The sequence below is a fragment of the Anomalospiza imberbis genome, chromosome 3, assembly GCF_031753505.1.
Source record: "Anomalospiza imberbis isolate Cuckoo-Finch-1a 21T00152 chromosome 3, ASM3175350v1, whole genome shotgun sequence".
Taxonomy (NCBI): domain Eukaryota; kingdom Metazoa; phylum Chordata; class Aves; order Passeriformes; family Viduidae; genus Anomalospiza; species Anomalospiza imberbis.
The window spans coordinates 39926348-39998436 of NC_089683.1; the positions used below are offsets into that span (position 1 = coordinate 39926348).

Here is a 72089-nt window from a genome sequence, read left to right on the forward strand (position 1 = left end):
AGGATCCTGCACTAGCACTAGAGGTAAACATATGTGCTCCTGTAACACCTCTCCTATCCTGGAAGAGTGTTAAAACCAGGTGTTAAAACTCGTCCTCAGCCTGTTATTGATGGTCCAACCTGAAATCAAAGACAGGAAAGAGTGGCATGGGGTGAGAGGTTTGCTGCGTCCACAGCTTGCCCAGGGACCTCCACCTCCTCCTGCCACCACTGTACCTGCTGCAATATAGTGGTGCAGAATGAGCTGCCTTGGGGAGATTGAGGGCACCAGGAGAGGATGAGGGAGGATAAAGTGGCTGTTGCAGAGGTATGGAGTCTCAGAATGAGGCACTTCAGCAGCTGAGCATAGCCATTTTCAAGCAACCAGAAATATCTATCCCCTCTCAGACACTCTTTGGGGACATGTCTTTATCACTTAGAGAAATTACTCCAGCAGCATTTCTGCTAAGTCATCATCAAGCTGAAAGTTTTCCCCAAAACAGCTGAGATGCTTAACTTTTTTTACTCTATTAATATGGGGAATAATGCATCAAATACAGACACGCAGCACTTGAATCATAAAGGTCACTGTCTTGTGCTGATATGAATCATGCCCTGCAGTACTACTGCCTGCTTTAGTTATTATACAGCAAGATGATCTTAATTACTTAGTGCAAGCTAAAAGGTAGGACACCCCATTCAGGTAGTATTTTAGGAAAGTTACTTTCTTATTAGGCTCTCTCTCTGCTTGCTGGATACTATTCCAATTGTTTTAGACATCTTGACAAGTCTCTACTAAAGTGTCTCAGAAAAGAGCATTCTGCAAATGTTTTATACAAGAAACATTTTGGCTTAAACAAAACCCCCTATATCAGACAATTCTGGTTATTTCATAGACAGATAAAATAAGTGTTTGAAACTATGAAGGTGGGCATTAAATACAAGAAACAAGTTCATTTATGAACAAGAGAGTAAATTCTAAAGACTTTTGCTACATTTTTGAGAATGTTTATTTTCTCTTTTTTTGTTGTTGTTTCTCAGGTATTTTCATGGGTGTATTATGTACAGAAAAGACAACACAATTCTACTTAACAACTTTTTTTAAAATAATAATTCAAGGTTTCTCCACATCTGAAAATGACTGGCCAAAAAAAAATGAAACCAGTTCAATGTAGTGGCAAAGTAATGGCTCCTGGAAAATCGGACTTAAGATATTTCTCACCATTCCAACCACAACTAATTTGTGCTCTAAATTTTTAGTTTTCACACTAAAATAAATTAAAATCTCAAGGAGGGCGTTGTTAAATCTTTTAAGAATGAAAAATCTCAAATGGGTTCAGAAAGATCACTGAAATCTCAGTTATTTATGCATATGCCCAAAATAAAATATAAAAGCATTAAGCATACAAGTGAAAAAAATAGTGACAGAAAGCAATAAGAGGCAAAACAGTTTTCTTCTCTATATACAGAAATATTTTTACATAAGTAACAAGAAATGTCAAAAAACCACAATTTTGAGTACAAAATAATCATTTCAGCAATAGATTTGTACAACTGAGACCTGTATAAGCAGCATGCTTTGACTGAATGAATTAAACTGCAACACACTTCAAAATACATTCATTTAAATCCTCCACATTAAAGATGTCTGAAAATAGAACATGAGGGAATACAGATTAGTAATGACTATCATCTCTGGAGAGGAAGAAAATTATAATTTCCTTTTAAAGTCAAGAAGGATCAGTCTGAGTTTTTAAATTCCTTGGTCTTGGTCAAAACCATTAAATTGCCTCAGGAGACCCACTTCTGCCAATATATATGTATTTTAACATTACATATCTCAGCGAGGTTATGCAGGATTCTTGGCAGGATCACAGACAGCAAGACTGAGCAGTTCAGAGGTCTTCAACATGGTCCTAGGACTTCAGCTGTAATTATCAAGGCACTGCTCTCAAGACAGTACATAGACACAATAGCTCAAATGATTCTGTAAACACATAATTACCCTGGGGATACTTCTACACCACACCTTGTTTCTTTTTTTGAACACCCTTTTGTTCAGTATATGCTTTGATCACCTCAAAAAACCTGGCAAGTGTGAATACTGTATCACTACAGAAATCACTGCTGAATTTGGGTCACACAATTCAGGTTTCTTTTCTCCAAGGATCAATAGATGCAGCTTTGACCAGAAATCTTGTTACAGTCAGTGTAAACAAGTGCTTAATTACCAAGACAAATTAACTGTCTGATGTTTGCAATTTATACTTCACAGCCAGTACATATCAGAGATCATGAAAATCCCACAAAATGTTTTCCCCTCATCCTTCAGGAATGTAATTTCACTAATTTTCCTGTATTGCTGATCTTCTTTCCTTCATGAATTACTGTTTTACAACATTCAAATCTCTTGCATCGTAGAGCTGGAAGACAGCAAAAATACCTGTTCCTGCCATTTAGACAATGTACACTCTCACTCTGCTACATTAACCCTAAGCACAATTTTGCTGCTTTCAGAGATAAACAGGTATGACAGTTTTGAAACAGAAAATTCATACTAACCAGGTCATAAACTTGTGCTATCAATGTAAATGTAATTGAAAAATAAAAGCCTTACTGCAAAGACACACTAAAACACTCTGCTTTATAGTGGAACTCCTTTAGATCAGAAAAATCTATACCATCATCAGTAAAACTGACAAGAAAGGCATAGCATGGCCATCAATAACATCACTACTGCCAGGTGCCTTTACACATAATCCAGAGTCTCAGAGGGCAGCTGTTTTTTTGTTTTTTTTTTTTTTTTATGAGATTACTGAATTCAATATTGTTCCTTTTATACTCCTAAAATTTAAATAATGACAACAGTTTTACTAGTAGCTGTCAATGAGAAGAACAGAGCTAACTTAGCTTAAATTAGTTCTTTATTGAAGACCTTTAAAAAAAATCTGGGGTTTGAATGCTTTGTTGCCATCAGGAAGCAAGCAGTCCCTGGACATCCACATAGGACATTTCCTTCACACACACGTGTGTGAAGGATACACAGAAGTAGATGAAATTGCTATTATTTTTGCTCCTCTCGTACAAGAACAACAGAGAGCTTCCCATGCTTTGGGGTACTGAAAGACAGATGGAAGCAAGAGAAGTCCAAACCCTAGCTCTGGTTGTTTGTTGTACATGAATCCCTCTGCTCTTGCTCAGGGCCCCAGAAAGTTGACTCTGCAGGTATTCTTCCCAGCCTCAGAGCAACTGGGGATCTGGCTCCAAAGTCCAAACCTAAGTCTTCGATTCTACTTGTCTCACAATAAATATTTATTAAGCTGATTGAAAAAAAAGTATCTGAGTTTGGTTTGTGATCATCGAGGAAAATCTTTGTCTTTCTGCTCTCCAGGAAGATACCAACACAGCCTGATATTAATCGGAAAGGTAGTTTGGCATTTTAGGGAGAGAAGCTGATGCCTAATAGATGAGAACAGTGAGTAAACCCTTGAGGCAGCAGCCACTACAGCGACAAAGAGATAATGAAAAGATCAATGTGAAGTAGTATCAGAGGGAAAAGGAGAATTTAACTTACACCCCCAGCAAACTCTGCCAGCTGACTGTTATAAAGGGTAATGGTTGAAAGAGAGTAGACTTAGAAAAGATATAGGAAGAAATTCTTCCATGTGAGGGTGGTGAAGCACTGAAACAGGTCTCCCATGTTCCATCCCTGGAAGAGTTCAAGACCAAATTGAATGGGGCTCTGAGTAGCCTGGTCTAGTGGAAGGTATCCCTGCCCATGGCAAGGGGGTTGAAGCAGGATGATATTTATGGCTCCTCCCAAACCAAGCCATTTTATGATTCTGTGACTGTTTATGGTTTTGATCCAATACTTACATTGCAAAACACATCAATAATTCTTTTTCTCCCTGCAACTACTATGTAGACTAAATCCTAACCTCAACAATGGTTCATTTGCTATCTGTGTGCTGGTTTACCCTACTATTTGTAATCCTATCCCATCAAATGCCTGACAGCATGATTTCAGCACACCTAGCCTTATATGAGCTCCAAGCAGAAACAACATTACACCAACACAGTATAAATTGCAGGCCCATAAATCACTATTTCAGATAGGTTTTCAGGCATATCATGAGGTTTGGATAACTTGCAACAGCCTCAAGTAACAACTACAGTCACCCTTTACCTTGTAACAATTTTAACATGAACACTATTCTGCTAAACCATGTGTTAGCCTAAATCTCAGGTCATGGTATTTTTCTTACTTTCTCTTTCATTCCTCTGTTTTTTCCTTCTAACTCTCCTGATAATTGAGCAGGTAATTTTGATCAATTGTTAGAAAACCAGAAAATATATGACTGCACTTGTAGCTATACCAACATAAATCACCCTCCTAGAGCTTACATTGGTCTTTCATTGAAATTCACCAACATAACAAATAATAACAAGCAATAATAATCTCTTCAATACAGAACAAAATATAAAAATGAACAAACTATATAGTAAATTTTGTAAAGTGCACAAAAATATTAATGAAATATTAAAAAACCAGGTTCTTAATGTTACCATGAAAATTTCAGAAATATCGTTAAATTAGATAGAAATAATCTAATGAGAGTTTTTGGCTCTAATATATTGGCAGACAGCAGCAAGAGTTTTCAAAAAAATTACACCAACTAAATACACCATATCTTAGCAGCATAAAAAAAGTTCCTACAATTAGATAAAATTGCAGGCCTAGTAAGCATAAACCTGACAAGATGTTTCAAATATAGTTTTCATTAAAATAATGGATTTCCATGGAATCCTAGAGGTAACATTTGTTATTCTGCTTACATTGTATTCTGGTAGTAAACCAAACTATAGCACGTCACCTTCCCAAAATTGCACAAAGTACTGAAAATTTAATCAAGTTATAAGATATGGCCACACTGAAAAAGCCATATGAAACAAAACAAAATTCAACCTAAAGCCTAAAAACAAATTACCCCAGCAAACAATAATCATTGTCAAACAACTGCAGTTTCAAACTACCGACCGATGCTCCCCACACACATAGATGGCACTGGGCCGGATGCGCCGCCTTGTATGGCCAGGGAGCTGTGGCAAGAACTTGAAGAATCTGGGCATCAAGTCTAAGCATGCATCATGAAACTTCTTAATCCTCCAGTAGTAAATCAGTGGGTTCAGTGCAGACTTGAGGTAGCAGAGCCAAAGGAGCCAAGTGCTTATCTCAAAAAAGTTGTGCTTGTAGTAGAAGTGGCTGTTGAACGTGGCAATAAGGCTGTAAGTGGTGAATGGTGCCCAACAGACTATGAAGACAAGGAACAAAATCAGGATGGTTGTGAAGGCACGAGTTTTAAAGCTCATATCAATATTCATCTGGAAAGGTCTCTGTAAGCTCATGAGACCAAGTTTGCTGGCCTGGCTGAGACATATGCTATCAGGGTGGCTATGGATACGAACTGCGTTGTGCCGGACAGTGTTGAGTATGCCCATAAAAGAATACAGCATTACCAGGAATGGAATAAAAAAAGCAATTAGCAAGATAACTATCACATAGGCTCGGTAACCTGGGCTTGTAGAGTAGCCAAAAACACACTGAGGTGCTCTCGAGGGTATCTGCAGATTAGGATTCCCTACTGATAACGGAAAAGCAACAACAAAGGATGCTGCCCAGGAAATCACGATAAGAATCTTTGCACGGTAGGGGTTCAGTTTATCTTGCCTCTGAACTATGATAAGAAATCGGTCAATACTAATAATAAGAAGAATGGCTACCCCCTCTACAACAAAAAGCCAGAAGAACATGGCAGAAACTCTGCAAAATATATCCCCAAAAATCCACTGAGTGGTAATGATTGTTATCAGAGCAAATGGCATGTTCAGCACTGCCAGCAGCAAGTCTGCAAAAGCCAGGCTTGCTAAGAGGATATTAATTGCAGATCGCATAGCTGCCTTCTGGTAGACCATCAGGCAGACAACAAAGTTTCCAAGGAAAGAAACCAATAGTATAAATATCATAGCAGCAGAAAGAATGATCTGGAGTGGCAAACTCAAGCTCCTGAAAACTTCTTGTGACGGCAGGCTAGCTGTGGTGTTTACTAGGAAAGTACTTCTCTCAGTGGTGAGCACAGCACCTGAACTATATCTCAACGGCTGTGTTGTGCCACTATGAAGCAAGAACTGGGGAGTGGTAAAATTCATATAGGCATTTTCATAAACAATGAAAGTAGCATTTGAGGTCCCAGAGTGGGCCAGCGTCAACATTGCTGAGAAAACCATTGCTTCAGGAAAAATAAAAGCAGAACCAAAGGTCTTCAAGGCATTTCATCTTGTTCAGGCAGTATTTTGAACTGGTCATTTAACAATCAGAATTCAACGTTTGAAAGCATCAAAGTTCTTAATTTCATGTCAGTATTTCCATCTGAAAAAGAAGAAAGAAATGTAAATTCACAACGTAAAACTCTGAAACCACTGGTAACCTAATGATTGTTCAGCTTTCCTTAATGAGAATAGTATCCTTGATATATGTTTACACTTCAGGTTGACACAATTTACTTAAGCACCAGACATGGGAGTCTCATAATAGTTGGCCTTTCTCTCATAGGCCCTACTCCCATAGTCCTGCTGATACTGTACACTACTCTCAACGCACCACACTTTTTTCCTACCATAACCAAGGCTGGAGAACTTTTGTGTTTGAAAACAAACTTTACTGATTAAGAGTGAATAAACCAAAAAAGTATTTTTATTTGAATCTTGTAATTTTTGAACTAGCTTTGTTATTTTGTTTTGAAATTGCCTACAGGTGGAAACTTTAATAACATTTTAAAATAGCTTAAATAGTATCAGTATATTGCCTATTTGCCTGTTTGGTAAGCACTGAAAGCCTATTTATCCAAGTTATTGCACATAATACAGAATTCTTGATTCCTTGTCAGTCATCCACATCAGACGTGTCAGGAAAAACATGCAAAATGTCCTAACCCGTTATTATGAAATAACTTGTACCCAGGATAAAAGAATTTCTCAATTTGTTGCATTTAGTGGCTCATTGACATTAAGGTGCAGGAAACCATCACTTCTTTGGTCACTACAACTCTTCCCCTGGCAGTAAGCTTTCCTGCTTCCACTAGTCTGGGCATGTTTTTGTTAATTCATCTTGGTATCCCATATAATTCAACCACGCACGCTCTCTTTTTCCTTGTAAATCTAATTCTTACGCATCTTGCCGAACTCCCTCCCTTTTCATTATAGTCATAGAATGGTTTGGACTGGAAGGGCCTGTAAAGATCACAGAATAATGGGGTTGGAAGAGACCGCTAAGATTATCAAGTCCAACCTATGCCCTAACACCTCAACTAGACTATAGCACCAAGTGCCATGTCCAGTCTTTTTTTAAACACATCTGGAGATGGTGATTCGACCACCTCCCTGGGAAGACAATTCCAGTACTTTATTATTCTTTCAGTGAAATTTTTTTTCCTAATATCCAACCTACACCTTCCCTGACGTAGCTTAAGACTGTGTCCTCTTGTTCTGTCAGTTGCTGCCCGGTGGAAGAGATCGACCCCCACCTGTCTACAACCTCCCTTCAGGAAGTTGTAAAGAGCAATAAGGTCACCTCTAAGCCTCCTCTTCTCCAGGCTAAACAACCCCAGTTCCTTCAAATGTTCCTCATAGGGCTTGTGTTCCAAGCCCCTCACCAGCCTTGCTGCCCTCCTCTGGACGTGCTCAAGCATCTCAACGTCCTTCCCAAACTGAGGGGCCCAGAACTGGACACAGCACTCAAGATGCAGTCTCACCAGCACTGAGTACAGGGGAAGAATGACCTCCCTGCTCCTGCTGGTCACACAATTCCTAATGCAGGCCAGGATGCCATTGGCCTTCTTGGCCACCAAGGCACATTGCTGGGTCATATTCAACCAGCTGCTGACCAGCACCCCCAGGTCCCTTTCCACCTGAACACTGTCCAGCCACACCGTCCCCAGCTTGTAACGCTGTAGGGGATTTTTGTGGCCAAAATGTAGAACTCGGCACTTAGACATATTAAACTTCATGCTGTTGGACTCTGCCCATCCATCCAACCAATCTAAGTCTCTCTGCAGAGCCCTCCTTCCTTCCAATAAATCAAGACAAGCTCCCAGCTTCTAGATCTGAACCCCTGCTCTAGCAGCAACACTTTCCACCAGACCAATTTGCTCAGAGCCCAATCCAACCCAGCCTTGAACACTTCCAGGGATAGGACATCCCCAACATCCATAGGTAACCTGTACCTGTGCCTCACCAGTCTCACAGAAAAGAATTTCTTCCTAATATCTTGTGTGAATCTCTCATCCTTCAGCTTAAGACCATTGCCATGACCTTCTTTCCAGACCTCCTGCAGGCCCCCTATAGGTACTGACACAATTCAACATTTCCTTTTAGTTCCAAGCACTGTCTTGCTGCATTATTACTACTAGTATTGTACTGTTACATATATCTGTATGTACATATTCTTAACAAATAAAATGCAAAGGAGTTGAGAGCTCTCTCACCTTTTCAGTGCTATCTTCTCCACTCTGTCTTGGACTACTAAATTAAACACTCTCAGATAACACTTGTGGGATGTGCCCATGGGGAGGACAGTGTGGGAATGCCATGGGAAACTACAGTTGATTAGCACAAGGCATTTCCCCAGAGTCCTCTGCTCCCCAGTGCAGATGAGCACATGCCCATCACCTGTCAGTTTGTGGTTGTCATCTCCCCAAGTTCTGGAAAGTTCCCTGTTCTCGTTGCTCCTAATGGGTCCCTCTGTAAACCACTCCTTCCCTTTTCCCTCATTGGCCCAGTTTATGTTACCACATCCCTGTTCCTCCCTTACACCCTCTTCCCATTGGATCATTTGTACCCTAGGCACTTCTTCCCTCCCCACTTATATACTCTGGCCCCTCCTTCCCTGGGGCTCTCGGAGTCTGCTTTCCCTGAGTGTGGTTGTCTCCCTGCTCCTATTTCTGCCTCCCTATTTCTTCGATCAATCCTCAATAAACCCACTCGGATTCCAGCAGCTCAAGAGTCCTTCCGTCTTCCTGGTGGGTATTTTAATTACGCTATCCAGGCACCCATTGACTAGCCAACTGAGGGTCACCCCATGGGACTCGGTCTGGGGTAGCCTATGCACACTGGCATCTAATCAAGCTGGAAACCAGAAGCATTCAATATCCTTTTCAAAAAATGATCACTACAGCCAGAAACATAAAGTGGGCTTCACCTCATTCATTCTGGATGGCTGCAATAGTCCCTTCTGGCTGTTTTCATGTTTATCATTAGAAAAGGGATAAAGGCATCTTCAGAGGGCAATCTCTCTCCTCCATCTCTGCACATGATGACAAGCTTGTGCTACTAACACAAGCAGCTTATGGTAGCACAAACCCTGCCCACAGTATTTATGCAGGTTCTGTTTAGTATCAATGTCAGTCAAAAATAAAGGGAGGAAGGAATGTTTTTTATGAATTTACACAAGGTCCACATGTTTTGTGTAGGATAAGAAGTTTACCTTTTGCTGGATAATATTTCACCAACAAAGAAATTAACTGTGAGACAACAAAATCTGATCTATGCCCCCAGTTTGGACTTCCAGCAGTCTGAAAGCAAGCCTGCTCAGGCTGCTGTCAGGAATTCATAAAATAAAATCAGCACCCTTTCATTCCCTGACTATCTGCAAGCTCTATCACTAAAAGATTTCTAGGGCCAGGCTATCATCAGCATTTTATTTCAGATAAATCATTAACCTCTCTGTGTCCTCTAATTTTCAACAGTATCACAAAAGATATTATTATAAACATCTTAAGTTAATTGACTCTTGTGGTGGGCCGATCCTGGCTGGACACCACATGCCCACAAGAGCCGCTCTTTCACTCCCTTCCTCAACTGGCCAGGGAAGAAGTATTACAAAAGGCTTGTATGTTGAAGTAAGAACAGGGAGAGATCACTCAACTGTTACTATGACAGGCAAAATCTCAAATTGGGGAAATTAGATCAAATTATTACCAATTAAATCACAGTAGGGTAATGAGAAAATAGAGCTAAATCTTACAAATACCTTCACCCCACCCCTCCCTTCTTCCTGAGTTTAACCTTCTGCCTAATTATCTCTATCTCCTCCCCACCAGCAACGCAGAAGGACAGGGAACAGGGGCTGCAATCAGTTCATCACACGTTGTCTCTGCTGCCCCTTCCTCATCAGGGGGAAGACTCGAACTCTTCCCTTCCTCCAGTGTGGATTCCTCCGATGGGAGAAAGTCCCCCATGAACGTCTCCAATACAGTCCTTCGCACAGGCTGCAGTTTTTCTTGAACACTCACATGTGGGTCCCTGCCATTGGCTCTATAAAGCGTAGAGGAAGCTTCTGTCAGCTTTTCACAGAAGCCACCCCTGCTACCAAAACCTTGTCACACAAACCCAATAAACAGTCATACAAATTCCACTTTCTTACTGCTTGAATCAAAGTTATAATTTTCTATTTTGTCCTATTGTATTTCAAAGATTGTAAAATTCGTCAAAAGTATATAAAGCTGTGTACATAGACATTTTGCAAAAACTACCAATTCCATTAACCTTATTATAGATTTTTCTTTCCCTCCATTCTCTCTCTTTATATTTTATTTTTACACTAACTCTTTTAGAGAAAACCTCAAAGTTAATTACAGGCTAAAGTATATATACTAGCCAAAGGACTTCTTTCTTTGATCTATATAAACTTTTCCTCTACTAGTCTTCTTTAACATTTTTTAGAATAAACTATGTAACCAACAGGAAGAAGGTTAACAGAACTTTCCAGAATAAATAAGAAATATTTTAACAATGAACAAGAAAATCTCACCCAAAGTTCCAATGAGGTTTATGACTCCACAAGCTGAGAACACTATGAAGGCAAGGAAGCTGTAGCATTCTGCAGGAACTGCAAAAGAACATAAATTCAGCAAATAATTCTGGATTTAAAACCTTGGAGCAAGAAAATTAGATCCCCAGGGTAGTATCTTTTAAAGCTGTGTAAGCAATAAGTCAGCAAAGGTAACTTCTGCATTTCTGATTGGCTTTGTATAGGTCTTTCCACCAAGGCTCTAAAAGAACTAATCTGCCCTTAGATAAATGTAAAAATCTCCTACAGACAATAATCAGTTTCAAACAGGAAATAAAAAAGGGAGTCTTTAGTTCTGCAGAGAAAAGAGGTCACCGGAAAGATCCTACAAATAAAATCTTTACTGGGGTTCAAGCTCTTTAATCTACAGAAATGAAGAGGGAAATGCAAAACCATGACATTTGCTGATGATGAACATGACCTGCTTTTCAGGTCAATTTAATAAAAAAAAGGTCAACTATAAAAAGGTACAGAGTGATCTCTCAAGAGTTAGTGGCAAGCTAACAGTCGACCCCATAAAATTCAGTGCTAGAGGTAAAGCTGTGCCTATACTGGAAAACGTTATCTGCACAGTAACAGATGCTAAACCAATAATTACCATCCAGAAAAAAAAGTAGTTCTTCAAATTTTCATAGTCTGCTCTATGAAAGCATCAGCCATGTGTTCAGAATTGTTAGCAAAGGAACTGAGAAGAAAACCAAGAGCTAGCTATATACACTGTATATTTGGATACAACACCTGTTACCATACACTTCTATGGCATCTCTTCAGTACTATGTTCAGTTCTGCACCACTTGATCTCTATTAAAAAGCAACTGAAAAAAGGTATCATAGAGGTCTACCAAGTTTTTAGTGACACAGGAAAGTGAATGATTGCTGTCTCTCATAACATAAGAATAGGAAGAGTCAAAGAAATCACAAAACACCTCTGAAGATCATCTTCTCCAACCCCTCTGCTCAAACAGAGGCACCACAGAGAAAAATTGTCAACTCATGCTCAGGGGGAATTTCCTGTTTCAGTTTCTGTCCACTCTCTGCCAGCCTCTATCACTTGGCACCACTGAAAAGATCTTGGCTTTGTCCTCTTTGTACCCTCTCTTCAAGTATTTATATACTTATACATATATACTATACTAAGATCCCCCTGAGCCTTCTCTGCTTCAGGCTCAACTCAGCCTTTCCTCACAGAAGGCATGCTCCAGCCTTTTCATCATCTTTGTAACCCTTCACTCTACTCTCTGCAGTATGTCCGTGTCTCTCTCAAACTGAGGCGCCTACATTTGGAAATTATTATTTCACAAGTAATTATGAAAACATTTGCCACAGGATGTTGTGGATGTCATAGAGCTTCTGTGAATTCAGACAGCATTTGGGACATATTTAATATTATTATACAGATGTCCATGTAGAAAGAGGTGAATCACACCCATCTCTCTCTGCTGACTGCTAAGGATACGTGGCCTTCTGATTTCAATACAGACATCTGAGCACGTACATGCAGTTACTTGACTAGCTTTAAATACACATAACAGAATTTGCTCACTCAGGTTAAGTTTACATCCTTTATGCCACACAACCTCACACTCTGTAGCTCAGCAGAGGCTTAAATGATAACATGTATCATAAAAGCTTTAAAGAGGAAAACAAATAAAACAAAAACCAGAGAAACAACTGCTAATGTTTCATAGTAAACAGTCAAAGCTTTAGAAAATACGGCTATATCCTAAATTTTCCTTCTTAACAGAAGGAACCAGACAAGGGGAGAAGGAGTAAAAGTGTTCTGCATCCTTAACTCAGTTGAAAAGATTGTGCTACTCTGCATTTCTCAAGTCAGTAGCATCCAGTACATAGCAAAGGACAAAGGATCTACAGGTGCCTATAGTTTATTCCTAACAAACCCAGAAAAAGAAAGAAAAATAATCTCATATATGTTCTCTCACCATCCCAGCTCTCTATTCAAATAGCTACATCCCCTTTTGTGCTTTATCCCCTCCGTGTGATGTTTGTATGTTTCTCTGTGCAGCATTAGAGAAGAGGAGGAGAATGACCTCATCCAAGCTGCTGCCTGGACCCAGCCTAGTGCTTAAAGTGGAAAGAGCACCAGTCATTTAGCTGTTGTGTAAGGCATCAGCCCTATCTTTTCAAGAAGGGTGAGAGAGAGAGCAGTGATCAGCTGTTGCAAAGAAGACACCTAACCTAGTAAGAGAACTGCAGGCTTTGGGTCTTGTGTTGCTCCTGTGCTTCTTGCTTCCCGATGGTTTCCAGCAGCACCCTTCTCTGGGCTCTGTTTATCAACTCTGAGTATGAAATATCTGTGTGCAGGGCACACAGAATCTGCATGCTCAGATATTGGTTTGGATTTACACTTATCTAACCTGCAGGCAATGCTCTTTCTTGGCTATCATCCTTCATGGAAGTGACTGACCAGTTCAGCCAATAAACTCAAGAGGTTCCATTCTGTTGCCACCATATATAAATTTTTCTCTTTTTTTTTCCTCCCTACTTAAAGTGAGCATGAACACGATTATTAAACATGTCCCTCCACCCTTCTTCCTACCCTTCCAACTTCTCCAAAATTATGTAAAGATAGAAGTATAAGACAAAAGAAACCAATAAGATAATTTCACAGCAACAGTGGTTCAGTCCTCACTCACTCTTTGAGATCCTGTCATTTCAAAGCCCCAGTCCTCACTGAATGGTAAGAATGGTAATCACACAGCTTGTAAAAGACAACCATGCTTTCACAGATTAAATGGGTAAGTCTACTGATGGTCAGGTACTCAAGCAAGAGGCAGATAGGTACCTTTTTTCAGAGCATTCTCACTTTTGGAACATGTATTCTCACAGATTCTTTGCAGATGCAAAAAAGCTTCATACAATCACTTTTTTTCAAGTTCAGTGCTGAAATTTACTATGTATGCACATTTTCTCTCAAGCAAGATTCTCACTGATATTCAACTTCCTTTTTATGGAACATAATAGACACAATTATTTAAATGAAGTACATACTTAAAGCTAAATAACACACAAATTCCATTCATCAAATATAATTATTGCTAGAATTATGGCGTCTGTTTTTAACAGCTTTAGAAGCTAAAAGGTTCCTGTTCAAAATCTGGATAGCATGATCAACTGGAAATAAAATGTCACTGTAGAGCAGGACGTTAACGAGAATGACTCCAAATCAAAGGCTAGAGAAAAAACTCTGATTTATTTCAAATGCACCGCTCTATTTATAGGGAACATCGTGCGGACTAATTTCATTGGTCTTAGAGTAAAAACATCTCACACCATTGGTGTGCAGTGAATGACGCACTGTGCCAGAACATATCTATCAACAATGTGAACAACAAGATAGATTAGAGAATTATTTACATTCTTTCCCAACTGTCTCCCAGGCTCTCGCCTGGTTAGAAAACCTTCTCTTTTTCTCTCTGACTGAACTGAGAATATTCACAATAAAAGATTATATGCTATATGCAAAACTGACATCAGTCAAAGCCAGGAACTCAAAAAAAGACAAAAGAGGGAACATAACAGTGACATAATAACAGTTAAGTTTAACACAGATCAGAACACACTATGAACAGCTGCCAAAATGTTCAATGACTTCATAAATTTGTCTGCTAAAATCAAGTATATATTGGCAATACTGACCAGCACCAAGACTTCATCCAGCACACAAAAATCATTCTTATTCAGAAACCTGAAGGTAGCACTGCCTGGTACAGTGATCCTATATCTTTGGGATATTTTAAGTGGTCCCAGAAGCTTCTTCATGCTTTATATCTACTATCAATGGTCTTATTTTACAGGCAAGCTTCAGCAAAAAATGATTTTTTGCAACATAAAAAACATTTAAAAAGCAAAATACTCTTAGGAGAGAAGCAATAAAAAGAAGCATGAAGGACATGGGCTTATTTTGTTTTTAAAAGAATTTATGTGCCACAAGAAAATACTCGAATGCTGTCTGACACCACCTTATTGTACAAATAAGCCCAAGACACACCCCTCTAAATACGAATTAAGCATTGTTTCCTATGCAATTAAGCAGAGGCAGGAACATGTTACAATGGAATCCTTTCTGCTAACACCAGTGAAAAGAATGAGTCAGAGCACAAAGCAGCAGGGACAATGTTCTTACTCACCTAAAAGAAACCAGCAGTTTTCAGTTTTAATACCTATTTACATATAACCTAAATTGAAACTAATCAACTACACTGCATGAGTAGATGACCCATAAAACTATTCACAAGAGGCATTACTTTAATTTAGGAAATTGTTCTTTTTTCCACTCTATAAACACTGCTGTGGCAATTTTCATAGGAAAGTACTGTGGGAAACAGTCAGCTCCGCTTTGGGTCATTTAGTACAACTAATTGCTCTCCCGATGATATTTCCTAATGACCTTAATTCAGAGAGCCATTAACTGTCAAGAAACGTCAGTCATGGTAATCATTATCGCTACTGTAAACCACAAATATTCAAAATGTAAAAAATAATTCTGTTTTCTTAGCCCTTGGGAAAAATCATGTTCTCAATTTGCAGATCATGTGAAAGGATTTGGGCAGTTCTAGGTTAATTTCTAGTTCTGTCATATTTCCCCTGACTTCTAACTTTCCCACCAGTTCAATGGTCATATTAACCATAATCATAAGGAAGAGCTGAGTGAGTACTGCAGTACCTTGAGCACCAGTAAACACTGAACGTTATTGAAAACACACTGAAAACATTCATAGTCTCCACCTAGTTATTAATATGCAACTAACAAGCTGAAAACTTCCTAAATTCCTAAATTTTAAGTGAACCTTTGAATTATACATGCAATCACTGTATGTCAGTGTAGTAAAAAAAAACCCAAAACAAACAAACAATGCAATACACAAAACTCAAAGCATACCAATCCAGACAGGGTCCCATGAAGAACAGGAATCATAAGTCATCTTGGGCTGTTTTGTTCAGCTAATTATTCTTTTTCCAAATAACCTGCCAAAAAAAAAAAAGTGACATATTCACATTCAAGGCAGGACAAGAGCAGAATAGCAAAATTTTCCCTGTAAAAAATCTTTTTTTTTTAATTGGGAGAAGTAGAATATTCTGTGTCTCCTGACAGAAGGCAGACTGCATGCCCTCTTTTTGGCAGAAGGTATAGAAAGGACTAAGGCATCAAAGTTTCATCAAACCAAAGAAATCCTCAGCTACATCACCTGTGGATCGTGAGAATCCCACCATTTCATACTAGTATCTGTCAGGGCTGGAGTAACGCGTTGTTTCAGGTCTCATTCAGCTATGTTTATTTCACTTGTAGACAAGCACACAGCAGCGAGCTGCTGTAAGTCTTACTGCATATATCAAAATAAATTCTTACCCTTAACCATCAGGATCTTGATCTTTATATTCCTAAAGATGCTCAAAACAGTAACATTTGAATCTACTACTGAGCATCATAAAGATAAATAAATTTTCCCCAAACAGCAAAGATAGCAGCATTGGACAAAAGACAAGAAAATAGGTCTAGAGAGGAAGAATAAATCATTGAAGTTTCAATGCAGGATCTCAGCACTTCCTTTACACATGGTTGTACCAATCAATCATCATCACAGTGCTAATATACCTCAGATAGCTAAATTGTTTCTGCAAACTGGGCCTAAAATAGCTAAAAAACTCCATATTCTATCATGAGTTCATGACAGAATCAGTTATCATCAGATATCATCAGTTCCTAACTGAGAATGTCAATTTTCAAGGTAGCTTTTCCTTATACTCTTAGAAGGAAGCCATAAAATTTCAGTGAGCCTTGAAAACTGAGTTTATGTCACACTAATAGTTGTATGTGACCTAATTAATTTATAAAAATATATAAAATATATAAAAAATATATATATAAAGAGGACAAATATATGAGACACTTTACATGCTTGCATTTAAAAGGCTACACAAATTCTAATTTCTGCAAGAATAAGCTTTAGGAACATCTCAGGCTTCATTTGCCAGACTAGTGTCTGCTGAGACATCTGCTTTCTGCAGAACACATTATCTAGCCACAAGGGAAGCTGGTGTCTGAAAGATTTTTCTGATAATCTATTAATACAATTTGTTTTCCATGAGCACAAAAATTTGGTCTTTGCATTTATTCCACAGAACAAAGAGGGAAGGAAAAAATTCTCAGATATACCCATGTATAAAACAGATAAAATGTAGCCATTGGATTATTATAGACTTTCACCATTTGGTTTGTTCCCTCTGTAGTGACGTAAGTAATATAAACTGGTAATGTTCCTCCTTCTGCTTTCTGAAGTGTCAAAGAAGTGAATAGGTTTGCAAGGAGGCAGAAAACTACCAGGAACCTGGACAAGATTAAATACCTCAATAACCTGTAAGATATTCCCACCAGACAAGCACATCCTCTGACACAAGAGCCACTTCCAATCTCTACTTACATGATCATAGAAAATATTCCCAACTCTCACTAAAATAAAAGCACCTTTAAAATCAGTTTAGACAAGCATCTGAAACATCATGATGAACTAGGAAATTCTTTCACTTCTAACCTCCAACAAGAAAAAAAAACAAAACATAAGTACTTTTCCAAACTACATCTGGAAAATTTTATTAAATTGGAGTACATTGCAGAGCTTGCTGGGCAAGATTTCTTTGGGTAATTTTCTCTTGACAGTTAGGGGTTAAAACTGTTTCATAATGAAATTCCTTTTTTTCCACTCCATTATAAATTATTAGTCACACTTTTTTCTAAGAAAAGAGGGGAAAAGCTTTGTAACCCTTCATGAAATTTGAGTGCAAGGATTCCTGATCCTGCAAAGAACTCTACTTGAGGAATTACAACCTTGATTATATCAGCATTTAGACCTGGCAGAGCTACTGAAAGGATAGACCTGACCTTTTCCTTCTTCATTCACTCATTCCTGAACCCAGCTTCCCAGGCCCAGAGAGAAGGAATAAACTGAACTAAAACAGATCCTGGCAAGCAAATTTAAAAATTTCACATTTCTGGCCTGAAGCTGTGAGATGCTGGGGAACACAGATCAAGGCTTAAGACATAGATTCAGCTTCTACATACTAAGAGGTATTTTAATTTAACAGTCAGTCCTGTGCCACAAGCAAGAATAGTGCAAAATCTGTACTTACTGATGATCATAAAATAATTTGCATCTTTGATTCCCCGAACCAGGAGCTGTCATTTACAAAGAACTGAAATAGTGGAATTAAAGTCACAAAGATCTTACACATAATTAAACTTAAAGGTGTTTCCCACAAATATTCAGATTACATTAAAGACTTAGCAAGAGACTAGAGAAGATCAGAAATATTATGAAATTGCTTTTCAAATGAGTCATAATTTTGTTACATACTTTACTGATAATTCACTATGTTTCCTCATGCCTACTCTATAGCCATATTTTATCAAGTTTTCCTAACATATTTTGGGATACTAAGTCAAACCACAGGCAACAATGAAGTGAAATATTGAAAGCTTACTTCCTTCACAAGAGTCCGAATATCAGAAGATAATAAGCAAGTAAAAAAGTCTGCTTCAAGTCAGAAAGCCTTAAGAGAGTTGTCCTAAGGCTATTTTGGCTTTTCAACTACAGAAACTTATCCACTATATTCTCTGAACTCTGTGAAAATGCTCCACCTTCATATACCTTAAGGTAAAGATCTAAAGGCTCCTTGCATTACATCATTCTTACTTCCACTGTAGTGCCCCAGTAGAACCAACATACACTATTGCATTGCCTTCTGCTAAAAACAGGGGAAGATGAATTTTTCTGTCAGTAGTTTGGACGACAGCTGTTAGCATACTCTCTTTTGTAAGCAAGGGCTTACAAAACTCAGCCTATAAACATGGTAATGCCAGCAGCAGCACTCTACACTGGTGGAATTTAAGCTGTATCTCCCACAGAAACATACCTGTTTCTTGAAACAAAATTTATCTTAATAAAAATTCATCTATTTGTAAAAAGTTGCAGGGATGCTAATGAAAAAGTGATTAGAATGGCCAGATGTGTACACTCTTCACACAGTGTGCTGCCCACAAGTTCCTGGGATTTGATTTAGCTCCTGGAGCAAAGCGATCAGCCCTGCTTCTGCTTTTCCCTCAGGGATTCAGGTCATGCTAGAGCCAAGTTCTGTGCCTGCCCAGGAGTCCTGCTGCTGCAATACAGGTGTTATGGATCTCACTTCTTGGCACTTGGCTCCCATGGAAGAGGTCCTGGTAGCAAGTTAAATGAGGTGACTCCCCACTCACAGCATTCTGCCGAGGGCTCAAAGGTTGCAATGGTAAGATTTAAAGGAGAACTAAGCAAAGATTTATTTTATATGCCTATTTATATTATAACCTTTCTTCTCATACATATACACACATGGGCATATATTTCCAATAGTTATTATTATCTCTATTCAGCCAAAGACAAACATAAAATGTTTAATACAAAAAAATAATCTAAAGTTATAAGGTTCCTTTGATTTTTTCCCCAGATTTACCCTATACTTTGCTTTTAGTCTAAATTAGTGTATTAAAAATCAGCTACATGTTACAATAGTAACTTATTTTTCCTAATACAGAGAATAAATAAACAGTTAAATTATTGATAGTTATCTGTGTCATCTGATTTGATAGCTTCAGAATTATTTTTGGGTCATGTCAGCCAACTGGAATAAAACTTAAGACAGCAACTATTTTGGAGAAACAATCCTAGTCAGAAATCTATTCACACTAGAGATTAAAAGACAGTTAAATTAAGAGCTCCCATCTGGACAACTCTCAGGGTGAGATGATGTATTACAGACATTCAGAACCTATGCAATACAGGCACTAATAATTTCTGTTCAGACCCAACAAGCAGGGCTTCTAACATGCATCCCAAAGAGATTAAAAAAAAATATTACATTTGCAAGCCAAAAACATTTAAATCAGCTAGTCTGATGATTTTTAAAGCACACTTTCTTTTCATGTAATACAAGAGATCAATACTTCAATTTATTCTGGGCTTTTTAATTATAAAAATGAAAAGTAAACAAATATCAACTGAAGAATTCAAATCCTTACTAGGAACAATTTTTTAAAGTACCTTATAATTCCTTGTTACAAATAAATTAACAGCTAATCAAACGGATTCTGAACTACTCATTAATTCTGTGTTACTTGGGACCTTTTAAGCAAACAGAAGACCAAATCAAATGCCTTCCATAGATAGTTACAGCAGTTCTGAGTTCACAGACTTCGTATTTAAGAAACGTTTCTTTCCATGGAAAAGCTCCTTCAGTAATAAGTTAGGTATTTTCACACTATTTTTAAAAAGTAGAGAAATAAAAACCCAAAAATATGAAAAAACACACATCCCCTAAAATAACAGCAAACCAACCAAAAAAACAAAACAAAACAAAACAAAACAAAACCACTAAAAAATAAAAACATCCCAAATCCCTTAAACCTACAAAGAGAAGTATTACCTTACTAGAAAGGTGTAATCCATTAATTCCTGCTATCTTCCACTTTGGTAGCTAAAGATCATATTTCCCTACTCAACCATTAAGTATGCTCAACTAATTAATTTTGCAAATAATAACAGTGTTTCTTCAGTTACTGAGAAGTTTACTCAGTCTCTGTTTAGACATGAAATTGAACCTGAGAAAATACTGTATGGAATTTATCATCCTGCACCCAGAATAACTTTAATTAGCATAAATGTAACATATAACTTCTAATTCAATTAGAGCTACTCAATAACAGCTGAAAAATTCAGACCAAGAGACTCATATCAACCTTTTAAAACACTGAAACAGACAAAAGTTACAAACACCTCAAAGTTATGGGCATGATTTATAGGAAAACAAGGGCAATGACATCTGCCATGAGATCAGAAAATTAAACCCTTGCCTCTATGCTCTCTGCAAACCTCTTTATAGACCATAATGATACTGCTGATATTAACATTATTCATCATTAGACATCAAAAACAAACACACATAAAATCAAAAGTGATGCTTCTCCTGTATTTCCAACTCAGGAGAAAAAAAGAAGAAAGCTCTTTATCAACAGCTTTCTCATGGATCCTACTGCTCCCTCCACAACACAATGAGCACACAGAGAGTGACTTATAGGAAGATTTAAGGCATTAGGAGCAACCAGCCACCAGGACAATTAAACTTGCTCAGTTCCAAAGCCCCTCAGCAAAAGAGCTATTATAGAGGAAAAGTCATGTTTTACATGCCATGAAATTCTAGACTGTGCCTAGCTACTACTCCAGTGAAAAGACAGTGGCAGATCCTGATCTGTATGTATACTGACAGCACTCATAAATCCAGTCATTTGACAATCATGGAGGGAAAAGTTATAGTGCCTTAAATGGCATCTCCACAAAGACCTCTGTTGCCTACCTGGCAGAAAAGACCAGAAACAGTTCTCTCAAATGTACTCTAAATAACAGTTCAAATGCTGCATGTTGAGAAGGTTTAACACTGCTGGAACAGACACATCTTCCAGAATGTGTTTTACTGGAAACAGTTTAATTTCAATTCACAACACATAGAATGGAAATTCTACCAACCACCTGTACATACTTAAAACCTTCCTTAGCCTTCCATTTCCTGTTTAGCTTACAAACTATCTTTGCTTGGCAAGTTCTTACCAATTTCAGACTTACTAAGAGCTCTCCAGACCTTTTTGTTACAAAAGTAGCTAAGGCACCTTTCTGAAGCTCCACAGACTGAACCATTGCCTGTCTTCCCAGTCCACCTTATCAACAGGAGAGGTTGCCATCTGTCCTGCAGGCTCAGCTTACTTAAGTCTTTATCCCTATTAGTTGTATGCTTAGCCAGAATGGCTCAGGTATGTTTGCCCTTTTCACTGGTAAGGAAAAAAAAAACCAAAAACACCACCTCTGCTGCATCAGACATTAACCCTGGTCTGGAAACCGGAAACATTTTCAGCAAAAGCACTAGGCAAAAAAGAGCCAGGTATCTTCTTGGGCAGAGCAAGTATCAAAACCACAATTCAATTCCCTTGCTCTGAGCAACTTCATGTATGTGCATCAAATAGCTATAATATATATGTTTTATATAGTTCAAAACCATGAAGTTCAAAACCTGTAACTTCACCAGGTCTGTAGAAGCTCTGTTCTTTCCCAAGTACTCTGAAGCAACTCAGCTCACTTCCTCATATTAGTTTTTCAGTCAGACGATACTGCTGCCAGATCTTTATACACCGCTACCTATCCACTAGTCAGTAGTTTGAATGATTATTTTAGAACCTGTTTCTCTGTACAGCTTCTGTCCATTTTCTAATTCCCATAGCAATTTTTTGTTCCGTGACCCACATGCCAGGTAAAGTGAGTGGGAAGTTAAGGTACTTTTGTAAATACTAATAAAGCAATGAAAATTAATGAGCCATAAAATACAGGAAATTAACTTCTCATCACATCATCTAGCTACCCACCTAAATGAGTTAAAAATACCAGCTTCAAGCAGTCTGATATTCTAGGGACACCCAGTTGCCACTTCATTTATAGTCTGTTTCCTTAGCAACACTATAATCCATCTGTCTGCAGAAAGCTAAATTCTCAAACCATATCCTCCCGTACACCGGAAATAAGCTCAAAACCATTTATATTTTAAACAGTCATCATGATTACTGAGCATATAAATGAATCTGAAACGGCAATAATGTCCTTAAAACACACATGCAAACTCTCACTGCTATAGTTTGAAAAGCTGGTTCCCATACTGAGAATATCTTCCACCAAGAGTTTCAGAAATGAAAATACTTCACCTTTGTTTCACCATGTCCAGCTGAAGAAGCTTTCAGAACTGCACCTGGTCAATCAGTTATCTTAAGACTTTTCAAAGAGAAGTAATTTGCAAGACCTAGAATGCAATGCCATTAATGGTGGCCAAAAATACCCTGATGAAAGTTGATCACATTACAAAGTAGAGCCACTTGTCTTAGAAGTACTTACTCTTCAATTTTTGCTTCTAAAACTATAAACATCATCTATACAAACCAAACTAAAAATCCAGTCCACAACAGTAGCTTTAAACATTGAGGGTGTAAAAATAACAGGTTCAAAAATATTCAGGAAATCCAGGTGAAGAACTGGATGGTAACTAGCAATTTCCCAGTGAAACGGCATAACATCAGACCTTCTATCACAGGATGAATGGCTACAACTTAAAATCACAGAATGTATTTTAAACATACACCATTTTGCATGAATTTGGCAACTTCAACCTTGCAAAGTTATGTAGAATAGAACCACCGCTGCCTGTATCTCAAAGACTCATCAAAAGCAAGCCAGTCTTTAATCCACAGAATACCTCTGGCATGCAGTGAATCATTTCAGTTCTGTAAAACTTTGTATGACTCAGTTGTACAGTGGTGGCACACAAGTCCACATTGCCTGACCTGCTGACAGCAACGAAGAGAGATTTGAGCAGGCTGAGCATTAAACTGAGTAGTCCTTTTGGCAATGTTTGGCAAAACTGGTAAGCGTTTATCAAAATGAAGTCCCAACTTCAGACCCTAGGGAATTCTGCTTCCTTACCAGCATCTGGTATTACACACAGCATGCCCCTCCTTTTCTTTCTACTAGGGCTGAGACTGATTTCACCTAACTCAACACAGCTTTGAGGTAACCACATAACATAAGCTTACTCAGCAGTCAGACAGAACATGCATTTCTAGAAAGTGAAGTCACCTAAATCATTTCATGTACCTATTTTATTTCTCTTGTTTTGTAACAGTACAGTATATGAACACCTCTGGGTACCTATAATGGTCTGCACACATCTGCCTGAAAATCTGACTCATGCTTCCATATAAGAGCAACATAATGCTTAATAGGTACATTCTGCAATTCTGTAGTCTCAGCAAACTACAGAAATTACTGTGTCAACAGATGACACCAGCTTCCCCAAGGAGTGATTCACCAGGGTCCCCCTCCCTGGAGTCAAGATGCCAGGATCCTCAGTGTGCTCTGAAGCTAGCCAGGATCCCACAAACACTGTAACAGAATCAAGACAACCCATCTTTCCCATCATTTCAGAAGTGCGAAATCTTGGAAGACCACCAAAGTGACTGGTGGGTCTCTGAACCAATTCCTAATTCACACTCATTTATACTGGCATCAAGAAACAAATAATCTGATTGTTTATTCAAATAGCTACATATCCAAGAACAGACTTTGTAAACACTGCAAAAATAAAAAAAACCCCAGAGAGAATATTCCAGGGCTATTTTATTTTCAGCCTTGCTGAAGTATATTCAGCCTTGCTTGAAGTATATCACCATATTGGCAGTGTACCATGAAGATGCTTTTTCAAGTCTATCATTTGTGGCTGCCTTGAAAACATATTTAATCCAGTTCATTTGGATCTAACAGTTTAACAGCATAAGTGCTATTACCTGAGATTTCATGCTTTGATTTGATATCTCCAGAAAAGATGAATGCAGTCAGAAATTGCCTTCTAATCAAAATGAAGGAAATGGGGAGGGAAAACACTCCTAACTTCAGTCAGCAAATGCACTCAACCCCATCCCTATCATCATAATAAATGCAATGGAAATTTCTGACAGCAGATGCAGATGTCCCAATATCAGTAATGCATAGTACAACTTCTCCCTGTTATAAATACTCTCAACATGCCTTATGAGTCATTATTAAATATTGCCAAATTTATTTTAAATGTCACCTCCTTATCATAAGTGGCACACTTGGAGCTTGAGCAGACATGCTGAATGAATTCAGTTGTGTAAAGGATAGAATTAGCTTTTCTCAGCTCTACCGACCCACAAACCCTTGAAACCAGAAATAAGACATGTGGTGGAAGGCCCTACTGCAAGTTGATTTTGCTTCAAGAATAAAGAGGTAGTTCCTTTCCAGGCCACACAATTTTCCCAGAGTACTCAAGCATATGAAGGTCTGGGGTACTAGTGGGCATGTGTGTACTGTTGAGAGAATGGAAGCAAAAATACAGCAGACTCATTTTTGTCTACATTTCCTAACATGTCTTTGGCTAGATGTGGGAAGTTTGGATTTTTGTTTGGAGATTTACTTTGGTTCTTGAAGTCATTTTGGTAATAGGATGAAGCATAGGAAATGTGGATATGAATTTTAAATCATTACTTGATGTTTATATATGCCAAAGCATATGCACATATAGTTAGTAATATCAAAATACCATGTGTATATGATGTTCAGTGCTTTTAAACACATCCACAAGTCTCATGTAAGACTCAAGAAAATGGTCTACAGAAAATTCAAAAGTGACAACTGATAAAAGAGTCAAAATTAAAATTACCAAGTAATAAAAGGCTTGTTGGAACATCCACTGAAAATAAGAACTTAATCAAGATATATAATGTGTTTTCAAATTACATTTCAAGTCTTTGACAAAAGAAAGTCATCTCTATTTTTCACAAGGTATCAGTCTCTTTCTATCATTATACAAAATGAACCTTGTACAATCCTTTGAAAGGGATAATTTCATGAATTACACCACTGATGTGGAAAACTAGTAGCAATAACTGCTTCTAAGTAGTATCAGGTTTTGAAGTTATAAGACAGCTTTAGAAAGACAGGATTATTATTTCACAATTTGCATTAAAAATACATGCTTTTTCTTCTGCTTTGCTGCATGGTTTCCCCTTGTGCTCAAAGCAATCAAAACTGAACACCTCTTGTTTCTGAAATTTTCTGCCCTCGCCCCCTCACTTTTTTGCCTTTTTAAAAGGCAGGATAACTTGCACAAGACAGTAGGGTAATGAAGATAATTCAACTTTTCCTGAAGAACTGAGATACAGAGATGAACATCACTACTAAAAAATACACATTGAAGTTAATTATTAAGCATTCATAATAGGCCGTAAGTAAGACATGTGATCGTACATTAAGCAATGACAAGAAAATAAAGGACTGGAAAGGTGCTCGCTAAGGATTAACCTTGCCTGGATATATAGCTGGATACAAAGGCTAAGAGCCATTGAGACTCTAATGATACAAAGCAGAAAGACACTGAGTAAATAATACAGCCATAGGTAAAATAAACTACTTTCTGAACAGGCTTATTGTTCTCCCCACTGATTGAGCCTGAAAGGCTAGTTGAGACTACTTCAGTGTTAGTGTAGTACTCTGTAGATCATTTCTAACAGAGCCCTCAAAAGTAGTCAGTGAGTTTAAATTTGCTATGCAGGGGGTCCATACACCTAATAAGGTGGGAAAAAAAATCACAGGATGACATAGCTGGCTTTCAGAAGCCCAGCTTGAAGACTTAAATTTACCTCCTAAACTACCAGCATCTACTCACTACACACAATGAGGCAGTCACCTGATGGAAAATACAATGCATGCTCATATGTGAGAAAAGAGAAATTTCAAACATCTAATCTGTTTCAAAAAGCAAGGCTAGCAAAGAACTTTTATTTTGCCCCCATAAACAAAAAAGTAATCCAATTGATTTGATCAGCCTGTTACTGAATGAGGTGTGCAACCATGGCTGGAACAGAATTGGTTTTTATGTACTTGGCAAAAGTTATCGATATTCCTAACAGAAAGTGAGCTACTAAGCATTAGAAAAATATCTGTGGCTTTTAAGAGCACAAGAATCTCATTCTTCTTGGATGTTCACAGCAAAGGACCAGGACAATCGACACAAGCTACAGTATGGTAACTTCAATTAGGCCTTAAGGAAAAAACTTCAGTGACAGTTGTCAAACACTGGAACAGGTTACTCACACAGGCTGTGTAATTTCCATCCTTTGTGATTTTCAAAACTCAAGTGGATGTGATCCTGAGCAACCTCATCTAACTTTCAACCAGACTCAGCTCTGAGCAGAGAGGTGGCCTACATGACCTCCAGGGGTCTCTTCCAATCTCAATTATTCTATAGTTCTGTGCGCCAGCCTCAGTTCACCTAGGTTATAACAGAGATTATTTCCTCACTACAGTCTGCAAAAGCCAAACACTGGATCTGAAAGCCAGTTTCCTCTTTGCTTTCTAGACCTGATCTGCTTGGTCAGCTGACCTGACCTATGCAACTATAGGGTTAGATTAGGACAAAATAGTCACACTGGCCAAAAGAAGTGACTAGAAACTACAATTTATTAAATCAACAAAGAAAAGGATGTGGCAAAAAAATATAGAAAGCAGCAGGGCAATAAGATAGCCCAAGAAGAAACAGGTAAGTAGAATACTACAGGAAAAACAACAGTAAAGTCACCAGACAGAATGGGTGGCCAACAGAATGGGAACTGTGCATCAAAGCTTCAAGTCAGTTGTATTATATTACATAAAAATTAGAAGGAAATGTGAGTTATTTAATAATAGATGTATTAAGGCTGCTATCTCTCTTCATTGTCAAGCCACCTATGGATCACAACCTACCACTACATTTTAGACAGTTACAGCCTGAGTTGGCATTTAGACGTTCTCACTTTGCTAATGACATCAGAAATTATCAAAGATACCCCAGAAAAAAGATACACCTTTTGCATCTATTTCTTTTAGGGGTGAAAAAAAAAAAAAAACCTGAGAAAATTGCACACCCAAAAACTATGTTAAAAAATTAGGTTCAAAAGTCAAGCTCTGAAGACTTGAGAAGCAGCAGTTAAACCTTGTGACTTCAATTAAACCCTGTGACATAGGCTTTAACTACGTGACTACATACTACTTATCCACACGGAATCTATCTTCTTTCAGAAGGTCACCAAGATGAACAAGTGTTCAAAACCTTTCTTTCTCCACAATTATTGTATGTCACCATGTCACATTTAGTCAACGTGATTCAAGCCTTGCTTTAGTAATTACAAGGAGGAGAAAATCCAGGACAGATGCAAAAGTTATAACCAGTCACTAAATTTGGTTGCCTTATTCGAGATGCAAAGCATTCTGAAAAAAATTGGGTCCTAGATAGTATAAGGCACAGTTCCCACAGGCCACATCATCACTGCTTCAAAGCTTTAAATTTCCAAACTCTTCTGTGCTTATGTGGTCTTGATAATATTCTTTTAAATACAGCTTGTGTATAATAAACATCTAGATTGAGGTAAATTAGGTTACAGTTATGCAAGAGATTTCTCAAAGCACCATTCAGACCAGTGGCATTCCTCAGATACCTCCAACATATGTTTAAGTGTAATACACCTTACCAAACCAGTGCTTTTACACAGGCAAGGAAAAAAAAAAAAAAAAAAAAAAAAAGATAGCTCACCTTTCTCCTAAACCACACAGAGAAATAGCTTAATATTAAGAATTGTATTTTATGAGGCTTCATTCTAATGAAATCAACAGGAATTTCACTGTGCCAAGCTGCTCATTTGGGAAAGTACTTTAGAGTATTAACCCAGTCCCATCATATACTTCAGGCTTACAGAAGTATCTAATTATCCTCAGCTGGAAATGAGATGGTTAAACAATTTTCCTATTCAAGTTCAAACTGTGCTACTAGCTAGGTTAGCAAAATAAAGACTGCCGGCAAATTACAGAGATAAAAAGTACACCATTCTATTAAAGTATTTTATATGTCTATGAGAGGCAGCATGACCTGACAATTTTTGACCTGAAACTCTACTTTTGCATACTACAAGTAGGATTTCTCAGACGACAGTTACACTTCCTCTTGCCTCACCTCATTTTGAACAACTAAGTCTGACATCTGAAGCATTTAAAAAACCCCAAAAACAACAAACCCAACTTGCTCTGCCCAAGTTGCTACTTGTAACAAAATCATTATGGAGGTTCCATGTGACTGCAGGCCATGGACCTTCACATTTAGCCATCAGGACTGCTCATGGACGTGCACTGCCCTGGGAGCACATTTCCAGACAACCAGAACAAGTCATGTAAGGCTCTTCCTGATCTTCTTTACCTCTCCCTTATGGACAAGTGGGAAAACCACCAAGCCTTCACCTACTCCCTCTTCAACCCCTTGCACAAGCAGAGAAAAAAGGAAGAAAGCAGCCCTGGCACTTCTAAGCAGCTGACTATGAAAAGCAGCATTTTATGGTGCCAGAAATCCTCAATGCAGGGAAATTAGAGCACTACCATTGAGTATAGAGTTAAGGGAGGCTACCTGCAGATAGACTATGTCACAGATAGACTATGTCCACACCAGTTAATCCAAGCAATGCCAGGAATCTTTCCCTGGAAATGGAATTCACTGTCACACAGACTGCTGAGCTGCCACACGCCAGCAGAGCATCCTTCTAACACAGGCCAGCTACAGGTCTCCCATGCAAATTTCCTGTTCTGAAAGGCAAGAGAGTTAAACAGCATTGACAAGGCCTAACCCACAGCACTTAGCTTCAGAACCAGAGACTGGTCTTGGGTGCATTTCATTAACTGCAGAGAAGAAATCACAGCCTCTCCAAACTTTATCTGCTATTATTCCTAGAGATATATCTTAAAAGTGGCAGATGCAATGATGAGACACACAAGCAATGCCTGATCAGCAGCACCTGACAAAAGTCACCTACACATTATAGCACACAAGAAGAAAATTAGAAACTCGTAGAGTTCATCTTGCTTTCTTCCTGTTTCCTCTGAGTAGGCAGATATTGCATGTGAACTAGTAATTTCCAGAGTCTCATTTATTTTCTCACTTAAAAAAAAAAAGTTTGATACATTTAGAATACATTCTTACAGTAAGGCTACTCTCTAATAAAGGAGTAAGGTAGAATAGCTAATAGAATGTACTTCAGAGCACTGATCATTTGGCAGTAGATATTTCAAAGGGAAGTTATTTAGAAATTACTTCTAATTACCAGTCATTACCAAATTTGCTTCTGTAGATCAAGAATGTAATTACTAGCGGGTCTACACTGTTATGCTGGAGCTACAGCAACATTGATAAACACATTTTCATAACAGATAACTGTGCAAAATCAACAAAACCCCCATATTTTACAAGTGACAATACACAGCTATTCTGTGTTACCAATCTTGAAATAAATATCTTTGACATTTCTTTACATTTTCAGTTAACTTGAAATGGTCTATTTAAAATTGCCCTTTTCATAATCTGATGCCTCTGACGCCTTTGCTCTAATGTTAGAATGTGCAATATGTCCCACAGAAAATGCATTATGTAAAACCCATTTGCCACTGCTTAAGAAATCATCACCCATTTCAGTAAGGACAAACAATTTTGTTTAATAACCTCCTTGGGCACGGATCTAACTTTCCAGCCACGCCTAGCTCTGACCATTGAAAATTCCTATGTTACCTGTATCTTTCTGTAAATCAACTGTTTCATTGGAAAAGTGTTTTTGTTAATTTACAAGAAAAACTTTATCATATGCTTCGTTACATACATGCATATATACACATATATATACTAGGCTGCACTGTATCATTTGACTTTTACAAAACAAGCTTGGAACACCATGTGGCACACCCAAACAAAAATTACATACTCTTTTAAGCAGATAAAAACAATCAAAACCAAGAGAGATGTCTCTATTTATTTTTTCCAGGAGCGACACGCACACATCGTACCGACACCGGCGGATTCAAGAGTTGAGCAGAAGCAGCAGCCTCATGAGCAGGTGACAAGCCAGCAGACAGCTCCCCCGTGCCTCTAAGCAGTGTCCCGGGAGCCGATCCCAGGGAGCCGGCGGGAACCTGGCCACCTCCCGGGACGGAACCCCGGCCGGAAGCGCGGCCCCCGCGCCCGGCCCCACCGCGCCGGAGGAGGAGGTAGCCCCCCACAGGCGGCTCCACGGGCCCCGGGACGCGGCCGAGCGCGCCCACCCGACTCCGGCAGCGCTCCTGCCCCCGCTGCCCGCCGACGGCTCCAGCGGCCCCGCCGGGAGAAGAGACGCCCGGTTCTCACGCAGCCTCCTCGGGGCGCCGACCCCCGAGCAGTCCCGGCCCACGGGCATGGATCCCCGGGGCTAGAATGCCTTCCCGGTGGTGGGACCACGGACAGGGGAAGCGGCACAGCCGTGGGCGCTCCCTGCGGTTCCCAGCACAACTCTCCCCGCTCCCGCCGCCCGTCCCGCCGTCCCTCTGCCGGGCGGAGCAGCGGCCGGTCCCGCGGAACTGCCGCGGCCGCGGCGCGACGCCGCCGCTCGCCTCGCCTCGCCTCACCTCACGGTGTGGCCGGAACCCTGCGGAGCCCGGCGCAGCACAAGCCCGGCCTGAGCCCATCCGTCCGGGAAGTTTCCTGCCATCACAGTAGCCGGAGAAAACAAAAGCTTCAGAGCCGGGAGAGGGAGGAGAAGGAGGAAGGGCAGTGCAAGCAGAAAAGTGAGGGGCATTGCTCGCCCGCCGCGCCGCTGCCCTCGGCTGCTGACTCCCGCGGAGAGCAGCCTGCTCAGCGCCGCCTCCCCATTTGCTTCGGCGGCGGCTCTGCTGCCCGGGCAGCGCCGCGGAACCGGCGGACCTAGGAGCAGGCAGGCGAGCCAGCGCCTCCCTCGCTTCCCTCCGTCCGCCCGTCCCTGCCCGCCCGCCGGCAGCACGCCCCGTCCCGCCCGCCGCCGCAGATCCGCCGAGCCCCGCCCTCGGCGCGGCTCCGCCTCCCGGGAGCGCGCGCACGCTCCGGCCGAGCGGCTCCCACCGCCCCCGCTGGCCGTGGGCGCTTCCCGGTGGAGCGGCCGCGCCGCCCCCGTCCCCCGCTCCCGCGGGCGGCGCAGGCTGGGCTCAGCAGATCCGCAACCCCCCCGTGTCATTTCTCACCGCCCAGCGCCGAGCAGGCTGTTGCTGTAAAGTTGGAGGCGTCTCCTTAACAATCCAGGTAAAAGATGCTGAGGAGCAGGATTAACAAATGCAGAGGAGCTCCAAGCCTCCTGCCAGGCAGGAACGTAAATACGGTATGCGCTTAGTGGTACTGCAGTCCTGGTGTACGTAAAGGGAAAATTAATATATTTCTAAGCGTCGCTTTACTATACAGAGTCGTTCCAGCTGATTTTTAAGGACCAAGACAAACTGTTATGTCTCCTCATTGTCCACACGGCTAGCTTGGTAAGGACGATCTTCCAAATAGGATGTAGTTGCAATGCTAGGGTTGCATAGTATGTGGCATTGGCAGCCATATCACTTCCAAACTGGGATAGGGTGACTCCTGATTCTGAGAAGGGCAAGGCCATAGATGATAATTTCAGGCCAAAGTCTACATGGTTCAGGGTAGCTAATGTAGTTTTAAGTAATTGTTTTAATATATTAGTATATTTAATGCCAAGACTCACTATATCATATTAAATGGCTATTAGAGGATGCAAATTGATACAAAAGCTATATTTTCTTACAAAGCTTGGAGTCTGAAGGAAGAGTCTTTCACGATCCCTATTCCTATTCAAAGTGCATTTACCTGATTGCCAGCAAACACGTCTCTCTCTCATCAGATCACAACTGCATAAAGTGGACTCAGACCATTAAAGAAGAGAATAAGAAAGCTTCTCGCTCTCCCAAATGGATCTCCTAAGCTCACAGCTGATGGGATATCAGCAGAATGCTAGCAGCTACATCTAATCAAAGCAGTGATATTGCTTTGATTTTTGAGGAGTTCAACTCTTGATTGAGTTCAGCAGCCTTGCACCCACAAGGCTATGGCTGGGAACTGCAAGGCAGAGAAAAAGCAATTCTTTCTGTCTTCTTTACAAAATTCTTGACTGAGAATTATTTCTTTATTCTTAAAATTATTTCTTTTTTCTTAAATTTTCTTTTACAAGTGGGTGTGAGAATATTTTTCAGTTGCAGTTTCCCATCAGAGTTAAGTTCAGTTCTCATCACTGTTAAGTTTTGCTGCTCATTTTGAATGCAAAAGAAAAGACCTAAAAGAACCTGTGGGCTTTGTTTTTTGGGATGCACTCTGAACTCCTGTAATCTGAAATAGCCACAACCAACCTGCCCCAGAGAGGCTTCTGATTTGTCTTGCTGTGGTTGGATAAAGTTTTTAAAGGATTTTTCTAGCGTAGGGGAGACATGATATATTGAATCAATTTGAAAATCCTCAGATATTATCACTGCACTCCATCTTGTGGAAGAGACAACAACATGTTTTTAAATTATTCTGTAGTGGTTTGAGTAATTAAACCTAACAATGTTTGGTTTGTACTGCCAAAGCAAAGAACTACATATAGCAATGGAATCAAGAATTTGCTTAAGTCTTAATTTGCCTAATTGTACCCAGTGGATTTTTGTAAATGTCCCTTGGTTTTAGATATGAGCTTCACATATTCTTTGGAATATGTGAAAGGAGCTTTAGGGGAAAGCATTCGAAGAGCCTGATTTGAAAAGCGAAACTACAGAAGAAAAGAATCTGCTTTCTAGGTGAGGTTGCCAAGGAGCACTCCAGATTTGGGAGTTTTGGGGATGGTGATCCATTGGGAATATGTGGCTGGGGTAAAGACTCTGCTAAGCAAGATTGCTCTGTAGGGAACTTGCTTGGTTTGGGGTTTGGTCTGTGTGGTTTTAGTGTTTTTTTGTTACGCTTGTATTAAGTACAATAATCCAGTTGTATGTGGAGAGTGTTTTAAGGATCACTCTCTTAAAAAATAAAAAAAAAAAAGAAAAGAAGTGATGAGATTCACTCATGTATTTCTGAAACTGCCTTTCATGGCTTGTGAACTTTTTCCCCTTAATGTCTAGTGCTGCTTTGGGAAATCAAAATAGGTATTGAGGCAACAACTGTGAACCATAGCAGGGGCATAGTCATACATACCTGTGTCTGACCAGATTCAGAGAAAATTGAGAAACTTATCTGAATTCACTGCTATAAAAAGGTTAACCTTATAATAGTTGCCCTAGGACAAGCTTGAAGATAAACCCATTTAACTTTAATGAATAACTTAAAATACAAAGGGCTGGTTATTCTAACTGTTCCTGGGGCAGAGCAGAAAGGTTTTATTGAAGAAAAGACTGTAGAAAAGCTTAGTCATTCCGACCCAAAGAAGCAGGAACAGGTCTTGCATGGGAAGGAGTTAGGAGAAAATTCTGTTGTACAAATGAGGATCCTCTGAATTACCTCACCCCAGAAGTAGATTCCACAAGGAGACTGAACTTAATTCTGAACTTAATTAGCAGTCATGCTTTTCTTTTTCTTTCTTTTTTTTTTTTTTTTTTTTTTTTTGGTTTTTTCCCCATAACTCTCCTATCTCTTGTAGTAGCAGTAATGTCTGTGCCTCTCCCTGTGATGTGGCGTGGAACAGCAGTGCTGAATGAAGCACTGGCCTTTTCTGTATCATTTACCAACGAGGGGGTTGGACAACAACTTGCTGAAGGCTGGTGTGCTTTACTGCTCCAGACCGAGCTGTCTAATAAGGTTGAATTGATCTAACAAATGCCTCAGTGCAAACAAGGCCTTGAAGGTGGAGTGTCTCTGTCTACTATTCTAGTAGTGGAGACAGGTCTCATTAATTCCTGATGTATACTAAAGGCAGGCAATCTTCATTGACTACAGTGTTTGTTAGCCTTTTCCAGACTCCTTGGTCATTTTCCTGAAGCAATGACTCACTACTCCATCACTGCACTGATTACATTAAATTGTTACTATTATTACAATGAAAGTAACATAATGTTTATGTTAATTCACTTTGTGCGCAACTGCCAGAATTCTTGAAACAGTCCTCAATTGAAAGAAACCTACATGAGCATTTTGGCATTATTTAGACTCTTTCTGATTATGCTTTTTGATATTGTAGGAAAAACTTGGAGCAAATTACCAGACCTTTTTGTAAAACCATTAGTATAGTGTGAGGGAAAATCAGGACATTGCTGCTTTTAAATATCTACTCCAGTTCAGCCTCACAGATTTTTTTTTTCCTTACAGAACAGGCCAATAGTAATCTTGGGGCAGGGGAAAGAGGGAAGATTCCCTAAAATGAAGTCTACTTTTTCAAAGCATTCAACATGGATAATAAAACAATGCAGTTAGATTTGGGGGTTTTTCCAACAGTAGCAAGATAACATGCAGATGAAGAGAACAAAAGTCAGATGTTAAGAGAATTTATATTTGCATTTATTTTATTGAGCAGAGTGTTGTACACAATCCCAAGAGTCTTGAGTTTCAAAACTGCCTCTGAACTCTGTGCCCAGGAGAGATTTCAAAATGTAGTTTCTGCTATATGCAACATAAGAAAAACCTTTATCATCCTTTTTGCCTGCTTTTTTCTTTGTAATAGAATGAATTTGAAGACATGAAAAAAACACAGTATAGTGTAACAAGGAAAAGACAGTACTGAGGTCTGACCTTGGTGGATTATTCATATGCTTGAAGTTACACAGGTATTTTCTTCAGCTTACCACAGTAACTGGAGCAAGGGAAGAAAGACTGGGTGAGTAAGGATTATAGTGGAAAAACAGGTGCTGTTTTGAAATGGAAATTTATGACATTGACCTGAGCATGGGTGCAGAAGGCTGGTGAATTGGAGCTGAGTTTGAAATGTAGCATGAAAATGCTTTCACACCTTTTCTCTAGAAAAATTAAATCCTCTAGAGCTGTGTTTGCAATGGAGCACATATAACTAATCATTTCCTCACAGCTTCATTACTTTGTTTTCTATCCTGTTTTCCCTCTGAGAGAAAGAAAGAAAGAGAAAGCATGTGAATAATTTTTTTTCTCATTGCCAAGCAAATATGAGATCGTTTAGTATACAATTTCAGGTATTGCCACACATTCAGTGTCTCTTGTCCTCCTTTGGCTATCTGACTGCTGTTGAATTCCTCTTTTATTTCTTATAACAAAGATGAAAAGATGGTCAACAAACCTCATGAATTCACCTGCCTCCCAAAGGCCATTTGCGGCTTCAGTTGCTACTGTTTGCCTTTGAAGCAAGATAAACCAAAGCTCTACTGCATCTGTGCACCATCCACATCAGCACGAAAAGAATGTTTTGAGAAAATTCAGCTTTCAGTTTCCAATCCACAAGACCCTGTAATGTCTGGGCTATAACTTAAGTAACTTAAATCCTTCGGTAATTATAATAATTTAAGGAGCTTGGGGAAGTGGAGGACAAAGCAGAGAATAGTCTCCAATTTTGCTCTTAATTTTTTTGCTCAATTCTGAGAACCATGTATATTCATCCCATATACTAGTTTTAAGAAAGGAATGAGACTCACAACATTTCTCTTCATTTGAACTCTCCCATCCATAATAGAACCAGCAAACTTCTTGCAGTTAATATGCTGGACAGGGAGGCTATGTCCAGTATTACTGAAACTGATAAACTCTTTTTAATTTGTTTCCCTTTGTTCTGTCATCCAGGAACCAAGGGCAAACAATATTTCCTGGATTTCCTAGAGAGAAACTATAAATTTCTTTCCCCCTCTCTGCCCGCCCCTACTCCCAGTTCAGTGTTTCCCATGCTTCCATGATTAGGGTGTAATAAAAGAAGTGTAGTCCTTCCCCCATTCCAATCCCATCTGTGCCTGGCTTTGGAAATTTGCTATTGTATCACTTTCAGCCTAGATTTTATTTGGAAATTTTTTGGAAATTTGCTATTGTATCACTTTTCAGCCTTCAGTTACTTGATATAATTTTCAGTAGGATCTCTATGATACATATTGGTATATCTGTTTCAAAACAGTTTTTTTTTTTTTTTTTTTTTTTTACTGATAACATAGGAATTAAAATTAACAATGTTAGTTTTCAGCAAATCCTTTAGGATCCTTACATTACAGTCTAGTGAAACTGGCTGGAATGATTTTTCCATTGTCTTTGTGAAGGAAACTACAGTGAAGGAGTCTACAGTGTAGTGTCTGAGCATGTCCAGTTTTTTGGTCAACTACACTCTAAGAGAAGAAAAACAAAATAGGACTTCTGCCACAAGCACCTTTCTTTTGTGATGGCACAAATTTGGTAATCTGATTCTGTGCATCATGTTAGAATTGTTGCCATCCATTCATCAGCAAATTTGACTTTTAGAAGATGCTAGAAGTGAAGATGGACAACCTAGATGCTATTTATTAGAAACATTTTAGTTTCTTTTTATTCAGAACCAAAATCAGTGCCCCATGAACTTAATCTTATGAAGTTATCTTTATAATAAAAGAGGTTTCTGAACTGAAAACCAATAATGAATGCTTCACAGATCATCCAGTTAAATAAAAATATTGGTGAAAAACTCATTTATCATTGAAAGAAAGCATTACATTAATTAAGATATTATTCCCGCTTACCACTGGAAAATACCTGTGTTGGAATCCTCTTCTCTGAACTGGTAAGTAACGTCAGCAAAGAATGAACATGAAATAGTACTTTAAAACAAAATTTTCTGTTCAGTCATTTTAATGAAAATATAAGAATTTTACTGAGATGTTGCACATAATTTTTAGTTCTCTCTTTAAAATAGTTGCTACACTATTTTAATTGCACCTGGGATTATCAAAGTTTTCAAATTCTCTGTAAGTTCCCTTTGTCCTAAATATGCTATACCATTTCTTGAACAGCATTAGTAACTCAAGAGTGACTTTCACCTGTGGAGGCCTTTACAATTGACACCCCTCAGAGAGAAAAAAAATGTTCTAAGAACGTCCCTGAATGGGGAAAATGCTCTACTGAGTTGGACTGTGGATCTTTTTTTCTCAGAGGGTGGCAAGAGACCCTCTCGCCAAAAAACATCAGGTATTTCTAGTGTACATCAAATGCCATCTCTCCTTCAGATATGCTCATTGAAGTTCCTGCTGTGCTTTTCCCTCTGCACTTTTTATTTATACATTCCCTAACCAAGACCCTTTCAAGCTGCAGAATCTCCTCATCAACAGCTTCCAGGTCCTGTTGGTTGTTCATGTCACCAGAAGAAGGAAGCTGGATGGAGGGATCCTGGTGACACATCTCCAGGCAGAGCATCACTGGGCAGCATCCACCTGCTCCTTGGTTAACCTTCAAGAAGTGATGAGTGATATCAGGGTTTCTCTGCTTTACGCCCTTCTCCAGTTCCCTAGCTCTGAATTTTCAGAGCTGTAATGCTTCCCTTTCTATCATTTGTTGTTTGTTGTTGTCTATTTTTTGTTTTTGTTTTCATTTCTTATAGCCCTCTCCCTCCCTTGGGGGTCTTCAAGGTTTTGTTTATGCAAAATTCTGTTTTTCTAAACAGAAAAGCAAATAGAAACAGCAACAGTAGGAGAAACTATTTACAGAGTGTACACAAGCTTGGGCACCATCTTCAAACTATTCTTTGTACTCCCCTAGCTTCTGTGGCTCTTACAAAGGTATGTCCTTGCCTAGTCCTTTCATTGTCCTTTTTTTGGACTTGTTGTACATGAACTTATCCAATTCCTGTCTGAACTTATTGCTGGGATCTGCTTCCACAACATCTTTTGGCAGCAAGTCCAGAAATACACTAGCCACTGGAAAGTAACATGTTCTTTTTATCTGTTTTAATTTAATTCCACTGAATGAGCCAAAATCTGAAATTTGATGAAAAATATTCATCCTTATAGCCACCTTCATGATTTTATAAAGCTTGAAGAAGTTTCACCACTGCCTTTTCCCAGTTGAAAATTTTTGAGTCTGATCTACTAAGACAGCCTCTCCCTTTAATAATTTCAGTTGTCTTCTGTGTATCTTCCCTACCTTTTTCATGCCCTATTCCAGATATTAAGACCAATTTCTTTTTAGGTCCCATGAACTCTTACCATCTTTTGTATAATGCTGAACATGTCTATTGATCCCAGTGCTATAAGTCTTCCAAAGGAAAAGTTCTACCTGGAGTGAAGTGGAATTCTTATTTAAATAAGCTCAAACATATCTTTGTTATAAGGTAGATGAGGTGAAAAATCAGTAGATCCTAGCTAGGAAGACAGTAGAGGGAGCAAATTAGAGTTGTCTTTGGATCAGTACCTGAGACCTAAGATTGAAAAGCCAGCTGCTTATTTTGGGGCTGGTGATCTCCATGCTGAGGATGGAAAGAGGAGAGGAAGGGGTGTTCCTTAAACATCATTGAAGTCTTCATAGATTCTGGGTGTTTTTCTTAATTTCATTTCCAATTTTCAGATGCAGAAGTGCCAAAAGTGAACAACTAGGAGAGGTTTTTGTGACAGCAGCACTCTGGCCACAGAGAGTAATGCACAACTTTCCCAGGCATTGTCCTGGGGAAGGCTGTGAGAAGATCAGAGAAAAGAATAATAAACAATTCTTACCTTCACTTGCTGCACCTGTTGTGGAATGTGTTATGGAGATTTGTTTACCAAAGGGTGGTTTCTTAATTGGCCAATGGTGATGGTGTTTAGATTGAAGAACCAATTGGGTCCATCTGTATCATGACTCTCTGTAAGGGTGATGAGTTTCTTAGTAAGGATGGTATAATAAAGTGATTGATCAGCCGTCTGAGAATCATGGAGTCAATGCTAATTATTACCCAGCTGGGGGCCTGTGGCAAAAGGTTTTTTTGGAGACTTTATGACGTTGAGCTGTTTGTGTGTGTATGTGTGGAGATATCCCTCATGTGATGCACTCTTTGGCTTGAAGGCCTTGCAGTAAAATTCAAACACAGAGAGAGAGGTTGAGGAAAGAATTTTTTTTAAATCTATTTTCCTTAAAGAAGTCATTGCTTTCTAGAAATGAGAGGTTTTGCATATTATATTTTTTTTGGCATATTAGCTCTTGTCAATTCACTATTCATATAAAATAACAATGTAGGACACCTGTAAAGGCATTTGCACAGACACCAGACTATTCTCTTATAAGGTTCTTTGCTGGTTTAGTTTTGTATCTTAAAAATCCAGACATTTTAAATCCCATTTTATAACAAATAAAAGAAGGTGCTATCTTTTGGGAGTTTTTAGGGCATGTTGTAAAATATCCAAAGAATACAAAAATACCTATTTAAAAATTAATATTTTCACACTGTTCTATTCTTATGCATGCTCATTACTGGAGAGGAAAGGACTGGTAATACAAAAGCCCTATATCCTTTTAAAGCAACTCTGTATTACTAAAAGTAAACAAATTTGAAGAATGAATCTTTACTAATGATCAGCATACCCTCTCCATTTTTGTCTTCATATAGACCAGCTGACACCAGATCTTAATTTTTTTTTAATGCAGGGAGGAGATGATTACAGCAAAGTTGTGTTTTAACTAGAAAACTTGATAAAACCATCCTTTTTTCAATTTCACATCATGTCTACTGAAGCATATTTCTCTGGATTGCTCTTCATAAAGTCCTTTATAGTATTATGATCAATGCCTGTAGGTACACAGACAGTGAGATGGCAATCACCAGAGAGGGAGAAGAGCTGTGAATAAATTTAAGGTTGAACTTTTGAACATTTCTAATAATCAGACAAATCAGGTTCTGGAATAGTTTTTCAGCAGAAGTCTTGGTAAGATGATCTTTCAGTAGAGAGATGACATATGTGATTTCTAGCTCTGCCAATTTAATCACAAGACTGTAACACAGCCTGGAGTCTTTATTTCTTGTGCAGAACCAAAAAATAAAACCCCCAATCCTGAATTCCATAGTCTAAGCATTCTACTGTCTGTGTGGGACATAGCTGCATTTCTAATTTAGCGAATGAAAGGAAAAGAATGCACATTTTTTTCTCCGCTACACCTTGCCTGTGAGCTCTTACTGAGCTGTGGATTATTTAACATAACTTTCGTGAAAGCATCGGTGGAAGTTTTAGACATGATTGTTTTTCTGCTGGAGGGCACTGCCATCAGAGTAGAGCTGGCGGAAAGGCCAGAAACAAGAGTTTCTTATTTTCTTCAGCAAAAGGTCAGCCAAGATTAGCTCAAAATACATTAATCAGTAGGTTAAACTATGCCAGCTGACTTTGTGCAGAAGTAGATTAGGAGTGCCCACAAAGGCCATTCCACAACTGAGCTCCAGAGGCAAGTGAACTCAGAAAGAAAGGACAGCTTCTGCCATTTCTGTGGTGACTGACACAGCTCAGTAGCTGTATCCATGCAACCAGTTATTTCTGCTTTCATCTAAATTACAGTCTCCTTGCAGAGAGGACTGTTGAAATATTAGGCTTGTAATATTTCTGGTCAGGTTGAAAATGCTGTGCTTCCAGATATATGCATTCTCAGATGCTTTCCTGTGGTGCACTGAGAAATGCCTGATAGATGGAAGGAAAAATCAATGGGCAATACAGACTTGTGCTTGCTTCCATGCTGCCCTGTTGCCCATTTCTTCTTGGCCTGTTTGCAAGGTTCTGTACCACACTGCTGGTCCTTGTAAGTGCTGAAACGCTGCTGAATGGGTGTTTGACACCTTGACCAATGAATGTCAGTAGATCTTCAGAGGAGCAAGAAGTAATAAACATGTACCAAATGATAACATCTGCTTTCCAGCAGTGAGTGACTTACGAACTTCCTAAACCACTTGTTCTTCCTAGGACTTACATCCCAACTGCTGTGTTTATTAACTACACATGAACTTTTACTTCAGTGTTGACTTTTTGAGATTATTTTCTACTTTGTTTGAAATCTGCTTATGCTTTTATCTCATGGCAATTAGTTCCACAATTTAATTATACATTAAGAGGACTGGTTTGCAGGACTTGCAATGCACTGTAGCTACACATTCCTTAAAGCTTGTTTGCCATTTTAGTGCCCTCGTTGCAAAGTTCCAGCCTACAGGGACACACAGAGAAACTAGAAATGGAAAAGATCTATTGTATCACAGGGTTAGCTCCAGCTTTAATAGAAAATGTTTCAGTCACAGCTTGACATGATAACATCAATGTACTTAAAAGATACAGCAGGTCTCAGAACAGTCTGCAGGGTGTGAAAACAAAGACTTCTACAGCCCCCGGGGTGTTTTTCCTCAACAGAATGAACAGGGCAGGATTCATGCTAGAGCTGCTGTGAACATCTCTATTGGAATAATTGATATTTTGAGTAGGCTTGTCATTTTCCTGACCACTGTAGCTCTAAAGATATTTCCTGTCCTTTTTCAACAGTTGCTAGACTAATACTGTGTGCATTTCCTTGTATCGGTATTACAGAGATTTCATTGTTGTATTAATGAGCCACAGATTATAAGTATCTTCATGGGGAATACAGTTGGTTTTCCATACCATAAACATTGGTTAAAGAAGAGGCAACAAATTGGTGACAGTTTACCACAGTCAGTCTAGAAGTAGAGCTCAGTCTTGAAACAATGGAGGTAGTAACTCACTGTGGCAGTTTTCTAAGGATTAAGCAGGATTGTTTCTCACTGGAAATTACTTGATCAATAGTGGGTTTCTTATTTTTCCCCTAAGCTTCTTCTGTATTTCAAAAGAAATGGGAAATTTAGGAAGCATTACATCACTTTATTTTAGATCAAATTAGAGTATCACAGTGGTCATTTCTAAGATTATATAAATTATGAAATAAAAGAATAACTCAGAATAACCATGAATGATTGAAAACCACAATTTCCTCTGGAATAATTCAGAATAAATAGAGATCAGCTAGTTTAAACAAAAACTCCTTCAGAAACCTGCTGAGGACTTTTCCTAACAAACAGCAACATCCAGACTGCAGATTTATATAATACATTAATTTAGTGCCTGTCCAAAGTGGTATAAAGATGATTTATAGGAATATTTCATACACTTCTAAAAAACAATCTCTTCTTGAATAGAAAAATTGTAATTATCAACAATAATACACTGTATTCTGGACCAGTGGTGTGATTTCTGGGTATCTGAATAATTCCATCTGTAGGCAAAATATATGAGCTGCTGTCCATTGTCTTCTTCTCAGAAAATAACAGGAAACAAATGTTGAAGAAAATGCATATTTGCTAAAAACATTCCTCCAAATCAATCCTCAATATCTGATTAAAATATCATAGATTATGTATTAACACAGATATTTTTTTCTCAAAGAGGAAAACTATATTATGGGTTTTTTTTTACTCAGGAAGTTTTAAATCATTCAGTCCTGTTATTGGATGAAAAGTTTTATTTTCATCCTTTTTTAAATGGAAGTTTCTAAGCCTTATTGTAGAGAAAATATTATAAACCTGCAGCAAAGGTTCAGTAATTGTAAACCAAATCAACCCTAGGATCCCCATACTTCTTTTAAAATTCTATGATGCTTGAGGGCATTAATACAATTCTTGACAACTGGGACAAAAGACTTTACCATGCTTGGAACTGAATGGTATTGTAATTCCTACCTCTTTGCAGCCATTTTTTGTAATGAAAAATGACTTAGATGGTTTTATAGCCTCACTTTGCATTCCAACAAACTCATACAGATTAAGTGACTCCAAAGTGAAGATATTACTTATTTGTAAATGTATATCCTTTGTTCCAAAGTGTTCTCAATTAATGGGAACAGATAAAATTTTGAAAAACTCAGTAATTCATCACATCACCTGCCTGAGTTTATTTTACCTAGATAGAAATGCCATACACATTTTAATTAGCACACTATATACTATTGCTAGGTTTTAAACCAGGTTCAGGTTTTTAATATCTGATAATATTTGTAGCAAGAAGAGTAAATTGCCAGTTATAGTTAGCTGAACACAAAATTGGCAAAATTTAGTATAGGGCATTACTTAAAAGAACTCAATTCTGTCAGCCCAGATCTCAAAGCTCATCATAGGCTTTTTATATACTTTCAACCATTATAAATGTCTCTGATTTATATACATTTCTAACTGAAGCAAGCCTTCCAGACTGCACATGCATGAAATCCACCTACTAGGCATATGGGGACTGTAGAGCAAATAAGATACAAGCAGCTCCACAACTGTGCATTGACTTTGAGGAAAAAATGAATGCCTAGTGAACCATTAGCATCACCACAAGTCTTGGAAGTCTGGTCAAAGCTGCCCTTCTCCACTCCCACTGAGAATTCGCATAGTTAAAAATAGTAGTTTTATCCAATATTCCTATTCAATTTTTATTTTTTTTTTGCTACTCAACATTAATTTTTAGTGTAATTCTCTTCCAGGTGTTTGTGTTCTACAAAAGGTTTTTGTTTCTAAGTACATGTTCTGCTCTGGTAATTATCCCTCCTGCACTGTAATTCAAGCCTGAAAGTTGATTTATTCTCCATGTGTTCTTGTTACAATTAAATGTGTCGCCTTTATAACTGACTTACATCTGACAAAGCTGATCTAAACAGTTGCAGAAATGTCTCATTGCCTTCGCAGTTATGAGCCCAATTAACTTGTCAGCATTTTCCAATGGTTATTTACTATAGATTTACCACAGCTCTAATCAGCTACAGAGGCAGGAGAAGGACAATTGGTGTAGGGAGTGTCTTTCCTTGCACTTTTCTAGTAACAAGTGGATCCTTATGGCACAAGTATTTTTGGATCTGTAGGAGTCAAATTGGTGGTGGATCAGAAAATCATAAAGAAGCTTGTTCAGTGATTGTGATCTGACTCTGAAGCCTACTGAAATTAGTTTTTGTATGAATAATTATTTCATTCTTGGTTATTTCTACAGCCACCTTTAAAAATTAGATTATCCCATCTGTCTTAGCATATTTCAGATGTCATTGGCATGCAATTTGCTACTTAAAGACCAGCTTCTGCTAGCTTTGTTCATCCTATCTCAAAATACCACAGCTGCATGGAAAAGGTGAAAACAGAACAAAATGACAACATAAGCTATTGTTCTGATAGCATTAATCCCTTTAATAATTTGCTTTTTGCATATATGCTGTATCACCCCAACTAAATTACTGTAGATCCTCCTAGGGAAGTATCACAATTAAAGTTGTGTGATTTAAATACAGCTAGAGACAGCAAGGTGCCTTGCTAGAGAGCAGGTCAGTGCACATTTGTTGTAGATGTTTACAACACGCATTGTATTTTCTGGAGCTGTTGAGAAGTGCAAATATCAGAAGCTGTTGATCTAGCCTGACACATTTACAATAAATACTTTGTTCAAAACACCTTCATTCTTTTATGAGACAACAAGCAACTACTCCCTTTGAGAGGGCTCTGCTCTCCCACTGCATTTCTCTTTTTTCATTGCAACCATCAGAGCAGCAGAGCACTCCCTCCTCACAGAGGGGCAAGAGCAACAGCAGCACTGGTGCTGCCAGAGGTTCCCAGCAGCCTCCTCCAGCTCTTAGGTCCATCACTGCCCACTAGTGACATGATGCTACCATGGTGTTGGTGGTGCCAGATGGATTGGGAAACACATTCGCTGTCAGGGTTCATCAAAACCTGTGACATCCAGAAGGTTTGGCACTCTTTGTAAAAAGGCATCTCTGTGAGTCTGGTTATTTTCAAACCTTGCTGTAGTGAGGGGAGATGGTTTGGGTCTGGGAAAGTGTGTATTGTGTTCAAACACAAAATCATGTTGATCTGTCCATAGATAGGTCAAGTTGTAATCCTGGTTTTAAGATAATTTGAGTTGTAATTTTGGTTTTAAAATACCTAGGAGTTACATGTCATGAATATAAAACAACAGTTGTTTCTTTTCAAAGAGGGCGCTGTGGCTGAATGGAAACCGTGTTAACTAGGGTGGCATAATGCTGCTACCTTGCTCCTGAGTGATAAAAATGCACATAGAGTAGGTTTTGTGCTTAGCAACAGAAAGGTTGGGTTTTCAAATAGCTCCCTCTAGCCCCCCATTACAGCTGCCACCCTTGTCCTATGCAGTATGTATCCCAAGCTTCATACTTTCATGTTCATTAATCCTTTAGGCATTCAATAAGCAGACAAAAATACATTTCACACAAAATAAAGTAATTTAATTTTTTTGACTATTGCTTTAGAAGAATACAAAACTCAGATCTCTTCCCTGTAGAGCTGTTGTGAAGTATGACTCATCCTTGCCCAACATGTTGGATGTTCACTTTAATTAGATATGTGCATCTAAAGATTGTTGTAAACACTTGCTGTTAATAACATATTACTCCCTGTTTTACAGTGGGAAGCATAAGCAATCCTAATACATTTAATACATTAAGCTGTACATTTTAAGTCATGTTAGGGCAGCACACTGACAGAAATTAATTAGGGAAATTCTCTAATTAACATATGTTGACTGCCTTACAAATCATGTTGGCATGAAAAATTGGAATAATGCAAATTTTACTCTACAATGATCCTTAAATATTTTCTAAACACTAAATATTGTTACACAGATCTTTGATATCTGCCTATGTAATAAATCTGGATGGAGCTCCAGTTTATTTATAATAATGAGTGAAAAGAGATAAAGTATTGTTACTTTCTTGTTGGTACATGTGAAGTACAAATGGTACAAAATAGTTTGGTTTGGAAGGGACCTTTAAAGGTCATTTAGTCCAACCCCTCCACAATGAGCAGGGACATCTTCAACTAGATCCAGTTGCTCAGAGCCCCATCCAACCCGACCTTCAGTGTTTCCAGGGATGTGGCAGCCTCCACCTCTCTGAGCAACTAGTTCCAGGGTTTCACAACCCATGTCATAAAAAGAAAATATTCCTTATATCTAGTCTTCATCGACCCTATTTTTATTTAAAGCCATTCCCTCTGGTTTTATCACTGTCTGCCTGTGTAAAAAATCTCTCCTTTTCTTTCTTATAGGCCCTCCTTAAGTACCAAAAGGCACCTATAAGGTTTGCCCAGAGCCCTCTCCAGGCCTCTCCAACCCTAACTCTCTCAGCACTTACTCATTAGAAGAGGAGCTCCAGCCCTCTGATTATCTTCGTGGTCCTTCTCGGGACCCGTTCTAACAGGTCCCTGTCCTTCCTCTGCTGAGAACCCCAGGCGGGATGCAGTACTCCATGTGGGGTCTCACTAGATTAGAGTAGAGGAGTCCTCCCTTGACTTGCTGGCCACACTTCTTTTTCATTGTACATATACATATTTTCCTCAGTACAGGCAGGTGAAATGTCTTTATGCTTAGCTGGGATCTAACCAACCCACACACCAGTGCCAGCATATGACACAGCACAAATTGATGATCCAGAGATTTTACAATCTCTCTCTTGGGAGACTGTAAAAAAGAACAGGAATATTATGTCTTTCCAAATGTGGCTTAGCATGCATGAGTAAGCTTGACTGCTCTTAAAATCTAATATGAGAATGATAATATCATGTGGTATTTTTTGTGTATATGTCTTTCTCTGCTGTGCAGAAATGAATCATATTTGTCTGTAAGCAACATATCTTTTTTTCTATTTTCAAAGTTCACTGACATTTACTGACTCAGGATGTACAGTATTTCATAATCATAATGCTGTATCACCATGAGTTAAAAGGAAGGCTCTAGGGTGTTAGACTGACTTTATTAACATCATCTATACTTTAAGAGTGTTTTCACATGGTCAAATCAATAGCACATGATTTAAACATTATCATGCCTTTCACTGCTCAGAAATCTTCACAGGGCACCATGACACACTTTCACAGAAGAGTATATTTCAATGTTTTTATCTGTCAGCCAGAAAAATATCTGAACAACAAAGTCTGAACTAGTCTTATCTCTGAGAAATTTATAGACACCTTAATCTGAAGACCTAATTGTACATACTTTTGATCACATGCGTGATTTTTTTGGTGGAAACCTGACCATTTATGTAAATAAAGACTTATATCTAAGCTGCATGATCAGGACTTGAGAGTCTAGGTAATTCCATTCACTTAATGAGGATAATGGTGCACCCCTGCACTGGTACAGGCTGGACTTCACCTTTTCTCCCACAGTCCTTTTGTGGCAGGTCAGAATTTTTTTGCTTTCTTTTACCTTTAATTTGCACTTAAACACCTGCCAGAAAGACAAATATTTATGTCACAGGACTATCAGAGAGTCTTCCTGGAGTGATTTAAGTAACATGACAACAACTTGGTGTATGCTCCTGAGGCAATGATCAAAAAAATAGCAACTACATTTTTTCATGTGTCTGATGTAGACCTGAGGCATAAAGAAATTGTGGGATTTTTTTGTGTTGTGTCATTAAGAAAATGTGGAAGAACTTAAAAGTAAAATGTCATCTCACTTATGCCTTTCGATACCATTAAAACATAGAATCAAGGCATCTTAACAGTCTGTAACAGATCTGTTTACAAATATTTCATTAAGTTTGATGCCTTAGAAAATGAATAACAACTATGGATCTTTTAAGCATGTAATAAATGGAAACAATTTTCAGAAAGTGTTCAGACTGTAATGTAGATCCTGTAACCTTATTACCAGAAAATGTTACTACAGAGGAGTTATTAAGAGAAGAGGAGCAGTTGTGAGCTTATGTATAATTTTTCTACATTACTGTTCATTAAATAAAATAAGGCAGTATTATTTCCATTGGTAAACCACAATAAAAAACAGGGATAAGTTTTGCCTGGATTTTTGCTCATTTCCTTGTTCACCCACCCACAGCCCTGGCTGCTGCTTTCCAGAGACAAATGCATTGCCTGGTACTAAGTATATGTAGAGAAAACATGCAAGCTGACAGGAAGAGTGATGGTGTTACTATTGCAGGACTATTCCTTAAATTGTATGTTTATATTCTGTTGAGTGATTTCTTTGCCTTTTAAGCTATATTATACTGCCTTTTCCATCTATTCATGTTTTATAGATGAGGTGGTAGAGTTAGCTCCAAGTAGAAACAGGAACTGGGGGGATGATATTGCCAGCAAAGGAGTAAAGCACAGATGGATGGAACAAGGTTTCTTTCCAATAATTTTTAATATTCTGGTGATGCTGAAAGATATTTGGCCAGGCATAAGCAATATGGAGAAACTCTTCGATCTCCCAGTCTTCTAGCAGAACAACAATGGGCAACAGTCAAAAGTTGCAACAGGAAATTTCACCCAGCTGTTAAGAAATTACTTTTCTCACAAAGACAGTTAAGCACTGTTAAGCATGGGTTGCCCATGTTGTAGAATGTACAGGTTTGGAACTATTCAAAGCTTGACTGCACAAGATAAATTATTCCCTTACAATCTAAATTACTCTGTGATTCTATGAATTCAAAAATGTTTACAACAAAGTGCCCAGTGTTTTGAAGTAGCAAGTGGTCTGCCTCATTCCCAAATGAAATGCTCAGTTCTTCTTCCAAAATCATTCCTCCTGCCATTAGATCCCAAGTCTCTAGATGGCTTCCTGCAGTTGACTTGGAAGCTGCCCAGCTATGGTTAAAACTGTCATCTAGTCCTGCAGGTCAGTAAGACCCCAGTGCCCCTTATTCCTTATTGCCTTTGTATAACCTTGATGGAACAAGGACAAGCTTTGAAAGTATTACAGACCTTATAGATGCTGCTAATCATCTGCAACTTTATGAGCAAAATTAAAAAGTGAAGTAGAAATATTTTGGTAGCAGGGCAAGAGATGCATATGTAAAAAAATTGTGCTTAGGAAAAGTCTATATTGATTTCTCATACCTATAATTTTTTATTCCTACTCTGCTGCTAGCAGACCTCAAAAAAAAAAAAAAAAAAAAAAAAAAAAAAGAGAATATTATTCCTAATAGCAAAATAGAGAAAAAACATAGCAGTAAATCAAGTAATGTTTTGTATAATGACTTATCCAAGAGCTATGGAGTGAAGTGTCCTTGCAGAACACAGAGAAAACAAATATTATTCTTGTTATCATAGTTTACATTTACATTTAGCTGATCCTGGTGAGTCACTTTCCCAAATGATGCAAACAGGTCCCTTGAGATGTCCCTGCATAAATTTAAGGTTCTTATAAAAATCTCTGGCCATCTGCAGCATATATAGATTTGCCAGGGCTTTGGGGGAAAGTTTGATTTACAGAGAGGGGTTATTTGCAAGGATTCAGCAACAAAACCATCTGCCTGCATCTCCTCCACAGCCTGAAACTCTATTTTTGTCTAGTGTATCTAGTGAAGGGATACAACAGATAAGCTGTTTTCTCATCTTTAAGCCACATTTTTTCAGCTGCATCTTTAGATAACTACTCTGCAACTCCAGAGACAGTTTGACCAATTGGAATGAACATTGGATTTTTATCTCTTAAGTAACCATTTTTTCTTATCATGAAAATACCTTGAAAACCAAAAGAATGTGAAGTTAGTTTAGATTCAAGTTGTCTTCCATTTGAAACAAACCTTTGATGAAGACTGGAAAAATGCAGAGTATCCAAGTCTAGCGCCAGGTGTAGAAAGGATGAAAATCCTTCATGACATATTCTTCAACCTGACATTTGAATATTTATTTACCATTTTCCTCTCTCATTCAGGAAGCCAAGATAATCTGTGCAGGGGAAGGCAAAGGAGATGCTATCATTTCACCAAAGACAAAGGATGATTTTAGAAAAGGCATTTCATGTTGTTAAAAACTAAAAACAAGGGAAACTATCACAGAACCTGTGTTAAATTCAAGACAGAAAGAAGTAGTAGCACGTCAAGAGCCCTATATAATTTATATCAATATGTCCTGCATTTTGACTTGACTTCTACATTTAGGTTTTCATCTTTCATTTTGAGAAGTATTGAGCAGCTAAGACAGAAGAAGCAGTTAATTTTTCACAGTGTCTTTTAAGTTGCAGCAAACTCGAGAGGATTTGAGTAAGCATGGCTTACACTTAGTTCAGCTTTTGTTCTTGATTGAGAACTAATTACACTTTTTTGGCAACATTAAACATGTTTTGCTATAGTGCAATGTTGTAGCAAGGGCTGAATTCTGTAACAAGCTCCAACGCAGCAGAATGACAGCACAAATTTTTAAGCCTAGAAGTCTAACAAGGGTTTCTCATACTGCTCTGTCAGTAAAACTATGTATTTCCTTAGCGTATCTCCAAAACATTGCAGTTTCACTGATTTCTGAGGGCTAGAGAATTATATATGTATGTATAGGGTCATGCATCACAAGCAGGTATTTATGCTATCTATTGAAATAACAGACTTGCTTTTAGTAGCATCTTCCCTGCTTTTAGTCATAGCTATGTGTCCATGGTAAAATTCAAATAATTTTATTCAAAATGTACTCAGCAGTACATTTATTTCAAAAGGGTTAAGAAGCCATGATTAAATGTCAACCTATTAAGAGAGTCACAAGAAAAATGGCTCAATTTCTCAAATTGCCACATTAATGAAAACTTTGCAATATAAAAAGGGTTTAATATTGAAGAATTGCGTGTGCTGAAGTGAGCTGATAGAATTTATCTTTGTTAAGTGATGACAGCTGTGAATTTCTTCCCACAAAGGAAATCTTTAACTGGTGACAGGTAATTGAGAAAGGCAGAACACAGTAGGAAATCTATTTCCACTTTCTTCCTCTGCAGTGAAGCAAAGGAAGAGTCTGGTATTTTTTCTTCCTTAAGACATCTTCAGCAGCCTGTTTTATACTGATTCATTGCTATTCAATGCACTTGCTTTCTATTTATTCCAGTTTCACTATAGCTTTAGGTAGACAGTAAATCAGCCTCACTCAATGTACACAATTAATTGCCTATCTATGAAACAGGACTAGAAACCTTACAGATGATGCTTGTCAGCAAAGTGGTGGGTATGAGGAGGACTGGATTTAGGTAAGGATAGGAGTGGCAGTAACTAGAATGTGACAAACTTTGTTTAACACAAGTCTTAGCATTTATTTTGGAGATTGCCAAAGTAAAAAAAGAGCCTCTGAACAAAATATTTTGTATTTCTTAGAAATAAATGTCATCTTATACCATCACACTTAAATATGCTTTTAAAATTTAAAAAGAAAAAAAGATTTTAACAGTATGCTTTTCAAATAAATAACCTAGGGATGATGCATTTCAAAACAGTGAAATTTTGCAGCAGCAGTTTGGTATATCTGCATGTTCCGCTTTTTGCCCTGAAATTTTGTGCAAGAAGAACATACCCAATTGCAATAACTTGTATCTTCCTGTAGATGTCCAGTAAGCTGAATATATGGTGGCTCCAGCCAAAGGACAGCTTCTGATGCTGAGAATGATAAAGACTTTCTTCTTTTCAGTTATAAAAATATCTCTTTTGCTTTGTTTTCTGCCATGTTAGTGAATTAAAGTGGTTCATCAAGTGGTCTGACAATTGCCTGAGCTAGCAAAAAGAGAGGAGGTAGGCTGTAGTGGGCTGTAGCACTGGGAAAGGGGTGGGGTGGTAAGGTACAAAGAAGTCTTCGCTCCCTGAGCAGCAGTGAGCCCCTTCCCCTGCCCGCCATGCTGTAGCCCCTACCATGTCCCCACCTGAGCCCCACCAAGAGGGACTTGAGCCCTGCTATGCTTGGTTGTCATGAAGAAAATTCATGGTGTGGAGGAATTATGCAACTGAGATACATAGGTTCCAGCTTTTAGGGGGCACGGAAACTGCTAAGATAGGCTCTACCTAACATTCAGTTTCTGCTTGACCTTAAGCGGGATGCAAATCCACAAGCCCACTTTACAAGGGGACACCTAATCATCAAGCCTGTGGCATCCTTTAGGCCACAGTGTTGTGCTGTGAGCCCCAGAGATTGGGACAGAGGGCAGTAAAGGGTGACATGCAATGCACAACTCCTGTACATATGGCAGCTGAATGAGGATCTGACCATCCAGGCTTACTGTGCTCTGCCCCTACTTCATTGCTCTGCTTCTACTTCACACTCCACACGTTGCTGACCAGTCACAAACTGTGTTGATTTTTTTGGAACAGCAGCCTGTGTAATTAACAAAAGGGCATACTTCAGGTCAGAGAAAATGTCTCGAAGACTCCACTTTCATCTCTTTTCACTCTCTCAACACAGGCAATTATAACCAGCTCTGCACTACCAGTGCACCTAGGTTACTAGTGCTGTCTGTTGTCCTTTCTCCAGACCCCAAGCTCTGTGTAAGTAGAGCTTCCAGCTGAGACTTTACACTCAGGCTTCCAGTTCCAGCAGCCCTGGCAGGACTGACTCTAGCTTTCACCAGCACCACATGCAGCTCATCCCACTCAGCAGTGTGATTCCTCAGTCCCTGTGTGATCCCAGCTTCCAGGTGTGGGTGCCACTGAATGACTTTTGAAAAAGTAGAGATTCATGCAAACACACCATCATTTCCCTCAGCTTACTAAAAACAGTGGCCTCATGCCACTCCTGCATTTTCTATTCCCATGTGAGAAATCCTTATAGGAAATAACTGTGGGGTCTGTCTGGCTCCAGTTGTTTCCCTCCACGGCAATGCAGCACTACTCCTCTCAGGAGGCCAAAACATCTCACCTAAAAACAGCTTCTGAAGTTGCAATAACCTACACTGAAAGGAGATTTTGCACAACAGTCACAAAAGAACCACCTTGGCAGACTTATTTTTTAAAATTCTTTTCCTGGTGGCAGACACATCAAATCCCCTTCTACCCTGCAGAGGCACAAGAGCACCTGAGTGCTCTCTCTTCAGCATGATACAGGAGATGTGCTGCTGTTACTTACCACTGCTGCTTTGTATATCAGTCTCTGTTTCAGACCAAGAAAACTAATGTTAAGTTTCTAAGAGAATTTAATCCATGGGATTTGTGGCTTTTTTCAGGGGAAAATATTTAGCTCTGGTAACAACACAGCAGTACCTAAATTGTGAAAGGTTAACAGATTTCATGAGACTTGTAGATTGCTAGAAACAGATTTAATAACAGACACCAACAGGATGTTTTGATTGCAAATAGCACATCAGTTGGTGTACAACTTGCTACAGTCTCAAGTACCAAAATCTGTTTGTGTTGTTTTGTTTTTTTTTTAAGTTGTAAAGTTCTTTTAAAAGTTTTCTATACTTTCTGATGTTTACATATTTTTACTGGAGTTTCTCATGCACAGTTCATGTAAATAATGATTGTTTTATATTTTTCTTTTTGGGAGGAGAGAATTGATAGACTGTTAGTTTAACTAGTATGGTTGGAGAGGTGACAATTTCATCCTCCAATCCACTGTCACTTTTAGAATTCTATATATTGTAAAGTTAGAAATAAAATTAACTTTTTTTATTCTTTTACATTTTAGAGTCAGTGCGTGGATTATTTTGTGTCATAGTGCGACATCTTTGCACTGAAGCTCCCCTGCTCTGGTCATGCCTGCCCTGTCAGTTCAACAGTGGCACCGTCTGATTAAGAGCCAGGAAACTCCTGTATAAAGGGGCTTCAGAAAGAGCTGTGAAATGTGAAGCTTCATGAAATCTTAAACATGCAAGCACGATGCTCACATGTAACAAAGTGAGACAGCCACCTATTTTAACTTCTGCATTTTGATCCTGTTGTATGACTACTTGAGCTTTGATTTTTCAATACAGAAACAAGACATTCCATTTTTTAGGTTTAATATACACCTCACACATATACTTTTCTTTTCTCCTTGAGCAAAAAAATGCAGCTTAAAAGACAAGTTCCCTATACTGGGAGGCTACAGAAAACTCACATTTTGTACTGAAGGTGCCTCTGACTAAACTGTATGGGGAGCAGAGTTAAAACTCACTCCTGCCTCACAGCTCCAATCTTGCTATCTTGCCATCAGTCTGCAGGAACCAAGCTACAATTAATACACATGTGGTGAGACAGATTACTTGGGTTCACATATCCCTAGAGAGTAGCTTTTGAAGATGTCAAAGCTAAATTCTTTTTGAAAACCTGTCCTATTCATAAGTTCTGCAGCGCAAAATGTGTTCAGTCTTCTCATCTTTACCTTAGCAGATGTGCCACTCTTAGAAGGCAAGAGAGCTCTGCAAAAATAAAATAGTTGTTACTGAAAGGGCAGAATACAACCAACATTTGCATGTGATCTAGAGCAGAGAAAGAATGCAACTGCATTAAGTTTTCATAGCAGCAAAGACTGGCTGCAGAAGACTGGGAATAGACTTAATGATAGAACAAGACTAGAGAAAGAGGACTATATCAAAGAAAACCTGAGTAAGTTAGCTACTTGACTCCCCTTAAAGAAATTTTCTTTAAAAAATTTCAAGCCAGAAATTCCAGCATACCTGCTGGAACTCCCCTGAAGAAATTAAATTTTATGACTCACCAGGAATGTAACCCTTGTTATCAAATAAGGCTCAGCCTGCTCACAGTATTCACTCTGTATCAGTGCTCAAAGTGGCCTGGGGTTTATTCAGTGATGTTTGAAGGACTGGTATAATAATGTCACATATAAGAAGTTTGTCAGCTGTGTGCCACACTAGAAATGAAACAAATCCCTTGAAGGCTCACAAAGTACTTGCAACACATTGTACATTAATTCCATAATAACACAGCAGTCTGAGTGAGACAGGTTCCCTACCAAATGTAATGTTTCTACATGGTGGCCAAAACCACCTGAGCTAAATTTGTTACACCATATGCATGGCAATGAGACATGAAAAATTCTTCACACAGAAATACCTGAAAACTGAACTGCAGGTTCCCACAAATTCCCCATAATTACCTCTTCAAAACAGTTGCTTGAAGAATACCTCTTTCTTAAGATGACAGCCAAACAGGAAAGGAATATAGACACAAAGGGACACAGACAAAACCATGTTTCAAGTGTAAAGAAAATACCATTATTCTTCCAATTAGAAACTAGTAACCAGGCAAGATAACTGATGAGTAAAATGTCCCCTGAAACTGGAAGAAATTATATAAGTAATTCTAGAAAAGATGCAACAGTGAGAATAGTCTTGTTCCATACATCAACCCGAAAGACAGCATTACCTTCAAACACATACTGGAACACCTTAGGCACACACACATGCTGTCATCAGTATCCTACACAAGACAGGATAGTAGTGTTGGAGAGCTTGATCAAGGATAGGCTTTCTCACGAGAGTAAAGAACCATGCTCCTGGCTCTTGTGAGCTTTGGGGAACTAAGATGCTCCACGTCGGAAGAGACAGTGAAAACTAAACATTCAGACCTCAGATGATTTGGATAGATAATGGTACAAATTTTTACGTGATCCTGTACCATTGGCAATACCTTTGTGATACTGGTTTGATGCTGCCCAGCAGATGGGTCAGGTGGTCAGCAGAAGAATCTGTGCTGACAAATTGCATTGCATCAAATTTTCCTGGGGTGAACACACTTTGCCAGAGAACTGCCCTGCTCCAGAGAAGCCTTCTGGGCCACAAGTTCACCTGCTTGCAGGGAGATGAATCCCTACACCAACTCTTATGTGGGACATCTGCTTTCCCACTGTGCATAATATATTCTAAGGAAGAGATCCTGGCTCCACAGAAACAGGGAACAGCTTTGCAATCATCACATCTGTGGACAGGATTTTATCCTGAAGGTATGGCTGGGGAACTGAATGTGATGACACCAAACATCCCAAAGTACATGCCTGTTCCTGCAGGGTGTAAGCAACACAGTAGTACCATGAAGTGAAACAGAGCACTGTCATGGTGCAGCCACATCACAAGACTTTTCATGAAGGCAGACAAAAGCTGCCAAATGCATACCAAGGTGGTCAAAGGGCATGGTTAAACTGTTGTCTGGTGCTGATTGTACTGTGTTTTTAATCAAAGTCATAATAAAATTCATTTTACAGGAAATTGCATCATCTTCAAAATCAACAGTACCGGTACTAAATGCATTCCACAGCTATTTTCTGAATGTTACCTTAAATATTACATTAGGATGAACAGTACTCAAACAATTAAGTATTTATGTTATAACATTTTATAAAACAGTATTTTGTGCAAAGCAATCTTAATGTGGTACTCATTAATGTGTATTAATGGTAATCATTAATGTGGTACTCAGGTGCATTAGTTTTAGAGTGCAGCTCTGTACCCCGTTGTATTAGAGGACAAATGACAAGCCACACATCCAAAGACTAATAATTTTGAATTTTTATACAATGCACATAGTGTCATCTTCCACTATTCTACAGCGTTATGTACTTCAGAAATTAATCAAACATAACATTCAAATACACTGTGGCAAACTGTACTGGAGATACCATGTTCCAACTCAAAGAAGTGGAAGGAATCTTGCTGTGAAATAAAAAAGCTGATCATCTTGGTAGGACATTTACCAGACTCCAAATCAAAGAATTGGCAGAAAGGTTCTTGAAAAGAAAGGTACATTGTACACCTGGCACTGACTTATACCCTTTAAATTCCCTGTCTTTGGTGACAGGCATAAAATTAAAGACTCTGGGTTTGTTTTTTAAAGGAAGACAATCATAATGCATTTTTAAATATCAATTCTGATTATCTGCTGCCCCATCTCCCCATCTTACCTGACCATGTTTCGCTATAGGATTAACCATCAGTGCAAAACTTCTTACCTACACAGACATGAACAGTCACAGAGTATCAGTGTTGTGGTGTGGTTTTTGCTTAAAGTTTGTGTTTGCCCACTCTTCTCCTCCCCTCCCGAGTTACCAATCTCCCCAAGCCCTTCCCTAACTTCCTCCCTCCCAAATGGTCAATCCTCCCTATCCCTACTCCTTTTTCCAGAGTGTTCCTTGTCTATCTTGTAGTATTCGATACCCCATTTGTTACTTTGTATTATCCCCCTCCCCTGCTCTCCCTGATATAGGTTTATAGAATGTTAGTCCTGCCCTAGCCTCTTCCTCTGCCATGCCCTCATTGGTTGGTTGCCCTCTACCACTCCCTCTACAGACCCCCTAAGTTTCATCTTGGGGTCCCATGTCGTGGACCTAATAAATCCACCCAGTTCTACCCCAAGTCCCGTGTCATCGTTATCTGTTCCCACGCCGGACCAAGCAAGGACTGGGAATAGCAGAGCTCACGGCGAGGGGGGGAAGGTCACGCCCCTTTTGTCACTGCCCAGCACGATACGACAGCGCACTGCGACATATCAGGGTTAAAATCTACCACTACCTCACAGTTCGCGTCACCCTTGTGTTATCTGTCTAGATGTATGCTGTGAGTAAACATGACCTGATCTAGCCCACACTGGGATCAGACAAGGCTTCTACAGGGAAAAAGAACTGTTATAACAGGATGGGCAAATATTCACAGAAGTCCTAGTAGTGGGTCCAATTGGTACATCCAGTTGCATGTCCTTGCTACCTATTAGTATGAAGCATTGTTCCTCATACAGCAGATGCCATGGGCTCCTGCAAGAGACTTATGCCAGAAGATCATCACTCTACAAATTCCCTGACTAACAGCACCTGGAGAGGTGCAGGTATTTAAGCTAAATCCGAACAAAGTAGAAGAAGACTTACATATGAGCCATTACTGTTCCAGGACTAGAAAGAGGCCTTCTTGCTTCACCTTCTTTTTATTTTATGTTTGACACAGCTGAATTTTCCAAATGCCCTTGTGGTTAACCTTCTTTACAAAATATAAATACCATTCCATTCTAATACAAAAGAAATACAGTTGTTTGTTATATACACACACCTTGACAGCAAGTCCTTGAAAGAACAGTACAACATGAAATTACAGAGCCAACACCCACAGAGCATCTCTTTATCTGCAGGCCAGGAAGTCTCTGCTGAGAAAGGCAATCTTTTAAGGTAAAATGCTTTAACTGAACTCATAACATTTGAATGGGGTAGTCAGAATTGTGTGACATGCTGTCATACCACGAATTAGTCATATTCTGGTTTACAAACTGTAGTTGCTGCATTTCACTGAAGCCATCCAATGTAGAATGGAATTGCTTGAATACATCTCACTGGCATAAGGAAGTAGCCTTGCTGGATGACACGTTATCGACTGAATTTCCAGACATGGAATATACTTGAGAGTAAAATGAAGACATGAATGAGATCACAAAAGGTTTTGGCAAATATTTTTATGTTAACTTTTTTGGTTTATGGCTTGTTATGGCTTTTTTGGTTTCTTTAGGAAATTCCTGCACAGCGAAAGGAATGAAGAATTCCAGAAGAGAGTTGACCTCCTTCAGTTCCAGACTGTATTCTGCTGCTATTTTCTCTGCAGTCCATATTTGAGGTTGAAGTTTATGATTATTAAGAAGTGTCAGAGCCTCCACAAGGGAAATTTTGCCTTTGGGAACTTTCTTAACATCTAGACCTTCCAAGTGCCCTAATTTTGTAAGTCTCTTTTCCTCCTGTTTACTTGGAAGATGTTCACCACCTCCATCTTTTACCTAATTGAGGGAAGGAAAACAAAAAGAGCTCAACAGCAGTTCTGTTTACTGTGCATACTGTAACACCTAAGCTGCCTTCCTAAATATTTTTCTGTTTAGCTTTTCTTGTTAACTTTCCCCATTTTTTAAAAAAAGCTTAGCCAGCCTAGCTTCTTCCACAGCTATTCTATATAGAGTGTCTATCCCAACCAAATGCTGAAAAGCTCCTATTCACTGCACTCTAAGTGTTGTCTTGGCTTGGCAGCCCTTCATACAAGGCAAACTACAGATTCTGGTAGGCAAATATAAGTCCAGATAGCCTAATATTCAATACTGATTCATTGGAAGGGACAAAAAAAAAATCATACAACAAATCGGTATCTTTCTGATACCACTGGAAAACTTTTTCATGTAGTCTCTCTCCCCTTCCTTTTGTTTCCAAAGTTTAGTTTTCCTACTAAAAGAAATTCCTTCTTTTGCTCTGTCTAGAGGACAAGCTTTCCTGCTATTTTGCAGCATCATATGGAGTTTAATTGCCATGACTACTGCAACATGTAGACAAAGTGTCTTCTCTAAGGTTCCTTCATATTTCCAAATAATCTCCAAAACAGCTTTCACTTCCTCACATTTCCTTTTATTAACATTTAATCAGTGAATCACATTGAAAAAAAAAGGCACAATTAAACCTTTCTTTAACTTAGAAGTATTTATATAGTAATCAGAGCCCACAACTACTGATTATTACACAGACACTCTGTATTAACTCAGATGCTGAGAAGATGGATGTGGATACTACAGCACCTGTGTGTGTCTGTTTCTGAGCTACAAGGAATGTCTGGCCTGTACTTCATGTCTTCTACTTTTAGCTAAAACTGTGCTTGGATAATTAATGATTTTTCAACTCTAAATTAGATCATCTGTCTCTGGGAATCTGCCACTTCAGGGCTCCCAAGCTGGTGTTTTTTCCACTTACCACAGGCAGACATCCCAAACATACACAGTGTTGTGTACACATCATGTACACAATGCACAAAGTCATCAGGATAACATCAGGAATGGGAGAAAGCTTTTGTATTGCTTTGCCCACATGTCTCTGTGATTACACTTCAATTGTGCTCTAACAGCTGCAAGTAGACACAGCACAAGGGAAGTCTGTGGCAGCAAACTCAGAGTAGGCATGGAATCAAGCAAAGATTTGTTCCACTTTGGGCTTTTTCTCAAATCGCTCTTAACAGGTTTATAAATGAATATTGAAAGATACTGAAATTAGACCTTCAGCACTTCAAGATTAGAGTCCTAACCTCTGTGATGAAAATTAAGGATATAGATTTCTTGAAAATTTCAGGTAGAGACTGAGAAAATCTATTTGCTTTTCAAATATTTTTGGACTTGAATACCATATAAGTGGCAAATTAGAGACACTTAGGGATTTTGCTAGATGACTATAAAAATTTTAGTGCTTAATAAATCAGCTGGAATAAAGTGGTCTGAAAATGAAACAGGTAAAACACACAAACCATAGCAAAATATGATGGAAAAGAGGACACTGAACCCCAGTCTGCATTATATGAAGGAATATGCTTTGGCATTCAAGTAAAAGATTGCAGCCAGTGGCAATAAGGAAATGATGATCACACAACCCACAAGATTATGTAGAAAAAACCTAAGGCACTTCATGAGCTGGATTAAAAAAAAAGACTCTGCATTGTACAACATTTAATGGAGTTAAAGACTCCATTAAAGTGTAAACATCTTTTTCCTCTACCACATCCCTGCTCCCCCAGCAGTCCCAGTCTTTTCTAACTCCACAAATGATCTCTGGCAAACTACTTTATCTTTGCAAAAGGCTTGAGATGTATCCTGCCTCATAGGAAGCAGAAATAGGAATTTAGGTGAAAAACAGTAAGATCAGTGCAATATTAAAAATGAAGACTGTGTCAGCATCTACAAGCTTGTATAATTACAATCTGTCACACGTTCAAAACCAGGGGTCAGACACACTCAGTGTTATTGATGTATAGAAGAGTAATAAAACCACCACTTTTATCTACTGAAGAAAGGTAGCTTTTATGCACAAAAGCATTTTTCTTGACACAGCCTTTGTCCTGAGTTTGAAGAGCACAAAGCTGATGTCGGTATGGCTCGTACAGAGATGCACTCACCTGCACTGGTGGATCTCTGGACTCGACATAAACATCTTTGAGCAATGTGAGGAACCTATCGTCCTTTCTGAGAACTTCTTCTTTTATCTCTGGGCTATCTAAAGGCAGTGAGAAGAAGAAGGGAAGGGAAGAAAAAAAAAAAGAAGAAAAGATTGATCTAAGTCAAATAGTTTCCTTTTTGTTACTTCTGCCAGCTCATCGCTTCCCCAGCGGCACGGCATGGCTCCCGCAAATGCACCTGCCTTCTTGGGAAGGTGCCATTCTTCCCACAGCCCTGACCTTAGCGACACGGCTTCACATGGGGGGGCTGGGCCGGTCACCCGTCACAGCACAGCGGGACACAGTACCCACACGCTCGGTTCCGCTCTGCAGCGCTGCCTCAGCAACTGCTCGCTGCCACCGCTCCAGCTACCACCGATGCCGCCGCCCCCACCAACTGTCCCCAGGTCCCGTCCCCACCAACCACCTCCACCGAGCGCCTCCTGCAGCCGTCCCAGCAACCGCTCCCATCACCCAGCCCACCAGGCCAGCTCCATCAGCCTCCCTCACGCTGCTGCCCGCTGTAATCGCCCCGCTCCCCGGCAGCCGTCCCGCAGCCGCCCCATCGCCGCCGCCGCCGCGGCTCCCGGCATGCCCCGCGCGCCCCGCGCCGCTCTCAATGTCACCGGTCCCGCAGCGGGAGCCGGCGGGCGGGCGAGGCCGGCACTCACCGGCCATGGTGTCCAGCCGGGCGGTGTGGTGCCGCGGCGCGGGCGTGGGCTTCTCCTTGCTGATCTCACGGCGGGCCCGATTCTCCACGTTGAAATTCCGGAACACCCGGGTCACCCGCCCGCCCATCGTCGCCGCCAGCCGCGCCTGCGCACGGGGCATGCCGGCCGGGGGCGGCGTGCCGCGCCGGCGAGTGCACCGGAAGGAAATAAAGCGAGTCCCGCGGGCACACGGACAAACGAGCGGGCGAGCATACAGACAGCGCGGTTCGCTTTGCACTTCACGGCGCCCGGCGGCGCTTTCTCCTTGCCCTCGGCGCTGCCTCGGTCGCCGGCCCGGGGCCGCGGTGGTCCTGCCGTGCCTTTTCTAAACGCGTGCGTGAGCGGAGGCTCCCGTCGGGAATGGTCGCGAAGCCGCGGGCTGCCCCAGAGTTTCCTTTGCAGCCGCGGCGGCTGGCGCCTGAGCCCCCGGCCATGTCATGTCCTGACTGTGGCTATTTATGTATCGGCGGCGATAGGCACGCGTCGAAACTGCAGCGAGGGACAATTCCCCGGTAGTGTTGAGAATTTGTAGGCTACACAACGCTTTCAGGGTGCAGACTCTCTTTTTTTCAGCTCAACCAAATAAACTTTCTTCTGACTTTGCAAAAATTGTGAAAACTACTTGTGAGAAAATGTTGTGAAGGCCTTAAGCCATGCATGATAAGAAAGGTAGATTTGTCAATAGAATCAAAATTGTTGAGATGGAGTCAGCAGTTCATAGATTCAAGAAGTGAAGTGTGAAAATATACAGAATCCTCAGAGAAAGGAAGGCAGAAAGAGTAAGAGCTACCGGCGTGATGCAAAAAGCAATAAAGCCTGATGGTTGACTGCTTTATTCAGCCACGACTGATAAGGTGTCTTACCAACAGAGGTTAATGACTCGTTCATTCCAGCTGCCAGCTGTGTGAATTAGCCAGTAAGGAATTCCCTTATGGCTTAAACTGTGTATGTGCTGTTTGCAGAATCTTAGTGCCTTCTGAACCAGTAGTTAGCTCATGGTAGTAGTTGCCTGAATGAAGTGACCTGAAGTGGGACTGTTAATGAATTTAATGAAGGACACAGAAAAGCCCAGCCTTCTTGTTTTTTGTTTATTTTTTTTATGTTTTTGGTTGTTGGTTTTTTTTTTTTTTTTTTTTTTTTTTTTTTTTTTTTAGGTGGGAAATGCCTTTTTTTCTGCCCTTGCATCTACCTAGTTTTTCTTATTATTGTGGGCACACAAAACCTGGGGTTCAGAACTTGCTCTTCTACTAGTAGCATTGTTTAGTAATAACAATAATGATGTGATGTGGTAGTTTCAAGGCTATAGTGTGCTTTAATGCTGGATTAATGAACGGCTGTGTTTTCCTGAGAGAGAAGCCAAATAGGTTTAGAAAGGCAGTGGAGACAAGGCAGGATAAACATGGTGTGTGCTGGATTTCTGCTCACTTTGGGAATCAGGAAGATGCAGTTTCTCCATTTGTTTATTTTAAAGACTCTCACGGTATGTAGGAGGATAGAAACATGTTTTTGTTCTCGGTAATAAGCTTACCGACCCTGTCTTATTTTAGAAATTGCATGCAAATGAATTAGGGAGACCAGTGATATAGTGCTAGTAGGAAGCTGTTAAAATCTGCTGAAGTCAGGTGACAAGTTTAATTAAATATCTGTAGTCAATTACTTGCTGACTAAACCTGTGTTCTTGAGTCCAGGATTTGATACTTTTGTAAGTGGTGAATCTATGTGGTGTGGCTGTAATGGAGAAATCTACCTGGATGCCTTTGGTGGTTGTAGACCTTTCATAGGTACTTTAGCATTTGTATTCTTACTGATCTGTCTGTAGATCAGCTATTGTGGTAAATTTGAAACAAAGTTTCTCCTTTAAAAGCTAAGAACTCCCAGCTTGTGGAATCAAACTCAGCACAGGGCTTCTCTCTTCGTAAAGCCTGAATGTGATTAACACTGCTGTAATATGTACTGACAGCAAAATAAATTCACGAGAAAGCAGTTAGTTAAAAATAGAGTGATGTCATGCTCTGCCTGTCACTTCCTACGACTGAGGATGACACAAGGCTGTTCTTTTCATGTATAAAGATGCATCAAAAGTTCAAGATTTTTATTCTGAAGAATCTTTCTTAGACTGTAGCAAGAAGAAGAACTGATATTAAAAAAAAATTTAATATAATTTGGTATTTTACCAATGTGACTGTGTTGATATTAAATGTCAGTAATCAAGAGGTTGGATTTTTTTCCATATAAAGCATGTGCAAGTGAGATGATTAAAAAAATGAATGTATGTGTACTCAGCTTAGACAGAGTTTCAAATGGGATGTATTTTTCTTGAATGAGGAGTCTGAATTTTTCCAGGGAATTCAAAAATAACAAAACAGCCCATGAGAAGAACAGAGACTATCCAGCTGAATTCATACACACCTGTTCTCAACAGGTTCTCATGGCAGCCTGTTCTCAACACTGGACAGCACCAAACACATCAGAGAAAAATACTGTAATTCTCATGATATATGTGTGCCATAGGCTGCCACACTAGATCTCCTTGTAATCCTTCCATACCTCTTAAGAGAGAAATTTCTAAAGCTACTGGGTTCCTGGAAAGTAAGAAGTACGTTTGTGACTGTTCTTTGAATCTGTTTGGTTTTCCATCTCAATTTTGATTATATGTTGTGTGTACGTTTTCTTTCTCAGCTAGTTCTGATGCTAAGTGGAAAATTAAGTATTAATTTTTGTATTTAACTAGCATCAAAAGTCTGATTGACCTATAGAAAATTCCCTTTAGAGAAGGGAAAATAGGAATGTCTGTCGTTAACTTGTGTTACTGTGTGGATGGGTACTACTAAAGTTTCTTTGCTGTCTTTACTACTCAGAAGATCAGGAATCGGAATATGAGTCCAGATGGGCAGGTAATTTCAGTGAAATAAGAGTCCTTTTTTGGTAATAGGTGCCCAGCTGGAGAATTTTGGGGAGGAGACAGGTGAGGTTTGCTTTGTGATTTGAGGTCTGGGAATGGCAGAGAGTTGACCACAGAGGAAAATGAGGAATGCCCTTATACAGCAGCAGCACAGGTTTATATTTGATTCTGTCCACATTTTCTACCACTGAAACTGTTTTCCTATTGTCGTCTTTGTTGTTGTTTGTTCATAATTGATATCAGTCTAAATGGATACTTGAGCAAATTCATGTATCATTAGGATTCAGGGAATTGAGTCCTCTATCCTGATTACTGGTTTACCAGTAAACACAATGAAAGCATTGATCCTTTTGTTCCTTATCTCATCAGTGTTAGGCAGAACCAGAGAACATAGCATTAGCAAGAATTGATTATGAGCCAAGTAAAAATGACTGTCCCGCAGCTTTGTAAAGATGAACTCAAGAGAGATGGACTTACTGATGGATCACTTTCACCTTTCAGTGATTTTTGGTTGTACTGTTACTTAATTCAGATTATTTCTCTGTTATTGGTTTCAACAGATCTTTTACTGGCCTCTGAAGTATCTACAGAAGGATCTACACTGAAGGATTTTGCTTAATTCCAGTCTGTGATCAGTGTGTTCCCGAACACTTGCATATTTTCAAGGCTAGGTGGCTGCAGTGCTTTATTTAAAAAAGTTTTTGTCAAGTCCTTATGTGGATGAAGTTTATGGCAAGTGCAGCAAGCTCAGTGTTGCAGACTCACACACCAGCCCAGACAGATCACTAGTTCCTTGACAGATAATACTAATTTCAAAGACATTGCATTTAAATTCTCCTGATGGACTGTGGCTTGATATACCTGACATCATCTTCCATATTTTTCCTGTCTGTTGTTTCTAAATTAGCAGGTTTTTTTGACTTGGAAATGCACAGTAAGAGGCAGCATATTTGAGAATGAGGCAGCCTGGTACTGTAGTTAATTAATTTCATCAATTACATATGCCTTTTTACTTCATTTTTACTCACAGGGTTCAGTACCCCATGTTTTCTTCTCAGTTGCAATACTAGTTGAGACAACTGACAGCCCTATTATTTCTTGTAATTCTGTTTTCAGTTCATCCTTATTGCCAGTGTGAGGGTATAGGAACACCTCCAGAGCAAACAGCATCACACAGATGGTCTGATTTAAGAAAGAGAAGAGCTCCCATAACTTTTCTAAGCTGTATCAATCACTGATGGTTTGGCTGGTCCACAGAAAGCTACTGGAAACACAGGAGGAAAAAAAGCCTGTGACAGGAGGAGTATGAATACTGTGAACTGATATTGCTGCCAGGTTGGTTTGTTGGTTTGTTTGTTCGTGAGAGTTTGCACTTTGCTCCCAGATTGTTTCCCTGCAGCAGTAACAGAAAGAACTGTACCAGCTCCAGTGACAAGGAAGTGAACCAGCAGTGGGAAGAGACTGGAGGGAATAGAGTGGTGACTGGCTCATCTTGGGCTGGCTTTGCTGGTGCTCCAACATCACCCAAGACAAACAACATCCTTTGTACTGACTTGAGGCAGTAACAGTAGCCATGATTTTACTGCACTGCCACTGCTGTAGCTCTCTGATAGTCCAGAAGACAGTTGGTGAATGGATTCAGAATATTAGGTATCTGCTGGAGTTTCTTAATGAAATATAACACATAAAAAATAATAAATATATAACCTAAGTGTGCTGGTAAGATGCTCTTCTACAATAATGTTATATTTTTCCATCCCCAAATGATATTTTAGTCTCTCTCTATGGTTTTAATTTATGATGACACATGCATATTTATACAAGTGTGATGCATTTAACACATAAAAAATAATAAATATATAACCTAAGTGTGCTGGCAAGATGCTCTTCTACAATAATGTAATATTTTTTCATCCCCAAATGATTTTTTAGTCTCTCTCTATGGTTTTAATTTATGATGACACATACATATTTATACAAGTGTGATGCATTTTTGTATACATAACTTTATAATTTAGTTGTATTATCTGTGACTTGATGTATCAAGGGATTGATTTTCCAGGCTTTTTTAAGTAGTTGCAGAACCAGTTTTATTTATTCATTTTACACTTTAATTGCATTCCTCTGCAATTTACAAATTGGATATTTGCAGGTGTGAATTACATGAAAAACCAAAGTCTAATTTCCTATGGGAAGCCAAATTTTGTGTAGAACAGAAATGCCAAAATGACCTCAGTGAACACTTCTAAAACCATTTTATATATATCTCAGTCCTAAAGAAGGCTTATATATAGATCTTAAGAAGCTGGAGAAGTTACAGTGTGGTTTAATAGCTCAGTGGCTTAATCAGTGTTATGCTGGGTAAGTAGCATTTGAGTCCATGTTCTATACCTGTATTTTTGTAGATGCAGTAGCTAAAAATCTGCCTGACACATGCAAAGGATTCTTTGCAGATATTCAAGAAATACCATACTGAGATTACATATCTTTCTTGGCAGCTTCCACAAGCCATTTCAAGTCCTCTAATTTCTAACGTGCAAATAGATCTACACTATTTCTGGACGAGGATTCTATCAGGGGAAGATACCAGACTGCAGAGCAAAGAAAATGTGACCATAGGGTTACAACCTACAACCTTTAATTAAAAGCCTTGAAGTAAAGATGAATGTGCAATACTGCATTACCAGAAGACTGGAGAACTACATTAAATTCATTTAGTCCAAGAAACAAATGAATATTCTGAGATGTGCAGCCACCAGTAGAGTTACCATATTAAAGTCTGGCTGATTTAAGCACAATTTTTCCTTAAATTTCTGGTTGAAATAACTTTATTATAAACCCTAAGTTTAGGAACTGATCCTAAAACATATAAAAGAGATAAAATCCTATTGGCTTCAATAACATATATACCGAACAGGATAAATAAGAATGAAAATCGTGGGAAAGAATCCAAAGCTCTAGACAAAAATCTGCATTTTAAATTAATCAAAAATTCTTTGAATTTGGAGTGTAATTCAGTGGGTGTCAGAAAAGAAATCCACAAGGGAGGATTTTTCATAATTATGTTCTGTCTACTACATGGATTTTGTTTCTTTTGTATCTTACTATGAAATACCCTGTGGAAGCCCTTATTAGAGATGCAGTTTTAGATAACATGTATTCATATTGACGATTAGGGAAAAAAGATTGATTACTTGCTTTATTTACCATAAAATATTACATATTATTTGATTTAGGAATATAACAGTATGGATTATTGTAGCAGTGTTGTAACAGGAATAATGTCCACTACAAAGGATTTGGTCTACACCAAATGCAGTAGTACCCATAAATTTATGTCATAGAGAACATATATAATGCTGCATTGTTTTAGTTAATTTTGCATTATTCCATAATACTCTATGTACAATAATACAGAAAAATAATTACATTCTTCCTACAGGTCTTCTGAGCATTTTCATGGGTATGTATCCCCACATTTACCTGAGTGGTTACATATCCAAATTGTGCTGGTAGAGAATGCACTGAAGAACAACAAAAGGTTTCGATTATACCAACACATGACTACCAGTATTAGAGTTCAGGTGGAAATAATTACTGAAGTTAGAGAGCCCTTTTGTGTGCCTCTTCTTCCCACAGCATCAAAAATCTAGGGGCAGCATGTGGGACACAGATGTATTTTAAACAGTTACATTTACTAATTATATAGAGAGATACAGTGGTTAAGTATGCAAGTGTCAGGTTGTTCTGGGGGCTACTAAAATAGACCATTAAAGAGGTCCCCAAATATTTAAAGTACTACCTCTATATACTAAAAGTTCATTTTTAGATTGTATAATAAGGACATGATTAATCTTCAAAGCTCCAGCATTTTAATGCAGATTTACTGAGAATCCTTGAAGGCAGAGTTCTTTCTTTATGTAAGATGTCTTTGGGATCATGATGAAGTTACCACACTTTCCTATATACATAATAAAATACAAAACCAGTGTTCTCAAGCATTAATTCAGGTACTCTATAGGTACTACTGTACTTTTTTGGGCTAGAAAATACTGAAAATGGTCAAGTTTTCTTTTTACTTGATAAACAGTTTGTCAGGATGTCTCATGTTTTTCTAATATGAATTAAGGAATTCTCTACAGGATATATTATGAGTGATAACATGATAAATTTCACATGCACCAAATTGGTAGATGTTAGGTGCTCAGAGCGATTTTTGTAACTTTCTGTGGGATTAAGTGTCAGCATAGAAGAGCTGTTGGGAGATGAGCTTCCCTGCTGTACCTACAAGTAGCAGGTCTCAGCCTGTGGATGACAGAGACTTTAAATAATTCAGTACACTGAGTTACTCCAGAAGAAATGTCTGTTGATGGCCCATCTGAATTATGGCTGCAAAGCTTTTCTTGTCAGAAGTACTGCCAGACTCTCATCAATGGATTGTGACATGGGCCAGTTCCATCCTGGTGTAAAATCTCTTGTCAAGACTGTAGAAATGATCCCTGCAGGGCATCTCTCTTTGCAGCATGAGGAAATTCACCTCTCACCCCAAGAACAATTGAGATTTTTAAATTTCTGCAAGCTGCTGCTGTAGTCTTTCAGATTTTGTTCAGATATCAGAGGGAACGTGCTAAGTTGCTTGTTCTTGTTTAATACTTTAATCTGTTTGGAAAATGGGGGTCATCTTGTAGTTGTTAATTCCTACAACAATGAGGTAATTTCAATTTTTTGTGACACCCCTGTGGATGGACAACACTGTTTTATGGACATGGGGTCAAGCAGAAATACAGACTCTTCACATGGGAGACAGAACAGCATTGATTTCAGAATCTGTTCTCTCTCTCTCTTCAAGTGCTGAAATGCATATACCAGTGACCTCCACAAGCTGTTGCAGCTCCCAGTAACAAAGCAAGATACACTTTTTTCTTTTTAATGGATGGATTGTTTTGACCATTGCCTTTTGTTCTATTTTGTTCTATTGTTCCACATGTATTTCAGGCTCTTCCACAATATCCTAAGACAGGTTAGAAAATGGAGTGGAAGGTAACACTGCAATATTTTTAAAAGAGCAGTTACTCTTTTTGCTAAAATTAATTTTTTTTCAAATGTTTTGTCTTTCTGAGGCATAAATAAGGTGTGGGAGTTTTTTTGTAGTGCAGTGTATAAATAAAAAATAGAGAGCAAAAGGCTAAAGTATAGTCAGCAGATGTATAAGACCTATTATGAAAAATTGATAAAGTGTGTTCCTGTTTCCTAATAATAGGGGAAATCTGAAAGGTTTAAATTCTGATACCTTTTACAACTTAGCATTTTATTAATGCATTATATGTGTTTGACAGAGGTGACCATACATATGTTTTCTTAACTGCCTCTGTAGACTGGGGCTTAAATGGGAACAATATTTGGTTTAATGCTAAAATTTTATCTGGTGTTTCTGGTTTTGCAGGTTATTCCCACTGGGCTAAACAGAAGATGGCTTCAATAACCATTCTGAAGGCATCTTGCTCATTTGAGTTCTGCTCCTTTCAGACTGTATACATAAACCCCTTTTTTGTCTGGGCACAGCAGGAAACAGGAGACAGTTTCCATGCTCAGTCTCAGGTTTACCAGGCAACATTCACACACACCTGTACACAGACACACAATTGTATGCTATTGTTGCTTTTGTGGACAGGAGATGCTGTTGTCATCTATAGCCCTTGCTGTCGCAACCCTAATTTTTCATTAAATGACTCTATAACCTGTTTCCCTCCATGCTGCTTTTTGTATCTTCATCTTGGATGTACAGAGTGACTCCCCAGAGAACACCCAACCATCCTGATTTCAGACCAGATTATTCAACTTGCACTCCATGCCTCTCATTCTGGTGAATGATTTGGGCAGTGACTTCAGTTGTTTTGGATAAAATAAAAAAAAAAAATGTATTTGATTGTAGTTGGAAGTAGGCTATCAGTCCTAGTAACCTTAAATAGGATTTAGACTTTTCATAAATCAGAGGTGCATCTCGTGAAAGTTAGTTGCAATCTGCCTTTTAGTGTCTCCTGCACCATTATGACTTTCTGTCTATTTGAGCAGACAAGTGCCTGCTTCCCAGAGTGGAACACATCATCCTGAAATTACTTTCAACCACCTTTTTTGTGTGCTTACCAGAAGTAAATTAAGTCTGCAGTCTAACAGTGCATTGTCTCTAAAGGAGAATCTTCTGCCAGTGGTCACCCCTCAGCCCCCTTGGTAAGAAGGGCTCTTCTGCCTGCATGGTAAACCAGGTCAACCTATTGACTGTGCAGAAAACATCTCACTTTCTTTTCTATTGTTTTTCAGATACCCCTTGTTTAAGAGGATGAGTAAGAAGCATAGCACATAGGACTTCCTCAAGATTTCTTTCAGGAAACTGTTTATTCCAGATTTCTGCTGTTCCTTAACTAAGGAGTTGAGGATTGGAATGTCAACCTTTGAGGGTTCAGTTACACTGTTAGGTGAATCTTTGGTCTGAATATGTATAGCCACTATTCTGCCACCAGTTCTAAGGAAGATCTTCCTCTACTGATTTAACAGCACCAGTCATATACATGAAAATAACAGGCTTCCAGAAAGTAAGGTGTTCATATTACCCAAGTACCACTGTGAGTAGACTCATCTATTCTATGAATGTGTTGACTAGAATATCTTCTGTTTCCAGTGCACAAATCCTGACAGAGGTGCAGGGGTCTTAGTTCAGACACTAAGGAGCTGAGTAAGCTGTGACCTTGTATTGCTGATATCTACAGAATATCATTACTTTGGAAATCTACCTAGCCTTTCCTGCCACTGTCTATGAATTCATGCTCTGACAATATGAAGCCATACAGAACCTTCAATAACACCTTAAAAACCACAGAGAACTGTTAGAACACATACTGAGAAGGATAAAAGGCTGGCAGCATTTGCTGAAACAACCTAAAATATAATAAACCTCAAAATGTAAGCACTGTGAGTAACAGCCTAAGATTACGGATTTCTGCAGGTGCTTTTGCATGGGGAAATACTGGAAGTCCTTGATCAGATATGGAATCAACTATTCTCAGGATGGTGCCTGGAAAGTGAATAGTTCCAGGTAGAGGAAAACTAGATATGCTTACTGTCCCATGTTGAATTTGTTATGTGTACCCACTGGCTCTTCTTATTCATTTCATCTTCAGAAGTTTTAAACTGGGAGAGTTTTAAGATTAAACAGTTAACATTTTTTTTAACTGCGTGAGGAAGCAGTTGCTGCCGTGCATAGTTAGCACAGTGAGGTCAGCTCTGCCAGCTGTAGTTGTGGAAGGGATGACAGAAAATACTTTGGTTCTTCAGACAGACTAAGCTCAATAAATTACTCTTATGAGCTCTCCCACTCCCTGCAGGTTTCTAACACCTGCATTCTCCCTCTTATGAGGAGGAGGAATGGTTGTCTTAGAGTTAAAAGTGAAGCAAACATTCAGTCATTCTTTCAGATCTTCAGTATCCCCATGCTACTTTCCATTGCAGAAAGGCCCTGAATGTAAGTAAACGCTGAAGGAAGCGTAATCTAAAGACACTGTTATGCAAACAGAATAGAAGTCCAGCATAAAAAAAAGGAAG

At 39.1% G+C, this 72089-nt stretch overlaps 2 protein-coding genes and 2 long non-coding RNA genes across 11 annotated transcripts; 2 read left to right on the forward strand and 2 right to left on the reverse strand.

Annotated features, from left to right (window-relative positions):
- Nucleotides 1–4857: 4857 nt before the first annotated feature.
- GPR63 (G protein-coupled receptor 63) lies at nt 4858–31347 on the reverse strand. Of its 4 annotated transcripts, none has more exons than XM_068184115.1 (4): nt 30984–31347; nt 15782–15867; nt 10843–10920; nt 4858–6405 (listed from the first exon to the last, which is right to left on the reverse strand). In XM_068184115.1, the coding sequence occupies exon 4, from the start codon at nt 6261–6263 to the stop codon at nt 5004–5006; it is 1260 nt and encodes a 419-aa protein (XP_068040216.1). In that variant the 5' UTR covers nt 6264–6405; nt 10843–10920; nt 15782–15867; nt 30984–31347; the 3' UTR covers nt 4858–5003. The 4 variants fall into 4 exon arrangements, with proteins under 4 accessions (XP_068040216.1, XP_068040217.1, XP_068040219.1 ...); XM_068184116.1 differs by lacking the exon at nt 30984–31347 and adding an exon at nt 30390–30490; XM_068184118.1 differs by lacking the exons at nt 15782–15867; nt 30984–31347 and adding an exon at nt 14539–15452.
- A 95-nt stretch (nt 31348–31442) lies between these two features.
- LOC137470582 (uncharacterized) lies at nt 31443–38791 on the forward strand. 5 transcript variants are annotated; one of them, XR_010997143.1, is made up of 5 exons: nt 31443–31629; nt 35015–35167; nt 36828–37051; nt 37928–38042; nt 38452–38791. It is a non-coding gene; the product is annotated as an uncharacterized lncRNA (long non-coding RNA). The 5 variants fall into 5 exon arrangements; XR_010997141.1 differs by lacking the exon at nt 36828–37051 and adding an exon at nt 33165–33236 and having other exon boundaries at nt 31488–31629; XR_010997140.1 differs by lacking the exon at nt 36828–37051 and having other exon boundaries at nt 31491–31629.
- A 13931-nt stretch (nt 38792–52722) lies between these two features.
- Nucleotides 52723–56162, forward strand: LOC137470581 (uncharacterized). The gene is made up of 2 exons (XR_010997139.1): nt 52723–53374; nt 53696–56162. It is a non-coding gene; the product is annotated as an uncharacterized lncRNA (long non-coding RNA).
- A 2205-nt stretch (nt 56163–58367) lies between these two features.
- NDUFAF4 (NADH:ubiquinone oxidoreductase complex assembly factor 4) lies at nt 58368–61712 on the reverse strand. The gene is made up of 3 exons (XM_068184097.1): nt 61553–61712; nt 60843–60940; nt 58368–58701 (listed from the first exon to the last, which is right to left on the reverse strand). The coding sequence occupies exons 1-3, from the start codon at nt 61710–61712 to the stop codon at nt 58387–58389; spliced, it is 573 nt and encodes a 190-aa protein (XP_068040198.1). The 3' UTR covers nt 58368–58386.
- Nucleotides 61713–72089: the final 10377 nt, after the last annotated feature.

Coding starts and splice junctions, on each gene's coding strand:
- GPR63 (XM_068184115.1), bottom strand. CDS start 6,263: ATGGTTTTCTCAGCAATGTTGACGCTGGCCCACTCTGGGACCTCAAAT.
- NDUFAF4 (XM_068184097.1), bottom strand. CDS start 61,712: ATGCCCCGTGCGCAGGCGCGGCTGGCGGCGACGATGGGCGGGCGGGTG. Junction 60,941..61,552: donor CCGGCTGGACACCATGGCCG/GTGAGTGCCGGC, acceptor CACTGCCTTTAG/ATAGCCCAGAGATAAAAGAA. Junction 58,702..60,842: donor CCAGAGATCCACCAGTGCAG/GTGAGTGCATCT, acceptor TCCCTCAATTAG/GTAAAAGATGGAGGTGGTGA.